The following is a 72,089-nucleotide window of genomic DNA, read 5'->3' on the forward strand; positions in this document are numbered from 1 at the left end:
GCTTGTTTTCTGCTTTCAAAAAATAAAAACACTCAAAATCTCAAAAAGAAATGTATTTTTAGATTTGCTTAAAATTACATTCTTTGACATCACATTTTCATTTTAGACCCAAATGAGATTCATGATTTCAACTGAAAACACTGGAAACGAGATTTTATTGTTTTCAGTTTTTGGTTCGTTTGAAAAAAATTTCATTAAAAATATTTTCAAAAATCCAATCAAACGTATTTTCATCACCATCTTCTATTTTCATAATCTTCTATCTTAGAATTGCTGTTTTTTTTTTCTATTTAGTTCCTCCACCACAGTAAATTTCAAATATGATATACTTTTTAATTATTGGGAGAATATGATAACTCTTTCTGATCAAGAAAATAGTTCCCCGTTGTTCATCGTGCATTGTATGATTGCACGGATATCATGTTGCGACGACCGATTTTAAATCTGAAAATTAAAAACCCCTTGTGTTCTTATTTATTACTATGAAGATGTACTGATGTACGAGGATGGAATGTAAACGTATGGAAGGAAGTCTTTGTCCCAAGTGATCATGCATGGAAATGCATGTTTGACTTAAAATACTTAACATATATTTATTTTTCTCATTTTTCTTCCTATCTTTCTCTTGAATTTTTTTTATTATATCATATGAAGTATCTTTCTCTTCCTTTATTTTTACTCTCTATTCTTTCTTTTTTCCAACCATATACCTAAAAATAAGATATACATTTATCATCTCTCATTGACATTTAAAGAAAAAAAATTGCCCATTGACTTGGAGTTTGGAGCTAGGAGAGTTACGAGTTAAGTACTACTCTGTTTTGCATTTTAAATAGTTCTCTGTACTGCTACATTCCCCCCCCCCCCCCCCCCCCCCCCAAATTGAATGACAATCACACACACGAGTTTCTTCGAATTTATCATATGTTTGGTATTTAAAAAAAAGGAAAGAAAATAAGTAAATAAGAATAAAAAGAAGTTTATTTTTTCTTTCTTCTTATTTGGATGAATAAAAAGTATGTACATAAATAACACATATACTCTTAATAAAAAAAATGTTAAAAATAAATATATTTTGGTCTTTTTATACATAGAACAACTTTGGTTACTACTAGAAATTTCAACATAGATGAGGATTTCCTACGAATTTTTTTTCCATATTAAAATCTGTAGGTAACTTATTCTTGTTGATCCTATAATCTGCAGGAAATTTTCTGTGAAAAATTCACATAATGTTTTCTTGCAAAGAAAAACACAAGAAAATTAACAGATAATGATATATATTTGAAAATTTGAATTTGCAGGAAATTCCCTGTGAATTAAAATCCATAGAAATGCTTAATGTTTCCTACTAATTTTTATAATTGTAGGAATTTTCTTCCATATTTAAATCTCAATTAAGTCTCTTAGGTTTTCTCCTACTCTAGGTATTAATATTTTACAAATTTGGTTTTTCGGATCCCAATTGAATTTCTTGGATTTCCTTATTAACAATAAGGCTTTTCTATTTTGATTTCATCTAATATTTAACACATCAATTCACTCTAAATGGAAAGACATAACTACTTCTTCTGTTGTTCATTGATATCATAAAAACAATATTTTACCAACAAACATTATGAACACAAGAATTAAATTGTGTTTTATGCGAATTGCATCTAATATCTTCCATTATTTGACATTACTTAACCCTTATTGTAACACGATTGTATTGGTATCTATGGATATCAGATGCAATTTGAAGAAAATATAAGGGATATAGATTTAATTTACTTAATAAATTATATATAATATTATATATTATATAAAATAATATATTAATAAAATTAATTAAATGCTATCTTAGTATTGATGTTATCACTATTCTCATTAAAATTGGAATTTTTAATTATAATTTTGTGTTTTTAGTTTTCACAATTCAAATGTAGAAATTATAATTTTAAAAACTTAATTTAGTCGAATAAAAATAATGATATAAATTATTATTATTATTATTATTATTATTATTATTATTATTATTATTATTATTATTATTATTATTATATACATTAAATTTGGAGTACATTGGAAATAATTATAGATTTTTTTAAAGATAACATAGAGTTATCAAAGTGCAAATTACTAAAAGTATATAAGGGAATGAATGTAATTTACTCTTAAAATAATGCAAGAGAAATTATAGTTACACTTCCTCTAACACTCTTTTTTTAATATTCTTTATGTGATTAATTGAAATTTGTTAAAAATCATCAATTTTAGTGGGATCCCACTTATTATTTAATGATTATTTCTCATGATTTAGATATAAGATTTACTAAAATTGATAATTTTAAAAAATTTCAATAAATCACGAAGAGAGTATCAAAGATAGTATCACTAACATTTCTCTTAATGCAAACATATCACCTGCAAGCATAGTTTAAAAACCCGATCTGACCCGATTAGTCGGATCGGTCCGATCGAGACCCGGTGGCATAACTAAGCCGATTTGGTTATTGGACCAATCATGCATCTGGTACGGGATGACCCAGTCAGTTTGGGATAAACCCGGTGACCCAAACCGATTTTTAAAATAAGTTTCATGTAAAAAACAAAAAAACTCTCCAAGGAATTCAAATTTTGAATGAAGAGTCACAACTGTTCGAGAAAATTAACTGTGTAATCGATTATACTAATGCTGTAATCGATTACTAGAGAGGATTTTCAAGGAATATTGCCAACCATCACATCTTATCATTTGGATTTTGAATGGCCATCAAAGGCCTATATATATGTGTGACTTGGGATGAAATTGATAGAGAGTTTTGCTTGTTCAAAATATCTTATCATCTCAAAAGAAAATGAGAGAGATTCCAAGAGAACTTCATTGTCAAATGCTTTCTCAAAAGAAAATCTTGGGCAAACACCTGCAAATCCATTAAGAGTTCATCCATGGACATCAATTGTAATATCATTTTCTTCAAAAGAAAATTCTTATTTCTTTCTGCTCATTCAAAGAGATTGTTTAAGGGACCGAGTGTCTCTTAAGTTGTAAGGAATGCAGAACATAAGGGAAGAGTTTTTCTTGTCTGGTTCAAACTTTGTAAAGAGTTTTTACAAAGGGAGTGAAAAATCTCAAGTGGGTTGCTTGAGTATTGGACGTAGACACGGAATTTATCGAACCAGTATAAAACTGTGTTTGCATTCTCTCTTCCCTTATCTTATTTTTTTTGTTGCAATCAATTGTATCTTGCATGTTTAAAGAACATTATTAAATTGATTACTGCTTCCTCTGCATTCTGAGCCTATCCATCTTAAGTTATTGAGGCCGCTAGTCCAACAGAATAAAATTTAAATTTTGAACTATTTTTCACATAAAACTTATAATAATACTATATTTTGCACCAAATGATATTGATGTAACTCAGTAGATTATATACCTATATCTGTGGACAATAGATATGTGAAAACGCAGACATCGGGGAGCGAGGTTGTGTGGTGGCACGGTGTCGCTCAATCAAGATCATGTGGCTTCCGACAAGTATAAACGGAAAACTTTGTAATCCTAGAATAAAAGAACAAAAGAGAAGGTAAGGAAGCAACGTGTTCTTGGCTTCTTGCATTCACGAACTGGACTTATCCTCCAACTTATTAAATTGTTAATATTTTACTAAAAACATTAAAAGAAATAATGTATTACAACACCTTTCTTGATTGTCAAATTATTTTTCTATTTCTTAATATATATATATATATATATATATATATATATATATATATATATATATATAATTTATATTTTGATATGTTCGATTTGATTTTGATTCAACCCAAACTGTTTGGACGGGTTTCAATTAATTGGAAATTGCGGGTGATTTATACCCGTGAATATTCCTATTAAATATTAGTATTATATAAAATCAAGATAGAAAGAGAAAATTTAAGATATCTAATTAGTGTAATTGAAATCTCATGAACCAAAGTAATATAATTTTGAATCCCGATATCTAAGAAACTAAATATATGATTTAATTCAATAAAATTTATTACCTAATAATTTAAATTTACAATAAATATTTAAAAAAAATACGTAAGCTAGATTTTTTTTTCCGACTTAATTCAGAGCATAACTCAACTGTTTCAACGAACTTAATGCAGTAATCACGACCTAGAATATTTCTTAATGCACACCAAAATCGTGCTTCAATACTGATTAAAAAATAATTAACTGAAAAAAAAAATCATGCATCAATTTGTCTCCGCTGACTAATATCATGATAGTTGCACGGATCTAACCATTGGCACACCATTTGATTAATATATTAAACATTTTTTAGTCTTTACACCTCTTTGAATTTTTTTATAATTTTAATCTTTATAGAATTTAATTTTTTTAAAAAAATCTAAATTATTACCATTTAATAGAAACGTAATATTTATCTATCTTAAATTAATAATCATTTTAAGATAATATAAAATAATATATTTAAATACATATCCTGTTTAAAATGTGATAATATGAAGTTTTAAAATTCTAAAATTCATAAAATCTAAAACTAAAATTATATTAAAAGATTATATATTTTAAAAATCTAATAATAATGTACAAATAGTTTTTAAAAAAATTATTTTAATCTTGATGAACAAATCTTTGTTGATATTCCTACGTGCTGTGTGTGCCGCGGTTACACATGTCCTTATCAAATTGAACTGCATATTCAACGCCACTTGTCATTCGGTTTGAAAACAAAATATGGTGGTCAATCAACTTCATGACTTTCGTACAACTACAAGATTCTTGATGATAGGCAACAGATATACTTTATCAAATTAAAATAAAAAATCTAACCTTATAAAACATATAACATACACAAATAACAGAACCCTTTCTAGTATCAAAACTAACTCATATTGCTTTTATAGCTACTAAATATAAATACGTGACTTGTATCTTTTAATAAAGTTTAAAAACTTGATTTTAGATAAAAAAAAAAAAGTAAATTATGTTGACCCATTTGATATCTAGGTATTCAAGAATCAATAAATTTTACTCCGGCATTGTTCATAAAATTTTGAATCATCCTTTTTATCTTTGATTATTCGATAATTTTTACAAATACAAATTTTATCTTTTATAGGTCCAAATTTTTTTTTACAAAATAATTCATCTTTTTTGAATTTATTGGTTTTATAATGAAAAGTATAGGGTTATAATTAATTTTTTATGATAAATTGATAAAAAAAAAAATAATTAGGTTATTTCGGTTGATAAGTGACGTATTAACAAAATTCATGAGTTTCTTAATTTAGTATTAGCATCTTAATTTGGGAATTTTCCTAATTAATAATAAGAAAATGTAAATAAATTCTATTTGATTTTGTATAAAACTCATCACCCTTAATATTAATTAAATAGCAAGAGGTGAGAAATGTCTCCAGCATAACTTGCTCACAATTGCCGTACAAAATATACGAGTTGGCTAAAATGTTCAAGCATATCTTTGTTGACGGATCAGCACATCGCCGTTTTCTGGAATTTCACGGCTGATTTCACAAAATTTGTTGAAAAATTAGTTAAAAATTAAAAAGTCAATTAATATTAAAAGCCAAAAATTAATAGTTAAAAGTTAAAAAATTAGTTTATTAAATTATAAATATTTTATAAAACTAATTATTGTAGGTGAAAAGTATAAAATAATAATAAAAATAATAAAATTATGATTCAGTTAAAATATGATAATAAAAAATTGAATAAATATATTAAAAATAAAAATAAAAAATATAAAAAATTAGAATTCAGAAATTAACATTTTGAAAAATTTTACTTTATTTCAAAAAACACTAAAAATTATTAACAAAATACTTAAAAAAATTATTTAATGAATAATCAAATACATTTTTTTAACTAATATATAAATTAATAACTAACTTGTTTTTTCTATTTTTTTTATTCTACTAACTTTCTTTATAATTTATTGTATTTTTAACTCCATCAAAAAAAAATTTCTCTATTCAACATCAACGCGTCCCGCTTTTGAAAATAAAAACATCAACATGTCAATATTGACCTTTGTTAACTTTTTATTATTTTAAGCACATCAAAATTTTCATGCAAGAATAATCTACCAGTTGAAGTCCTTCAATCTTGCTTTTGTTAAAATATTTCATCAGAACATTAAATCTAATTTCTCACCACAGTCATTTAGAAAATTCATGTCTAGTTTGCTTACTTGAGGATGTTATTCAAGTTCATCATTCATGGACAGGGCTTTTTAATTTGTACAACATCAGAGCCATTTGACATTCTAATAAAATAAAATTTAAAAATAAATTCAACCAAATACTCTAGTAAAAAAAAATCAATTGAAGATGCATCAATTCATAAAATGAATATAATTAAAAGATATAAATTCACTAAACATATATCATGATGTTCCTTAACAAAACATACTTACCTATTAACATACAAATATTCTTTCAACCATAGATAATGGATAGATTCAATCATGCAACTCATCCTGCCGATGAACAACATGTAAAAAATTAATAATAAATTTTTTAAAAATACATTTTTATTTTGTAGAATGTTAAGATCAAAGAGCCCAAAATAAAATTAAATAAAAACCTTTGCAGAAGTGTAATGAGAAATAAAGAGGTAGTGCAAGGTGACACATAAAAATCTTGAATGGCGAGATAGTGTCTCATGAGGTCATTAATCAACGTGAGCTAGTTTTTGGTGGGTGCCTAGGTAGGTGGTGATGGAATGACAAACGCGTGATATGTATTGAAGGTGCACACTAAAGGGCAAGTGAATTCATATAGTGTAACTATTGAACAATGATTTTTTCACAAACCTTTTACTCTTTCTATTTTTTTCCCTCCAAGTAATATTTGATAACTAAAAATCATGAGACTAATCCTTCTTCATACGTAGATATTATTAAAATAAATTTTATTTTTTAATAAAGTTTATTTTTTATACACGACTAGAAATTTAAACTCATTTTAATATGCTTAAGAAATTCAATAATCTATTTTGTTGTATTGGCTTGGTAAAGTAGGGGTGTCAATGAACTGAACCAAAAATATTTTAAAACTTGATTCGATAATTAGCTTGTTGAACTTGTTCATCAATTAAATAAATTGAAGTTGAGTAAAAATTATACTCGTTAAATAAAAAAACTGAACTTGAACGACATATAATTGACCTGTTTGATTTATGAATTCATTCGATAATTGATTGATTTTTTTATTATTTTTTGTATGTAGGGTGAGATAATTTTTATTTATGTAGACTTTATTTATAATTATATTTTATCCTACCTTGTGGCCCTACAAATTTAATAAAAAACATTAAGTTTTGTCTTGTTACAAAAATTAAACAATCATTTTATTTAAAACTTATTAATAAATTAAAAATTTGAAATGCATAACATTTAAAAAATTTGAATCTTAATTCATGTAATTCAAACTAAACCAAATTATTTGTTAATTTACACTAAATCGAGTTTGAGTTGACAAAAAGACCAATGTCAAATTTAAGTTAAATTTTGAGTTAAATTAAATATTAATGAGTTGAGTTGAATTGAACTCAACTTGACTTAATTTAACTTGTTTATAGCCTACGGTGAAATAGCACTATTTGAAGAAAAGGAAAATAGAAAAAAAAATATAAAGGAAAATTTTGGAATGTTTAAAAGACTAGAATGAAATCGGTTTGTGCACTTTTATTTTTGGTTGTTGATTTGTTTTTAAAAGAAAATGGAAGGGTGATTTGTCAACATTATTTGGTATTTTTTTTCTTTTCTTTTTCATGCGGGAGGATACGCTCCCGTCAAGTACACCATGTTGACCTATTATAAAGTCTGCTTTTGCTTGATTTGAATTTAAAGTCAAAGGAAACATAAATGGCAAATATGTGTATAGTAAAAAATTACAAATTGCATGTGTTGATCGTTGGCAACTTGGCATAACAATATGCCACTATTTTCTTCGCATGATGGTGACACAAATGAACAAAAACTTAAATTAAAATAAGATCTTTCACGACATGGTGACACCCCTCTGTGTCTCTGTATAGTAGTGTATATATATATACTAGTATCTACCACGAGTTAAACATGTACTTTTATGTGATTAATTTGAAGAAAAATAAATTTTAAACCAATTTTGAATATTAATATTATTTTTTAGCAATATAAATATGTATTTTTTTTATAACGAAAGTTTAAGTAAGTTGTATTCTAGGACTAGGGTAAGCAAAATACTTAAAACAATATTTACATATTATTCACCAATAAGATCATCACATTGACAACTGTAATAAAATACACATTTTTTTGAAAGATGAAATCGTTCTTTACCTATTGGACCAATCTTAATTGTCAAATATATATTTCTTTGAATTAGATATCAATATCTTTTCATATAATATATATTTCATAGTATACAATATTTTTTTTTTGGATATAAACATATTTAGAATCATTAAATTTTTTCTATTAAAAGGTTTCAATGTTAATATTTCAAAAGAACGAAAATTTTGAAAAAAATTCTCTTTACGTTAAATGAAATTAGAAAAAAAAAATAGATATCATGATAAAAGTGAAAATAAAAATATAAAAAAAATTCAGTTTGATTTATTTTTACTATAAATTAATGTTTTGCATAATAATAATTACCGAAAAGACTTTTTGGGAAATTGTGAAATGTCTCAATTGAATATCCCTGAATTTCTAACACTTCTTTGAAAAAATTCTAATAGTCTTGACACAATAATTATTTATCACAAAAATTTCTTATAAAAAAATATTTTAAAATCTCAATTCAATACAGTTCTTAAAAATTTTATAAGAGAAGAAAAAAATACAAGCACAAAAAGCAACAGCCAGAGAAGAAAGGATGTGTCATTGGTTCCATATATTTGTAACACCATAGTACTAGTTGAGTTTAACAATTTGGAGGAAAACAACAATTGACAATAAAATCATATTTATAATCAATTGGTTTACATGTTACCCACAACCATGTGGATCATCTGATGAGTGGTTGTTTCAACTTAATTAGAGTTATGGTTTGTGTCAAGACAAAAAAATGTGTTTACATGTTGGATGACAGTGCTACCAGTGATATCCAGGAAAGCACAAAAGGATAAACTTCCAACATATACTTTTGCATGTATTCTCTTAAATTGAACACAAAGCTATTCTTAATTTTTCATAACTATAACTAATATTTCTCGAGTGCCCTCAACCTCAAGCTTGAACATAGAAGAATCTGTTTCGCAAGACAACTCAATGAAGCAACATATGAAGACAGTGCTATGTAAAAATATACATACACTGATCTAAACATGCAAATAAATTTAAATAGCATATTTAGATCAAACAACGGAAATTAAAAGAATTACGAGCATATCTCTGGCCATTGCAAATTGAACGGGAAGCGGCGCACACACGAACCTGAAAGACAGTTTTGTTCTTCCATACCCTTACTCACTCTGAATAGATGATGTATTTTTTCTGAATAGAGAAGTGGGTTTGGTGATACAAAACTTAGAGCACCCCATCCTATTTATAGAGTCTGTCCATCACAGAGCTCTCAGCTTGTTATCAGACAGCTTGTCATCAGAACGTGAGATAGGAAGTTATGAAACGTGACATAAAAAGTGATCAGTACATGAGATGATGAATACGTGATTTGTTAGTGAAGGTGATTGCAAATATATTTTGCAAAGATATGAGATGAATGTGGATGGAAAATGGACCAGATTCAGAAATAACAAATTTTTCCAAAATAATAAAATATAAAGGAACGTGCAACGTGCACATAACGTGGGCCTCCAACATGCTAAACAAATGAAATTAGGTAAAATACATAAAAAAAGATGCCGCAGGAGGTCCAACTAAAGTTGATACTTAAAAAGTTATGAAGTCATGATTTATCAAGGCACATGTTGGAGTTCACTTGCATCCTCTCCCTAGCAAAATTTTATAATGAGCAATACCCCTTAAATTAAATTAATCATATAACTCAAGGTAAAAGAGGCAAAATATGTTTATTGGCATGGCAATTGACCAAGCCGGTTAATCTTCTCTTAACACTTTTATTCTTTTTGTTCCTTAAATAAATTTTGTTAGAGAAACTATGTTCTTGTGATATATACAAGGTATTGTCCGTGTAACATTCTTCGTTACAGTAACCATCCGTAATAAAATATACTAAAAATAATATAAAATTCAAAAATTATAATAATATGGAAATATCTCATGTATAAGTAAGTATGCCAAATGAATGAGTCTTTATAAAAAGAAAATATTATCCTCAAAATATGAACATCTAAACTAAATAAACACTAAAAATATAACAAAATTGATCACATTCAACATCTTAGTCTGAAGTATTAATCAAACTAAAATAGATGTAACTAAGAAAATTATGTCTTTAAGTCTCATCAAATTGAACAACTTGTTCCTCGTCCTCTAAAAAAATAAACAACACTTATTATTAAGATAATAATCCTAGTAAATAAAACAAGTTCTAAAGAGGAGTTCACAAATAATATTATCCTAAGCTAGTGTGATAATATGAAAAATCAATCATGATATCCATAATGAATTTAAAATAAAATATTATACACACACTCCAATAAAAATCAAATAAAAAACAATCATACTTTATTTTCATAATATACTCAATAAATAAAAAATTACCAATGTCAAGAAAGATCGTTTATGTGTGTAATTCTAGGAAAATCAAGTGTCTATCCTTATACATTATACAAGCATTACACGCATTTTGAAATTTATTTAACCAATTTTTCTTTATCTATTATCTCTATTATCTTCAATTATGATTTAAAAAAACCAACCACCATTTTATCTTTTTTTAATTTATATTTTCAGATTTTATATTCTTTTTGCTACATTTTATTACATGTTATTGTTATTGTGATAAAGCACATCACATTTTTGGTATCACGTTAGGATGAAAGAGATCTAAAGAGGCTATGCAGGTATGAGATTGTATAATTGAAAATGATTCAAATGAATTAATTGTTGTTATTTATACTAACAAGATACATCTACTTTTTTATAATCTATCACTTAAGAATTTCACAGTTAAGCGTATTTGACTTGGAGTTTTTCAAGAAAAAACATGAGTAAAGTGAAAAATTTTGATTAGTAAAGAATTCTGATCAACAAAAATATTAAGTGAAATATGATAGTGCATGCGCCATCAAGATGTCAACAATAAGAAGCATTACCAGGAGAGAAACAACTATTCATATAAAAGTGATTTCAGGTATATAAGGTTTTGTTACAAGTCATGTTTTCTACATAATTTGAATAAGTACATAACAATTTGAAATGGAAGTTGAGTTTCTCTGCTTTACTAACATCTAAATTCTAAGGTGCTGCTAAGATATATATTTTCAGCCATATAGTAGTAATATTTTTAGGGATTAACTCGGGTAGGTGTTGGGGGGAAGGTTATATAATTATTTTTGACACTCAGATGTTATCAACACCATACCCATGCCAAAAATTTCCATCACAGTTTTTGTGTGTGCATACTAAATAATTTTTTCAATACAAGTACTGAACTGAAAACTGCATACAAAGTACATATAGAGCAAGTTTGAATAAACTTCTCAACAAGCACTTAAAAGAGATGAAAATAAAACGAATCAAAGAGGTAAAATGAATTAGATTCCTTGCATAAGTTAAATTTAACTCACACCTTCTCCATAAACACCTCTTGTAAACATAGTAGAGCTTGACATTCTTTCCTTAGAAAAAGTCTTAATAGTAGGGTTTTCCATTTTACAATTGGAACACTTCCATAAGCTAAGAACTAATCCAATCTGGGCAATAATATATCGGTTTTAAGTACAAGTGCTGACAAAAATCAGTTTAGAAAGGAGAGAAAAGGCTTTCAATTCAGCAGCTATATTGAAAACTATTTCCCTTTAAAAGGTTTATGCTGCATAATACAATTTAGGCATATGAAGAATACTTTTCAACCTGCTCTATGTTGCTAAATTTAAGGGTGTGAAAATCCAATGAGCCAAACTTTCTTTATTCGGCTACAAACTCGCTTAACTGAGAAAAGTGGAGCACCATGGTCAAAATGCAGCTCTGTCCCGTTTTAGTTCTCTCTGAATTTCCAGAAATTGAGAAATTTAAGGACCCTCTTTCAAATTACCACCAAGCCAATCAAGGAAATTTCAGTATAATCAGTGAGGAAAAAACCATATTAACAGTGCCACACCTTAAACTAAACTAACTATCACTAAATACCAGTGCTATTTCTTTGACAAAACAATGACAATCAGCAAAAGTTACCCAAAAAGCAAACAAAAGAAATAAATAAAAATTCAATAAAATAAATTAGTTGCTTCAGATGAGTAAAATTCTTAGGGGGAGGATCTAATACAGCAGCTTGCTGCTGGGGCTCTCGAGTGTTGCCTATCTGTTGCACTATACCATAGGCCTGGCACATACCACCAGATCAATTCTAATTTGTTAAAGTCTCATTTCACCAAGCATCTTGGCCATGCTAATGTTTATCCAGAAGCATTTCCATTCTCTTAGCTAGAGAATAAAAGTCAAATTGTGAACTTTTATTCAGTGAAGCTGTTTGTGAATTGTGACTCTTACTGTAGTCATTGTGACTATAAACTTTAAGTCAGAATAAAATCAGCTGCAAGCCTCCACAGAGTATAGAATGAAGAAGTTTCTTCAGAGTTGTCAACACGTTGCCAACAACCACCAAATCTATATGATCAATCAGGTAGCAGCATTCTACACCCACATCCCATTAGCTATCAAAGATGTGATCTTAACACCAATATCATTGAGACAAATAAATTTGGTCTATAAGGTAACATATACTGAAGACAATACATCCATCAAAATCACCAATTAAACCAAGTTATTGGAGATCCTAAATCGATTAGCTTCAATTTTGTCTTGAAACTCAATTTGAAATGAAAGGAAAGGGGGAGTTGCTTTTGCAAACTCAAGTTATGAAATATTCATTCAAAGTGTGTTTGGATTCGCATAACGCATGTCATCACATAGCTTTTATTTTTACTCAACAAAGATCATTGCATTTCTGTAAAGATAGTATCCTGGATACAAAGTTGGTATATGATAAAAGAAACCTAGGAGCTACAATACAATTTCGACGTCTGAGCTATAATATGAGCAACAAAATTAGCTTGCCTAGTTATCACATAATTACTTCTGTGTTTCTTTTCAATTTTGATATGATATTAGCACCAACGTGGTCCGTGGATGATGAAACGAACATTGTCAAACTTAAGTTTGAAAATTTTAATCCAAACACACTACTATTTTACAAACCATGCTTTGGTCTTTTAAGAAGTCGCAGTTTGGTTTTTCTTCATTGTGTCTCAACAACTTTTGTGTGTCTGGAAAATAATTCATCCCAACTTAAACCGACTTTACCCCATGAAACATTCTTGCTTCTTCGTTTCCTCACTTGGAAATTGTGAATGTCCATTTTGGAGGATTCAAACAATAATCTAAACACACTCAACAAATATATTGTGACTTGTCCTTCATTCACTTGTTTGTGAAAATTGCTGCCATTATGCAGCACAAGCTGGACTGCAGTGCTGCGTGCTGTCTGTGCAGAAAAAAGAAAAGAAAATAAATGTAGGAATGAAGCAAGTTGAAAGATGACAAAAAGCTAGAGACATAGAGGTTACAGAGAGGCATAAGAGAAGCTAGTAGCAGAAAATCCAAGTCCTGCTGTTTATCTGGTGTTCAATATTTAACTCCTCATTGCCTAAGTCCCACACAGCCAAGGAGAAAGAATGTGCGTCAAAGACTTGACTATAAAAAAAACAATCTTTGAGTTTCATAAGCATACTTTTCTCCACCTTTTGGCTAAGATCAAGTGCATATCTGTTCTTAGCAGTTTTATATTTGATATGTGGGCCATTGGCTCAAATGAAATTTAATTTAATTTTTTGAAGCAGATGGTTCACCACAGTAGCTTGTCATAACAATTTGAAATGGAAGTAGTAGCTTGTCATAACAATTTGAAATGGAAGTTGAGAGTTCCAAAATTTCTCTGGATTATATAATTGTTCACAGTGTAATCAAATTTTACTATTCAAATTGTTATTTACAAGTCATGTGTTTGGGGCTTGTTACTGCATAAAAGGTTTATACTGCATAATTTACTTATCATCTTTCAGTTTTCCCTCTGGATTTCCAGAAATTTGAGAAGTGGACTCAACATGTTACATGTCATCTATCTGTCGAAATTGCTGCCATCATGCAGTAACAAGCTTTGACCCAAAGAGCATCATCTATCATCCAAAATTTGTACAAGAATTATTGTGCTTGTCGTTGGTTTACCCTTCAACATGCTGGAACAACTCGTTTCTTTTTCAACAAAATAAAATGACTAGATTGTATTAATACAAGGTAAACAACCTTATTTCACACATGCTTCTCAAGCATATTTGACTGTAGTTGTGCATCATGTTATTAGAATGAGCATGAAAAAGCATGTTGTAGATGACCAGTAGAAAGTCTCAGCTTGACTATTAACACGTTCCATGACATCAGTGGCAAGGATTATTCTAAAAAAAGAAAGAATTTGAAATTTCATTTTTTATTCTTTACTTTAATTTTAATGTAATATCTCTATTAGTTAATCTATTTAATAGAATAGAAGTTATAAAATCTAAGTAATTCACGGTTAAAGGATGAACCATGTTGACAATCATTTAAGTGATAAATTTGTTCCTCTGTCACGTACGTTATTTTATTAACGGTAATTGTTACGGATGATTGGAGGGGGGGTCTGCAATTAGCAAGGAAACAGTAAGGATGAAGGAAGACGATGATACCAGCTCATATGGAAGGTTACGTACGCAGGAGTAGAAGTCATGCATGGAGTGTAAAGCTGGAACCAATTCTGTTAGGATTTGCAGAATATTCCAGATGCTGTTAGGATATTCTTGTAAGCAACTAATTCAGTTAGAAATGCTGATATAAAAATGCTTGTAATAATACGTTGAAGAGAGGAATAAGAATCGCAACTTCCAACTCTCTCTCTCTCTCTTTCTGCACTCTCGGAGGCTCTGGGTCCTCGAATTCCCAGTTGCAATAGTAATGGTCAAATATTTTTGTCATTTTAGTTATTTTTTGAATGCGTAATTTGCTTACCACTTGTTGGAATTTTTAGGGAATTTTTATAAAATACTAATAACCACTAAGAATACATTACGTCAGATTATTTGAATCCATAATGATTGATCAAACAAAGGCACGAAATTTGAATCCGTAGATAATTTCTGATTTATGTACTCTTCTCAGGATCTGTTACGGAACGAATAACCGGTTAACAATGTAATCGGTGGCTTCATGGCTCTTCCTCAACCGAAACCTCTTTATTTCTTAATACAACCTTCATAACTCTTCAAGCGTAGAGAAGAGAAACTATGTGCGACGGTTGGGGACCATAGTCTTCTTATAGTGTGTTAACCTAATAGGTTCCCATTATCCCCTAATGGGTTAATAGTGACATTTGCTCATTTAAGTTCATATAATCTGATCTGGTTGTCTAACAGATTCATTTAATTTGATCACATAAAATAAAATCCACTAATAATAAATAGTTAATATAATTGTCTTATAATATTAACCCACATTAATTATTGGAATAAAAAATTCCAATAATATCCCACTTGGGCTACATATTGTACGTAACAATTATATCAAAAATCCTTAAGCGCACATTTGTATTCTATTTGTCTTTAGACTTCCAGCTTAACAATCTGATTCATCTCATGTATCAATAATAGAATCATTGTGGTTGTCGTCACTACAACAAATGTAACTAGACTCCAATGTTCACCACATCAGTACACTTAATGACATAGGTCAATATGGATAAGCAACATGAAAATTACATGCAATGTGATATTAACCATGCCTATTTTCAACTGGTCCAAACTTTATTCTTTATAAAATATCAATCCAAACACAACATAAATATTACAAACAAAACAAACTAATAATATAATGATAAAATTCAACTTCTGCAAAAAATTCAAACAACAAAATATTTGAAAACCATAAGATATATAACATAAACAAGACTCCACTAAACTAAGATACTATCAGGAATTACACCTATATGAGCAATGTGTTCATGAAAAAAAAATTAAGTGCTAGACTTTTAATAAGTGAATCAGCTAACATGCAATGAGTCCTTATATGTTCTATACAAATTTATATTTTCTTAATCTTTATTTAACAATCAAATATTTTATTTTAACAAACTTTTACTTGGTTAAATTCTTAATAAGACCACTAAGATATTGTCTCGAAGAACACTTGATGGCTTCTTAATGTTGACAACAATAGGCAAATCAGTTATAATAATTTAACAATCATAAATTCTAATATGATGTCTCATAGCATAAGATTAACTCCACCAACACGGTTAAATATGGACTTTTATGTGGAGTAATTGCTTTTAAGACATTCCGAAAAAATCAAAGTGAGAATATCCAATAATCTCCAAACTTTTAGACTTTGGATGTGAAAATATATAATTTCTTGTTTTCTTCAATTAACGCATAATGTATTTTATTACTTTCTAGTGTTACATACCAAGATTATTCATATATCACCTTAGGATTTCCAAAAAAATTATTTTATACATGTATATTTAAGATTTAAATAATATTAATGACCCGAAAAAGATACCTAACACACATTGGTAAACAAATTACACATTTTAAAAAATAATTATTTATCCTATATTTTAACATAAAAACTAAAATTTAAAACACAAACAGCAAAACTCAACATCCTATAAGAAACAACTTGTAATGCATATAGAACAAGAGTAGTATTAAATTAGAACTATAATGGTGGGATGTGCCAAGCCCAAGCCGTAGTGCAACACTTAGGCGACACTTGCGGATTCCAGTAGCTAGCTACTGTGGTGAACCTTCCCTCAAAAAATAAATTTAATATCACATGAGCCAATGACCCACATATCAGATATTAAACTGATAAGAACAGATACTACACTTGATCTTAGCCAAAAGGCCGAGAAAGGTATGATTTGTTCTATCATAGACTGTTTCTTTTATAGTCAAACTATTTTTGCATATTCTTTCTCCTTACCAGTGTGGGACTTAGGTAGGATAGCTCTTCAGGGCAAGCTTGTTTCTACATAACTCATGCATTCTGCACAATACAATACCACTTCTCAAAAGACCAGAACAACACCGGGTCTGTGAAATTGTACTTGTTACATAGATTTGGTGCCTTGAATCTTAAATATAAATATGTTACCTCCTGAATTGAATTTTACTTTCTAACAAATGGGACACTCCTGCAACCGCAAGAATTTACTATATTGAAGAATAGTGCTGCTGAAAAATCTACTGCATATAAAGCCTTACATGAAAATATACATATTGTATGATGATTATAAAATTAGACTTAAGGAAAACTTTAGTGATCAGTGAACAAAGATAACATACATGATTTGATTCTGTTGCAACTTCATTTGGAGCTTGGAAGCAATTTCATATATTCCTTGCACAGTAGTATATATTGGCAAACTAATTTATCAAAGTCATTAAATTAATTAAGCATGCAATGCAGCATATACATTAAATAATAACACGAGAGTGAGGTTCTATCTTCATTAACTAGTATTTTCATTCTTCTTAATTTTTATATACCTTGGCTAGCTAGTCATGATAGTTCTTGCCATGTAGCGACAGTGTAACCAGAATGAAAGTAGGGGTTTGTGGTTGTGGGATATTGGTTAAGAAATTCGCATGACTGAGTTGCCATTACGGAATTTTTATTGTATTCAAACACAAAATGCTAACGTTATAGTTTTTAATAAACAAAACTTTAAAAAATAAAAAAATAAAAAAGGATACAGATAAGCAATCAAACTGCTAGCTAGACTTTTGATATCAATTGTTATTTCCTCTATGATATGAATAGTTTCAAGATCTTTCCAAATAAACACATCATAATTTCAATTCTTAAAAATAACCCTAAAAGAACAAATTATAAAAACCAAACTTTCTAACTTTTTCAATTCCTTTTAGAATATGTCTGTTTCTGTTTTGAAATTATTATATTTCTTCTCTCTCTCAGGTTAGTCATCACCCAATGATAGTTTTCATGACACTGTAAGGATACAGGTTGGAAAATTTGGGACATAGCAGTTTAAAGAGTAAATTTTGTGGTTAGTCACTTCAGCTTGGTCCATTGGCCACAAAGAAAATTCTGTGTCCAGATTTGTTTCTAAACTGATATGGAGCTTTTCTTTCAGGTTACTACATCAGTATAGTTAGTTGTCCTTTTCTTTTATTTTGTAACAGCTAATAGTCTTGAACGTATATAGACTAGACTAGACTAGATTGCAACCCCTACTATGCAAGGGGTATAAATCAGATCAAATTACTCCTCCAATTGAAAATTTGATTGGTAGCATTTTATTTAGAAGTGAACAAAATATTTTATTTGTGTAAGTCCACCTTAATTGTTTGATCATTTCTTTTTATGTTAGAAGTTCCACCATTTTCTTTTAGAGTGGGACATGGTTATCAATTATCAATTTTTTTTAGTAGTTAAATCAAACATACACTGTTTAGTGGGGTTAAAGTTATTATTTTTATTTAAAATGTGGATTATTTGGTGTGATAAATCATGACCATATGAATGAATTAGTGGTCTGATGCAGTGTTTTGAATGTATGGAATATATATGGCAATATGCTGGTGGGTGTGGCAAGAGATTTGCCGTAAATTGAATTATGAGGAAATATATGCAAACATTTATTTACTTTTTGTTGACAACTACACTGTCAAGAATCTGGTAATCATTAGCGGGTGGGAGCCATATTGGTTTATGAGGAAACAGTTTTATGTGGCAATATGTATGTGCTGGTGGAAGGATTCTATAATGGTTTTTGGAAGGAGCACGTGGTTCCATGGTTGTCAATAACAACATTGCCTGGGTTCTATGCTATGAACTTTTCATTTTTGGCCAACTCTTTGTAATTTATATTTTCAAACAGATTGTAATATCCCTTCAGTTAAAATATGTTCATTAATAAACTTTTTTCTTGCTTTTAGAAAAAAAGATATATACCTCTTTAAATTTTAATTTGATGAACATTATAATATGTCCTTTTTTGTCTTATTGTTCTTAAGTTTTTTTTTATTAGAGTCTTATTGTTCTTATAAATGTTAGGCTATTATAATTATGATTGAATTGACATATTGGAAGAGATTGTATTTTGTTCATGACTTGTACTTTTGTTCCTATCATTTGTGTAATTATATATGAAGTATAGTATAAAAATAAATAGGAATAAAAAGAGACAAATACATTGAGATAAATATTAAAAAAAATTGTTTCTTGAACTTGCATTCGATTCTACTTCTTATATTTTTACTACTACCAACAATCCTTCTCCAATTAATTCCCTTTCATTTATCTTTTCAATGTTGATATCTTCGTCCAACTATTTTTTTTAAGAAAGGTAAATTTAATATTGACGATTGATGTCAACTTCTCAATGTTAATTTAAAGTTCAGAAGTTGTAATACTATTCTTAACTGACCAGACCAACATTTTGTGAAGCAATAAGTTAGGTTTAACAATATAATGAATAATACTCTATTACAGGATATAAAACTCAATTTTTCTTTACTAATCCCCGTTCATGGCACGGGTGAGAGACTATAAATAAAAAATATAGTTATCACTAATGAAATTGATTTCCTTGGCTGAAAACATGGTTTGATTTGCACCAAAACAAATATTACTATAGAGATTTATTGACCTAAATATAAAATATTATTATCACTAATGAAATAAAAAATATAGTTATCACTAATGAAATTGATTTCCTTGGCTGAAAACATGGTTTGATTTGCACCAAAACAAATATTACTATAAAGATTTATTGACCAAAATATAAAATATTATTATCTAAATTTAAAATTAGGATAAATTAAATTATATCATCATTTTTAATTTTCTTAACCGTCACTTTCATATCCAAATTCAAGTGTAATTTCCCGTGACTTAGGTCTTGAAAGTATTAAATTTTAAAAGATTTCTAAGAGTGTAATTTATTCGTAAAAATTAACGAGTTAAGATATGTGCTTAACCTGGTATATTATCTACCTATTATGAGAGTTGAAGGTATACACATAAATAATGCATGATAATCCTATGCATATATGACAATTGACCTACACATGAAAGTTCAGTCAATAATTAACCTAAATGATAGTAATGGGATCGTGGTCACTACATTGTGTGTGAAGACAAAAAAAAATAAAAATGTGTGCAAATAAAAAATTTGATTATAATTGTGGATTTTATAAAACACAAAAACTAAAATCAGGCATAAAGAATAGAAAGACAAAAATCATAAATTTAAAATTAAATGAGACCAAAAATTATAATTTGTATAAAAAAAAATTATGTTGCTCTTTTATATATAAAGAAAAAGACAAAAAATCCCAGACATCGTCGTGTAAAGAAACTATATTATTTTAGAGGCAGCTTTAATTTAAGATATTAAAATATATTATTTGATACTATTGCTACTCCATTTCATTATTCTATTTTTTGATTTTTTAAAACTAAAAATTACGATTACGTCATTATTTAAATTCTAAGTGAATCATTAAAGTATGTTGCCAAATTATGGAGCCAATTAGGTGACCCATAAGTTTATGTTTATTAATTAATAGTAAGATTTATGTTCATATTTTACCATCATTTTCATTTTTGTTTCTCTTTTTATTTCATATATCATTGATGATTTTTAAAATTTAAAATGTTATGATTTTTATTTATTCTCACACACACACATATATATATATATATATATTATTTATTCACACACGCGTGTATATGTGTGTGTGAATTTATACTTTGATAGTATTTTTTTCACCATAATCTTAGGAATGATATTAAATAATCAGATATTATGCAATTTTTTTTCTTTCTAAAAACACGTATATTTCATAAAGTAATGTCAATATAGAGTTGAAACTATTAATTATTATAGTTTGAAATATAGTTGTCACTAGAAAATTATATGTTAACTTCAATTAGATTTGTAACAAAAAATAATAAATGAATCCAATGGAAAAATGTATTTTTATATTTTTAATTTTTAAAAGAGGAACAATTTTATTTTTTTAGCCAGGTATAGCCGGGTAGGATAACTAGTTATAATTAGAAGGATAGAATTATAGAATATGTATTAAGAAGCTGAGAATTTTCAGAAGCAAAAAGGAAAAAAAAAAAAAAAAAAGGAAGCTAAGAATTTTCTTTGCAAATGATCCAAATGCATTTACTAGTCTAAACTACCTACCCTACCACCATGACCATTGCCAATGTTATAATTATTACTTCCTATAACCTTTTTTCTCTCTGTCATGGTGTGTTTCAGAATCTATTATCAGCAAGGAAACGATGAGCGCTGCCTTTAAGGTTGCTGTGTTGGGAAGTGGAAGTAAACACTTCAGCCGTGTGATCTGATTTTAATTTCAATTTTGACTTCTTTTTAATGAATTAATTTTGTTTGATGATAATGATGATGATGGAATGGTGACAGTTTCAAGAGCCGTGTGTGCTTCAATCTTGCCAGAAATGGAGTTTCTGTTACTCTCTTTGAGTCACCTAGAGGCATTGGTGGACGCATGTTCTAAAGAAGGTTCTTTTATTTATTTATGGGTAAACAGTCATTTTTGTCTCTTAACGTGTAATTCGCTGATAAATGTGTTCCTAAAAGATGAAAATACAAAATTTAGTCCCTGAAAATGTAAACATGACTATTAACTTCCGTTCGTCACCGTTAATAAAATAGCCTACGTGGCATGGAGGGAGAAATTTGTCCGTTGCCAACGTGGATTGTCAGCATAGGGACATATTTGTCATAATATTTTTTAACTTTTTGTCTTCACATTCTGCTGACAAATGCGTCCCTGAAAGATAAAAAATACAAAATTTAGTCTCCAAAATTTAATAATGAATTGTATACGAGAGAAGTCAGGAAAAAAGAATTAAAAAACAGTATAACTTAAGATTTAAACTCTTATACTTTGATTATCTATCTATTTATCTATCTATCAAATTGTTAATTAGTTTTTTAATTAATCAATATAACTAATTATTTTTCAAAAAAAATAATTTTTTTAGTTTTATCATATAAAAAAAATTGAGTTACCATTTAAAAAAATGAAAATCTTTTATTTCTTAAAATTTTTTGTTTCTTTAATTAATTATCAATATTTATTATGTACTCTACCACGGTATGCCAAATGGAATGCAAGATCGTGCTCATAAATCAACGAGAGATACAACTCTACGTCCTAAAGGCAAAGAATAAACTTCTATATTAATTTTTTTATTTTATTTTAAAATTAATCTTTGTATTAGTTTGAACATTATTATATTTTTTATTTAAATTTATTTGGATTCTTGATTTGTTAATAACTGTTTTCATTTTATTCATTCCAGCTTGATGTTGGATTAACTTCAGTTAGTATAACCTAACAAAAATTAAACAATTAATATTATAAGTCTATATTAACAATATGACACATATTATATTGACAAATAATTATTAGTATGGAAAATTGGCATATACTATATATTAATGCATCAAATATTGGTATAATATATAATAAAAAATGTTAGTATAAGCCCATATACTAAAAATGAAGGTAATTCTAAAATTTAACATTTTTTGGTTGACAATAAATGACACGTTTTTGTAGTAACACCCGCATACAAAGAGGTAAGTAGAAGTGGAATAATGAAAAGTTGGTTACGAATTAGTCCTATTGGTTGCTATTAAGACAGTGGGTTCATGTTAATAGTTGATTAGATCTATAAAAGATTACATGTATATAATTTAGTGAAAGATATAAGATAGATTAGATAGTTAAAAAAAAAAAATTACACATTTAATTAATCTTTTCTATTAATAAAACTAATATTTTAATAAATTAACGTTTATCAATAAAAAAATATGTATACAATTTATTTTCAATATGTAAATTTGGATACATATTAGTCTTATTGTTGGTTGTTAAGATAGTGTAATGAAGTAGCTAAGCAGACATGTTAATTTGATTATTGATGGTATATATAAATTTTTGTATACAAACAAAATTATTTATTAATATAAAGCACATATTGATAGTATAACCTTACATTAATGTTATGTTAACGGAAGCTATGACAATGCATATAACTTTTTTTCCAAAAAAAAAAAACTAATAACTTATTTATTTTATTATAGTGAGAATTTATTTCATCCATTCTCTTTTTAACTGCAATTCTGCAGTAAGTTTCAACTTATACATGTAAAACCTGCCCTTTTTTTTCCACTAGAAAAAAAAAATATTTTGAATTTTTTCCTGGAAGGAATATCCACGTTTCTTTTCATCAAGATCAAGATTTTGTTTGCACATTCATGTTGTTCATAAACAACAGGTGAAAAATTGATCTCATTGAGATAATGTTTGCATTATCATATCCCACACTTGCCACAAATCCCACGCCACGTGTCACCAAAGCAATCACAAATCTGCAGCCACTATCATTACTATTATTATTATTATTATCAGAGGCACTTGTTTTGTTTCCCATACCATAGAAGAAGCACAAAGAGAAGCATTAGCACTAGGAGCAGCAACAACTAGTCTCAGCTGAAATGGCCTCTTCAGTGATGGCATCTGTGGCCCTCAAACCTGCCCCTTTCACTGTTGAGAAGTCCTCAGTGAGAGGCCTTCCCTCTCTCTCAAGGAACTCTTCTTCATTCAGAGTTGTGGCCAGTGGCAAGAAGATCAAGACTGACAAACCTTATGGTTAGTACTTAATACACACATACACATAGATACTATACATTAACAAGTTACACCATTGGTATATTTTAAAATAAATATAGTTATAACTTGTTATAGGACTTTTGAAACATCTAAATACACATATATTATATGGGATTTGTGCACACACTTGTTCTTCAGAAATTATACATTAACAAGTTACGCAATTGGTATATTTTAAAATAATTATAGTTATAACTGGGTTAAAATACTTCTTCTAAAATAAAACAAGTTGGAATACCTTATCAATTTTTTATACATATATATATATATATGGTGATTTGGGGGGTTGTTGGGGGTGTGGGAATGGATTACACTTTCACTTGTTAATTTTGTTGCTTTTATATGATTTTTTGCAGGAATTAATGGTGGCATGGCTTTGAGGGATGGAACTGATGCATCTGGCAGGAAAGGAAAGGTTTGTGCCTCATTAAATCTTAGTACATAGTTAAAAAAAAAATACGTTTTTTTGTCTAAACTAGGTATGAGTCAAGTAAGTAATCTTAGTCATTGATGAGAAAATCAACACTTGTTCAATACATGCATGTTTTGTTATGTAAGTGCAGAATGTAGATCAATAAATCATTGATTAACAATTGAAATATTTCACAGACACACACACACACACAAAAAAAAATCAACAATTAAAATTACTTGGGCTAAGTTTGGTTTTCGGATGAGAGACCTTCATCGTCTATTCAAAAAGTAAAAACTGAAAAAGGCTATTGTTTGATTTTCAGTTGGATTCGATTGTTAACCGAGTTTTACCACATCTTTGTCTTGAAACTCAGTTTGAAATAGAGAAGAAAAGGAAGAGTTGCTTTCACAAACTTGATTTACAAAATGGATTTCATTGTAATCTAAATTTGTAAACTTTAATCCAAAAACACATTACATTTTATCCTGGAAAGTGGTTTCCTCTCGAGGAGCTGAATCTGTTGTTGAGTGGAGGATAGGTTCTTTGGTTTCAGATTCTTGATAGAGACAAACTCACAGTAGTAGATTAATATGATAAAATGAAAAGAAAATACTAATTTAAATTTACTGTCGTGCTTGTAATTAATTGAACATGGGTATCACTTCATGTTAGAGAATAATATAAAATCATTCACACATCTTTTTTTTTTTCAGTTTAAGCTTTTGAAATTGTTAGTTGATTACATAATTATGTTAGAGTGTTTCTGATTGAGGAGTCTAAAGTTCATTCCTTATTATTTCCATTCTTTTAATGTTGAATTTCAAGAAGAGACAAATAATTTTCTTTTGGCACAAGAAGAGATAAATAGTTTAAACCTTTGATATTGTTGGCAGTAGTTACTATATTATTCTTCTAACTTTCCAAACATCAATTCAGGGAAAGGGTGTTTACCAGTTTGTAGACAAATACGGTGCTAATGTCGATGGTTACAGGTAATAATAAGATCTATATATTATTTGAAATTTATAAATTATTTTCATTCATTTGTGTATAAATTAACCTACTCATTCAAATTTCATTTGCCTGATATATTATTATGCAGTCCTATCTACGACACCAAGGACTGGTCTCCAACCGGTGATGTCTACGCTGGCGGTAAGAAACTTTCATTCAGGATAACTTTTGACATTCAAGAAAAAAATTAGCATGAAAGAAAGATAAAGAAAATAGAGATCATTTTTCATATATTTGTAAAAAAATTTCACTCCACTCATTAGAGAGATAAAAAAAATAATATATGTTAACCAAAGGGTCTAATTCAAATAGGATATTTGAGTTGTTATAAATCTCATTATATATATATATAGAGAGGATTATATATATATAGAGAGGATCGTGTAAGCCACTAGGCCACTGAGACAATCGTCTTAGGTCTCCAATTTTTTAGGACTTTAATATTTTTATGCTTTTTTAAAGAAATATTTGTCATTAATTTTAATTATTAAATGATAAATTAAATTATAGTATGATATATTATTTGGTATTATTTTTATTAATAAGACCACAAATATTAAATATAGATGTAAGTATTATTATAAATAATTTAAGTATATTTTTCTTATTTATTTAAAAAAATTAAGCAAATTATTTTATATCTATTTTGCATCTTATCTCTTTCATCTCTATAAATATATCTATTTTACATTTTACCTCTTTCCTCCTCGATTTTTTAATCTAATAAATGACCCTTGTAAATGATTTTGTAACTAAAAAAGTTAGAAGATTAATATAAAAATTGATATTTTATATAATATACTAAGTCTCTTTAAAATTCTTGTAAAAAAAAGATTCTTTTAAAATATTTTCGCAAATGTCTTACTCTTTAGTTGTTCATTGTAGAGAATCCTTGTGCTTAAGGAGCATTTTACCTATTCATTTGTGACTTTGTGTTTCAACACTGTTAGAAGAGTAGTTTATCATGGTCAATTTTTCTACTGATTTGATTATTATTATTAGATTTTTTTTCCCCCACTATGAATAGCTTATCATAATCATAATAATTAAAAAAAATTATATATGCAGGTACGACTGGCTTGGCTATCTGGGCTGTGACTCTACTTGGTCTTTTAGCTGGTGGTGCACTTCTTGTCTACAACACAAGTGCTTTGGTTCAATAGACTTTGCAAATCGATGTTTAAGTTATAACATAGTCCATGTAACTATCTAAAAATGAAGAACTATTCGTGAAGTACTTTGTGGATATGTTCCTTCTGTTCTATAAATGAGTGGATGTGAAAAAACTTTTTTGTTAGTAATCATGCTTCTTCATCAATGTCTCCAATTTGTTTCTCAATGTGAATCTCGTGCATAGCTAGCTTGCATTTTTATGATGATTAATAAGAAAATACATGCAGCAAGAATATAAAGCATAGTGTACCAATTGATCATTAGTCGAATGGTTTGAAAATGCTAATTGTTTACAGTTCTAAGTTCTACTATATTACAAAGGATAACTTATAAATGCTGTGCAGCCTGTGCTTATAATAGGTAGAGGTAGTGTTGTTTTCTAATGAAAACATGTTATATCTTCATTGATGAATTGTTATACTTGTATTTTCATTAGAAAAACAACACTAAAATTGCTTACGTCTTTGTCATTTAAAAAAAATATATATTTACGCAAGACCTTGATTTAAACATAGGTTAAGTTTCTATTTTCCCCACCTCATTTTTCTATGGGCATATTTATTTCAAGGGTGTTTTGCTCCTAGGAACGTAAACTTGTCTTAATTTTCATTATCACGATAGAAGCTGTTATATTTTCAATGTCCTGGCGTAAAATAATTGTATTATCCTACTACAAATTTCTGCACCCACACTACACAACCTCTCCTCAACTATCTTTGAAATCTTAGCCCCATTGCTTTGAAATTGGCCACTGTTTTAATGGAAAATTGGCCACTCCGCATATGCTTTGAATTCGAAGCCATAAATATTCTTTGGCTTTCTATTCATTCAAGACGATATTCACTTAAATTAAATTCAAATTTTGCAGATTGAGCCGAAGGAATTATAAATGAATGGTGGACTTTACGCATGTAGGATAAATTGAGATTATTTAAAAAATAAATAAATTTTACTAAATTTTAAAAATAATGATTTCAATAATATATTCAATTCCACTTCACATTTACTTCTGTTTTCATGGCAATCGTTCAAACCCCCCCCCCCCCCCTTTAAATAGTGAGCCTAGGGAGAACTTTGAAAAAACATTCCAAACCAAGAATAAATTCTAACAAAATCGAACTTACCTAAGAATAGCATAGCCAATAATTATAATTTCAAAAGCATTCTTATAAACAATAACCAAAACAGATAAACCTCTGCGTCAACAATAATCAAACCTATAGGAAAGAAAAAAATAGTTGATTTTAATACTAACTTCAAGGTATCGTCCAGTACATGGAAGTCACCAATAGAGATTCCAAAAAACATCCTCAGTAAGATCCTAAACAGGAACTAGTGACAATGTAGTTACTTTCATGTTTATACAGATTATTGAACACAAATCAAATGGTTGAGAAGAAAAGACAGTAGCAACTGTCAACTCTCGAGTTAAAACTTTGATAACCAAACAGCAAAATTAACTTTCTATACAAGCTGCCGTACAACATGCATTCAGACATTAATTATATCTAACACCCACGGGATGGGACCAAAGAGGAAAAAACTCTGCTTTCGTCCTTCGATGATACAATTTACTGTTCATTTCCAAAACGAAAATTAGCGTCTCAATAAGCGAACTATCCACTTCCTAATGCTGCAACTAGTGGAGCCGCCAGCTATGGTGTTTCAACAAGTGTGTTACTTCCTAATGCTACTTCATTTCCTACTGCTGCAATTTTATCCTCCTATGCCTGCCACAATTAACAATTATTAGCATGTAATTACTACTTAACGAACAAGTAAGTCGTACATATGGATGAAGTATGGTGTATACCAGAATAAGATACAATCTTCAGCAGTGCTATAGTGTCCCTCCTTGCATTTGAAGCTTCACAAAACTGTAAAATGGATACAGATTTAATTCAGTAAAAAACCGACAAAGCACAAGGTAGTGTGTCAAATAACAGGCATTAAGAGAGTTGAGTATTAAAATCACACTTTGGCAGCGAGGGGTGGGGATACAGCTTTCGCTGTATAAATGCATAGTGATGATTAAAGAAAAGAACGTGCAAGGGAAATCTAGAGTATTCCTGCCCCAGGTTTAACTTCAATGATATAATGGGCTGATTGTGAATGCAAATATATCAAATTTACTAAAAGTGGATCTTCTGGAATCCAACAAACATTCAAGCAATTATCATCGTAAGAGAAGCATTATTGGCTGTTAGATGTCAGAAAAAATTGTCATAACCCAATGGATATATTTTAAATAGAGCAAACGATGAAACCTTTTTGCCTTTTATAGTGGCTGTGAGAGTTTGATTGTGAAATCAAGGCATTAGAATATTATCATTTCTCATGTAACATGACACATCAAGCTGTCACCAGAAATCGATTTAAATTATGCGGATGCCAGTGAATAACTAAAACATTAGCCACAGTCCTTAAACAGAATAAACAGACTCAACATTCCATAATATGCTCCCAAAATTCCTAACTAATAACATCTTATAAATGTATATTATAAATAAAATAAGCCAATTCATGTCCATAGTATAATCGCCAAGCAAATCATGTTTGAGTGGTCCAGATGACTACCTTTTCATTCTCTGCCGCTATCTTGATCACCACCATCAGCATTAACATCAATTGTGAAACCATACTCCTGATCACAACCCAGGTATGAATCACACATGAAATAAAGCGAATAGGATTTCCTTCCAGCATCAGCAGGAGCATCAAATTCCAGTTTGGCTTTTAACCTCCGCTGCAGGGAAACCCGTTTAATGGCAAGCAACAGATTGGTTTTGGTATCACCAACAATGAGCCACCACCCTTCTTCCTTGGCTTTTGGATACCTGGGAGCATCAACAGGTCCTACTTCTGTCCTTCCCTCAAGATCCCGCTCAAGAGTGACCAGCACAGTGACAACCTCCCCAGCCCGAACATTGTCACTGTCCAGCACCTCATATGACAAATCAATATTAGGGAACCGGTTGCAAAATCGGGCAATATCCAACAACTGTGAATCTGACATGCCCAACAATTCTTGCCTCTCATTATCTTCCATCTCTAATAAATCAAACACAGTTTCTATACTCTTCCCTGGGTTCTCCTGGCATTTCTTAGCCAGATCCTTTGTGAAATGAGGTAGTTGAAGCAGCATGGAGTCACGTTCCCACATTCCCTGTGTCACCATTTGACTAACTTCCATAGCAAGAAGGGCCAGGCCCAGCCAACCATTGCTGGATATCACATCTACCATTGCCTGAAGCAGTCTATTTGCAGAAAGAAGCACCTCCTTCTGGTCCAATGCAAGGTTCCCACCTACGAATTGTCTAGAGAAATGGGCCTGAAGCAAAGCATTAGTTTTAACATGTGGATCTGTAACCTTGGGGTTTTCAAAGGAAAACCTCTGGTGATTAATTAACTTACGAACGACCTCTTCCTCTCCAGGTCGTATTGGAAGCTGAGCATACTCTGAAGCTGAAGACAGAATCTCCAAAAGACCCTTCATTTTAGTTTTTGAAGTCACAGATGATGAAAACCTTTCAATTGTTGTGTAGCTGATGTAATAATAGGATGCTATCATTCCAAGATTGAGAGGAGCAAGCTCCATATCATCCTCAATCGTAATGCACTTGCCCGCTTCTAAATCACTCAAAGTATTTTCCACCATCTCTGAGAGGTGATCAGAAAGATGTCTGTGACTAACTCCTTGTAAATTGTAATAATTGGGATTCTGCGTGAGCCGCCTGTACATGAATGTCCATGTAAGATAATCTACAGCATCTTGCTTGTTCTCAATAATTCCAGCAACAATTTCAGCGTTCAAGTTATCATGCAAGAAGTGATGAAGATGGCTTTCAACCGGGAATGCTTCATATAAGAACTTCTTGTAGTACTCCTTACGAGGAGCATGGCACAAGATGACACATTTTCCAGAATTGTCTACCAAAGGACGGCTGGCATGACCCATCATCTGCAGAAGATCAGTAACGGGGTAATCTGTCTGTGCATTCTCTCGCCCATCATAGTATTGCGTGCCCATCACAACTACCAAATGAGCCGACAATGTCACTCCCCAACACATGGAACTGTTTAAAACACAGACTTGAATCCAGCCAGCTTCAAATAGCTGAGTCACAATGTCACGATCAAGACTGTTCAAGCCCTCATGCAAGTATCCAACTCCTTCACGTAAAGTAACTTTCAACATTTCGTCAGTAATCTTGTCAAGAAAAGGTTCAAGCTCTTCTGCTGACCGCAATAAAAATGGCTTCTCCCCACTGTCTGCACCTGAGTATGTAATCAGATCCACAGCTGTCAGTCGGACATGTTTCCTTGTAGGTACAAATACGAGGGCAGGTTTTCCATTCTTGGCATGTTGAACAATTGCAGTGTAAGTTGGCTTGGTCATTGCCTGCATCCTTGCCTCAAAATTAGCAATATCTATACCCTGAATGTGAATTTCCAAAGGCACAGGACGAACACCAGGGGGGAAATTGAAAAGGCCATGGGAGGTAGCTCCAATCCATTCGCCCAGATCTTTAGCATTTGCAAGAGAGGTAGACAAAGCCACAACACGAATCTTGTTTTCAACCTGACTAGCAATATATCTCATCCTGGAAACTACAACCTCTAAAATAGGACCACCTTGACCTCCAATCAAGTGGAGCTCATCAATGATGAAAAGACTAACTTGTTGAACATGTTTCCGCTGTTTCCAGCGGCGAGATAAAGCATCCCATTTCTCAGGGGTACTAATAATAATCTGACCCTTCTCAAGAAGTTTCAAGTCTGTCGCAGTTTCTCCAGTCAATTCAACCACCCTCAACTTAAGACCACCTCCAAATTTCTTCTCCCAATCACGATAACGCTCCTTGGCAAGAGATTCAATGGGCGCAACATAAACTACACGCATGACACTATCAGGCCATTTTTGATGATTCCTCAAAATAGCAAATTCTGCACATATAGTCTTACCACTCCCTGTTGGAGCAGCAACTAAGACATTGTCATCAGAATTATACAGAACTGTGAAGACTTGTGTCTGAACAGGATTAAAATGCTTAAAATCCTTATAAAGAGATTCATATGATGGATTTCGCAAGGCAGTCACAGGAAGTGGTTGCAGATCCAGTAGTTCAGTTGGTGGAGGGTACTTCTCAGGTAAGATTAGATGCCTGAAAGAAACGGGTAAAACGGTTTGTGATCCAAGCCATCTATCTGAAACAACACGGATAAAGTACTGAGGGGGAAGAGGCTCATATATCGGCACAGTGAAATTCAGTGTGTGGTCCTCATCAATATACTGCTTTTTCAGCATAAAATATTCGTGGTGAAGAATATATTCTCCATCATTATCCTCAACAATCACCCAGAATGGTTCAACATATCCATGAATTCTGTCATCCCAGGCAAAGTCTGGAGTTATCGTCAGCTCAACCCTCAAAACTGTGCGAGTAATTGGCTGCACATGTGCTGCAAGGTTCAGTTTAGGAAACTGATGTATAAATTTATGAAGAGTCCTTCCCATCTTCGGTGCACGAATGAGTTCACCTATCTCTTGTGATGATAGGTCATAATACCTTTCCCAAGCCAAATCTTTCTTCTCCAACTTCGTTAACAAATCACTAGGAATTCCGTTGAACTGACGCAGAGGTGTCTGGACACTCCACATCCTCTTGGTCACCATTTTGCACAAGTTCAAAGCCTTCTCAGCCAACTGCGCCCAGCCACGTTTCAAGACAATCTCAAAAAGTGCCCGCAAAAGACGTCCAGCACTCTGAAAGAAAGAGGATAAAAAATACAACAATCAGCAACAAGACATAAGACAGCCACCATTTCCAAAATTAATCACTCAACAAAGGGAACGAATGAAGTCTAACCTGAGTGATAAAGACCATATCAGATGTCAGCGAGAGTCCTTCAAGCTTTAATTGTGAAATGTATGCTTGCAATAAAACATTGATCTTGGCACTTGGCTCTTCCAGACTTTCCTTGATGGGGATGGGAACACGGTCCAAGAGCTTGGCTAGCTCCATCTTCTCATCTTGTCTTACTGTTACATACTTGAATTCTTCACTCAAAGAGAACAATCGACAAAGCTCTATGTCCCCCATTGTAGGCTTCAAATGCTCATTATATGTGGATATGGATCCGTGTGTTATGTAGTAGTAGCTAGCAATACGACCCAAATCTGTGACTTGGAAATACCCACTCTTCCTATCATACTTCACCAAATTATTTCTGTCCAAGATGGTTGCAGCTGTATGAATCTGCAAGATTTCAACAAGATATATAGATCAATATCAGCCAATAAATAAAAAAGGTTAGTATGAGCAGGCAATAAACATCCTAAAATTTCAACATTGAATATCATTTCAAATTCATTCAAGAAAAAATTTGAAGGAAAAAAATCAAACTACCAAAAGAGACCAAGAACACTGTCTCTAACTAGAATGAGTAATTTTCACAACCAATGAAAGATTTGGTTCCCTTCTCATGCAATTCTACATAAATCATGACAAAGATAAGCACAAACATCTTCAAAACATCTGATAAAGATTGGCAAAAAAAAAAATGACACCTAATAAATAAATCAAATAACTACAAGTGCATCTGCTTTAGTTCAGGCAATTATATAGTGATAAATTAGAGTGTTGAGATGCTTACCAAATCAGCCCTCCTCTCTTCCAATGTTATATCTCTTGTTAGGACGTCAGGTGCTATACCATATAATGAAGGATTCCTCAACATACGGACATACAAGTAAGTGTATCCAATCCAATTACAGGCCTCCCTGGCATTTTGTACAGTACCAAGAACAATTTCTGCATTCAGCTGATCAGCCAGCTTGGACACAAACTGACTCTCAATCGGAAGTTGTTGGTTCATGAGAGAGAGGTAATACTGCAACTCACTATGACCAGTAACAATTATTCCCTCACCATATGAGTCATATTGGGGCCTTCCAGCACGACCCAGCATCTGCATCACATCAAGAGGACTTAGTTCAGTCCAGGCCCCCTTTTCGGGATTATAAATCTGTGTCCCTTTAATTATCACTGTATGAGCAGGTAGATTCACGCCCCAAGCAAGGGTCGCAGTAGAAACCAACACTTGCACATGCCCATCAGCAAAGAGATCCTCAACAAGCTGGCGATCTGTCCTGGTCATACCAGCATGATGAATTGCAAAACCATATGGAAGAAGATCTTTAAGATCATTGCTCTTCACAAGATCAGTATGAGTATGAAGAATCTCACGACTCGCACTGTCTTCTTTAAGAAACCTACCAAGAGTATCATTTGCAAGTGCAGTATCTCTGATGGCTCTAGCAGTTTTGGCAGTTTCTTTCCTGGAATGTACAAAGATAAGAACCTGATGTTTTCCAGCCACAGCCATAACTTTCTCATAACAGATATCATTCATCAACTGGAACCTCTGAAGTGGCTTCTTCACTGTGATTCCAACATACTGTTGAGAAAGAGGAACAGGTCTATAACTATTATCAAAATAAAACAGCCCCTTCTTCAGATCAACACGCAAAAACAATGCAACATCTTCATAATTAGGGAGAGTAGCAGACAATCCCACCAACCGAATATAGTCCTTTGTGGTTTCAATCTGCCTTACTGTTCTAGCAACAATACTTTCCAGTACAGGCCCTCTGTTATCATGAAGTAGATGAATTTCATCAATGATAAGAAGCTTTACAAGCTGTGTATAAGTGCGGTCACCCGACTTTCGAGTGATAATATCCCACTTCTCAGGAGTTGTCACAATAATTTGAGTCTCTTCTATCTGTTGCCGGGTTAGTGACTGATCTCCACTGAGCTCCCTAACTTTAACATCATAATCCTGCAATCTATTGGACAAATTCCCAACTACTTCAGCCACAAGAGCTTTCATAGGTGCAACATAAACAATCTTATAAGCACTATGGTCAATAGAACCATCCTTAGGATTCCTGTGCCGGGCAATTTGTTGAAGTATTGTCAGCACTGCAACATTAGTTTTTCCAGCCCCAGTTGGAGCACAGAGCAGAAGATTATCAGGCTGGAAAAGGGCAGTCTCATAAACCTTGCTCTGCACCCTATTCAACTGCGTCATTCCTTTGAAAGCTGGCTGTGCCCAATCAGGCATAGAAGATATTTTCACGAGCTTCTCATTAGGATCAAGCGGTTTAGCCTTCAAGGCAGGCACATGAATCTCTTCATAACCCTTACTGAGATGCCTATAAGACCCATCGGGCAGGTCACACTTCTTCTTAGCCATGAAAAAACCACCTTGAGCAAAAGCAATACTATCAAGATCAAGCATCTGGCGCTGACCCTTCAACCATCCACTCTCCCCATCTCTATCAGCAACCACCCTCCTGCTCCTATCCCTACTTTCCTTATCTCCATCTCCACCAGTATCATCCTTCAACCTCCTAGCCTCTTCCCTAATACTCTTCTCCAAATTCTTCTGCCTCTCCTTCGCAGAAGCCCTTGTCGCATGCAACTGTTCCAAAATCGGCTGCAACTCTGTCCCCTTCATCTCCTCCTCAATCCTCTCCCTCTCCTCTTGGTCCTGTGCCCTCGCCAACCGCGTGCACCACACAATCTTCAACCTATTCCGCAACAAAAACTTAATGAGGCTGAACTTATCAAACTCAAGATGAAACAAAAGCTTGTTCTCCACCTCTCTATCATCCCCCTCAGCAAGAATCTTGAGCACCTCCTCTGCGAGCTTCTGGCAGTGCTGTGGATCAATCTGCTGCTCAAAAGCCTGAGAGATTTTCCTCTGAAGCCAATAAGCATCAATATCCTGCACATTCAAACCCATCCCTTCATTACCCTCTTCCATATCCTCATCATCAATTCCACCCATCTGCATAGCCCCAGAACTGTTCGGCTCTGTGACATCCTCATCCTCTTCCTCCTCATCCTGCACAATATCCAAATCACTCTCCTCATCATCATCCTCATTCTCCTCAAACTCAACAGCAACACCAACATCATCATCAAGCCCCTCCTCACCATCCATCGCGGAACTCCCATTGGGAACATCCACAGCCTCCTGAAAATCAGTAATTAACTTCCCAATGGACACAAGCTGGTCAAAAACATGGCCAGGTATAGGGTTCAAAAGCTTCTCAATGTCTTTCTTCTTATCAGGGTTCTTTACGACGTCATTTTTTAGCACGGCGAGGATCTCATCGGCGGCAGCGCTGACAATGCTGAGGGGCTGGCCGCCGAGCTGGTTCTGGATGACGCTGAGCATCGCCTCGTAGGCGGCACGGGTCTCCTTTGTCTTCGGCTGGTACACGCCGTCGTCGGAGGCGGAGAGCACGCTGTCATGCTGCACTCGGCGCCGCTTCGAGGGGACAGCTGCGGCGTCATCAGCGGCAGCATCACGGTCTTTCTTCTTCTTCTTGTTCTTCGCCTTCTCGAGCTTCTCGTCGAGCTCCGGCGGCCGGCCGCGGTAGGCGCGGTCGCCGAAGCTCTTGGGATCGATTTTCCCCCACAAGGACTCGGGCTCGCCGGTGGGCTCGTGTGTGTCGCGGGGGCGCGAGTCGGTGGTGAGGACCAGGCTCGAATTCGCGCGGTACTCGTACTGCTTGAAACGCGCGTGCGCTTCAGCGCCTCCTCCTAGGTGCGCCATTTGCGAAACCCTAGAAAAACCTGCACGGAGGGCTAAAGTGAAAGTGAAACCCTAAGTAGCAATTGAAATTGAAGTATCGAAGCTATATGAAAATGTTTGAAGAGCGAAAAAGATTACACTAATACTGCTACTGATGGTGTTGAGAATTGAGATGCAGTGAACGTATCGAAGAAGAAGAAGAAGAGGGAGAGAAATGGATTAAGGGCTTGGGGGGAACCGGAGAGTGGTAATGTAAACGCAATTACTTTCTACACCTAGCACAATATCGATAGTTTTGATATTCTCTTTTATAGACTTCATATGGATTGCGAATGCTTCATACAATTTATAAAAAAAAAAAAAAAAAAAAAATAGTTCTACGAATAAATGGCCTATGGAGAATTCAAATAGACTCCACTAATAAATCAATTATATTATAAAATAATTAATGGTTTTATACGTGATAATAAAATTTTTAATGTATATTTAATACATATAATAATTTACATGATAAATTTTATAATAATTAATTTTGATATAATAATATATTTTTTTACATATATAAATATTTATTAAACCTATAATTTTTATTTATAATTTATATATGTAAACAAATTAATTATTAGAACAAAACTAATTATCATAAAATTTATTATGTAAATTTATATGTGCATTAAATATAATTAAAAAATTTAATATTATATATATCGATATTGATTATTATATAATATAATTGACTTATTAGCTTAGTTTGTTAGGATGTCGTATTAATAATCTAAAAGTCACAAGTTTGAATCCTACCTAGGTCATTAATTTTAAATTAGTTTGTAAAATATTTTTTAAAAGAATTAAAAAAAAATTCTAGGTACAGATTAACAATTTGTATGTTTGTTAGGGATAATTTTGGAAAAAATGAAAAAGTGTTGGGTGCCCAAAGTAAATCCCTAATGTAAATAGAGAATAGGGTGGTGGAGTTAATGGGCTTGGGCCTCTTCCTATAGAAGAACAAACGGGTCTGATTAAGAATTTCTATTAACACTACTAGTTTTGCTAATGACACTATCCACATGGATGCACTTTAACCATATCCCAAGATTGAACAGCAGAATTGTGTTTCTGTTGTGCAATTGGGGGGGGGGGTAAAAAAATGCACAATAAAAGTACGATTTTGTTGTGTAGTGGAAGTAACACAACATAATTATGTTTCTATTGTGTTAATTGATCCCCCAATCGTACAACAGAAACATGATTTCGTTCTGTAGTGGAGGTAACACAATGGAATCGTGTTTCAGTCATGTTATTTGATATCATCCCAATTGCACAAAGAAGCATGCTTTCGTTGTTCAATTGCCCCCATTTACAATAGAATCATGATTTTATTGTGTTAATCAACACAATGAAATCATGTATATGAGTAGTTTGAGAAATCTCAATGCATTGTGTTGGATCTTTCACCATATTGGATTGAAGATGGAGGGAGTAGTTGTTGTTCTGTATTATGATGGTGATGTGGTATCAACTTTTGAGGGAATATTGTTTGAATGTCTAGTGGTTCTAAATTCATAAAAATTAGTGACGAAATGTCATTTGCTACTTTGAGGAAAGCAGTTACAGATGTCATCGGAGGTTGAAGAAGCTTATTTGAGGGTTTTTTATCGTAAACTTGTATATGTAGGTGACAATTGTGTTGAGTACAATTGTATGGAGCTTAAATACAATAATGAAGTGGGGAAGATGTTTTTCACTTTTTCACAGTTTAGTTCTAAAGGTCCGATTGAGTTGTTTGCAATGGTTGGTCGATCTCCAATAGAAATCCTTGTCCTACTGCATAAACCAAGAAAACCAAGACCTGCTGAATAGATCATTGCTCTGATGTGTGGATCAGTGGTGACAACAGGCTTTAATGGAGATAATAACTATATTTAGTCATGTTTTTAATTGTTGATATTTATGTGTGGATCAATGTATGAATTTAATAAAAATTTCGTTCTTTATTACATTATTAGGTTGTATCTTTTAGACATAAAAATAAGACAAACATAAACTACTAAAAATAAGTGCATACAACATAAAAATAAGTTTGTACAAAAAGCATCATAAGTCGAATACATAATAAAACAAAATGACAAATTTCCTCAAGCACCCTTGCGGTCACCTCCTTTGCCACTTTTGTTGGCTTTCTTCCTAGACAACGATTGCTCCTCGGCTAAGCAACATCTAGCTATCAAACCTTCATGTTCCATCAGCAGAAATTATTGTATGACCTGATGATTATCTGTGCCTTCAAGTACAACTCTCATGTCTAGGAGTCTCTATGTGGAGCTCTAACATCATCTGGAATAAATCCTACATAAATATTTAACAATACAACTAGAATACAATTTTGTTATGTTTCTAAACCCAAAACATAACAAAATCGTATTTTCATTGTGTACTTTTTGAAACAAAAAATGCAACAAATATACGATTCCCTTGTGTTTTGTGTTAAGAAACACAACAAAATCGTATTTTCATTATGCACAGAAAAACAAAGAAAAAAAAGTTTCTACCTTGCAACATTAGAGTATGTGAGAGGGATAAGGAGTTGGACAGAGAGTGGGAGAAGGAGAAGAAGAAGAGGGAAAGGCATAGGGAGGGGATTTAGGTATGGGGGGAAGAGAGAGTTGAAGAGGAAAAAGAAAGGAAAGGGTGAGGGTGGGGAAACATATAGGGGAAGGGATGGGGGTGGGGAAAAGGGTAGTTTTGACTATTCCCTACAATTTTTGAAAATGGTAGTGGGAATAACAAATTAAGGTAGTGGAAATAGTTGTTCTCCTTTGATTTGGGTTGTAAGGCCTAGTTGCAAATGTGGAGTTCGATTCATGAATTTGTTGAGTTTGAACTACGGGTGGCCAAAGTTCAGTTCAATTCAGTTTTTGTCCTAAACTGAACTAAATTGTACAAATAGTTCTTAATAACTGAACTGAACTATTCATTAGAGAAAAATAGTTTAGTTTAATTTTTAAAAGCAGTTCAGTTATAGTTTTTAAATTAAAAAATTGAACTGAATTATAAGCAATTTCATGTAAACAACAAAAATGCAAGTTATGAAATTTCGTAGTTTCAACAAAAATGCAAGTAAAATTCCATAGTCTCACTAATCAATATACTTGGACAGAGACTGAACTAAAAAAACTAACATGACACAAAAAGTTTGAAACAAATTTGGTCCTATTGATTAACAAATTAGGTCCTAAAACTATTGGTGATAAGGCAATGCTCTTGGAATTGCAGTCTTTAGCTTTCTTAAACTTTTTTTGCTTGAAAATCTCATTTCCCTGAAATATACATGGGTTGCAGTCAACATTGCCATACAAGACAACAACATTAACCAATCTGACAAACAAGGTAAATACAAATACTAATTACACTCAATTAATGTTCCTTCAATCATCAAGATTAATAGTGGCGGTCAACGAAGTTCCTTCATGTGGAGACAACATATCTGCAAATAGAAAAATGTTTTGTTACTTTCTAAAATTTATAATAAAAGCATAATAAAAATATGTAGAACATTGATATTAACTTACCTTGCTCAAATTTCTCGAGCTCTTTAAAATTCCTCATCAGTAAACATTGAAAAAGAAGTTTCTTCCAACCAATCTTGCATGCAAACCAATACTTCCACCATTATTGGAGTAAGGGAACCTCAATAAGGATCAAGAATCCTTCCTCTAGCATTGAATGAAGATTTTGATGCTATAGTAAAAATAATAATTGCTAACACCTTTCGGGCCATACTTCCTAGGATAGGAAATTTGGTTGAGTTTACCTTTCACCAGTTTAAAATATCAAAATTAACTGACTTAATGAAAGGATCACAATCTTCATTAAGATATTTATCCAAGTCAGTTTATGCATCAATTTTATACATGCTTGTTCATAGATATAAACTCATACCATGGATATCATCATAATCTTCTTCATCCAACTATACTACTTCTTAGTTAATTTAAAAGCCTTTTTCAACACTTTGGTACTACTCATAAAGTGATTTTAAACTAGATGACAACTTCAACTTCAATTCATCTGTCTGGTCTTCATTAAATAAGTAATTAACAAAGGGGTTTACAAATTTCACCTTACACCAAGATCAAGGACAACAACAATCAATAGAAAAATATTGATTACGTTAGGTGTTCCCCAACATTTGTCATATTTAAATCTCATTTGAGTAACCATTGAACTTATGCAAACATCATTATGATTTTCACACTTGCAAATCTTCTTACCACTTGCAAATACTTCCTTCACACACACACACACACACATGTGGTGACATAGTAAGAACCAGAAATTTGCATCGTTGCATCATAAAACATCTTCAAAAAAGGTAGGAGTGAACGAGCTTCATTCCAATCAAATTTTGAAGGTACACCATGCTCCCTTTGTAGATCATCAACATACTTTCTGTCTTCCATTTCAAGCCTGTCAAATGCTTTTTGGTACTTGATAGTTGCCTTCAACATTAAGTAAGTTGAATTCCACCTAATTTCCAAGTCTAGGCAAATAAGGCCTTTGTAGAGAATTTTCTCTTGTTCGACATAACCCTTGAATTTAGCCAATCTAGATGGTGAGAATCTTATATACTTGATTGCATCATGGATTCTTAAAACAAATTCTTTTACATGTTTCAGACCATGATTCACAATTAAGCACAAAATATGTGCACACCACCGCATATGGATATAATCCCCCTTCAAAAGTACATTGTATCGAAACATGAACCTCTTTTTAAGTGTTGAATCCCGAGGTCATTAGATGAAGCATTGTCCACAGCTACACTAAAGACCTGATTCAACTCCTATTCATTCAAGCATATTTAAACATTTTTTGCCATATTCTCTCATAATGTCATGTGATTTGATGAAAGCTCAAAATTATATTTTGTAACTATCAATTATTATCAATGAAGTGAGTAGTCAAACTCATGTAAGTGAAGTTCTGGATTGATGTCCATGTATCTGTGGTAAGACAAACCCTCCCCCAGTGCTTGAAAATAAATTTCTTCAACTTTTCTTTCTCCTCATCAAATAGTATAAGAATGTCATGTGCTAATGTACCACATGATGGGGCATTAAATTGTGGTTTCAAGACAAATAAAAACTTGATGAATGCTTCATTCTCCACTAATCAAAATGGCAGCTCGACAATAACAAACATCTTCACAAGTTCCTTTCGGCACAACTCTTGGTCAAATTTAAAACAACTTGGTGAAGAGCCAACACCACCACCCATTTGCCCCTCTATAATTTTGTGATGAGGAAGCATTTGATCTTTACACTTTTTGTCCTTTATCTAGATTATCAGGGCATCTCTATAAATGATTCTTCATAGCAGTTGGTTCACCCTTAAACTTAATTATGGTACCAAAATAATTGCATGCCACCTTCTAGTCTTCATTGGAATCTTTTTTTCAAATTGTCCCACACTACTGATCGAGTTTTATGCTTTGATGATGCTTTTGAATGATGTGTTAATGGAGCTTTAGTGGTATAGGCATCTGAAGTATTAGCAATTGAATGTCATGTTGTCTCCGATAATGAAGAATCCATATGATTTCAGTTATAAGAAAAACAAGAATAAGGACAGAGAGAAACCAATAATAGCAATCTATGTTTTTTCTAAATTCCATAACATCTATCACTCAATAAAAGTGAAGTTCATACTTGACATTAAGGGTGTGCAAAAACTAGTTCGGTAAAAAAATCAAACCGAATTGGTTCTGAACAATTTTAATCGATTTAGTTTTATATCCAAATAGTCAAACTGATTTAGAAACTGGTTCAAAATCGATCTGATTTTAAAAAATTGGTTTTGAATTGAATTAGTTTTAAACTAGTTATAAGAGTCGAACCAGTTTTGAACTGGTTTTCGAACTAGTTTTTGAACTTTTTTTCAAATAAAAAAATATTTAAATAAAAACAAGTTTGATTAATTGAACTAGTATTGTAGAAACAATTCAGTTAACCGAATTGGTTTTTATAAAATAGTACACTCATTTTTTCTTGAACTAGTTCGGGAAAAAGACCAATTCGGTTTAAGTTCGATTACAATCCAGTTCAATCCGAACTAGTTTTTTTGAACATCGCTACTTGACATCATAGTAAGCTTGCATGCCATTGTTTAAATCAAACTCAAAGACTAATCCTAGTAATATTGAACAACAAAAGAGTCTTCTACACAGAGACCAAAAGGGGTCAAGGAAAAACCACTACACTAGGAAAAAGAAGGAAGAACAAGTTAAAAACAATAATTAGGAAAATGGTATACACATAGGTATAGAAAATTCACACACCACACACAACAATATCTAAAACATTAAGAAAAATGTTGGGAATGATTTTAGGATGCACTCTAACTATGATAAACCTCTACAGGTTTATTATAGAAGGAAAAAAAGGGTCCAATATAGGATATAAATGGGCAAATACTTGTAATTGACTGACTCTTTTTTGTAACTGATTAGGAGTTTGTTATATCTGTTATTAGTTTGTTATTTAGCTTTTGATAGGAATCTATTACAGTTTTGTTAGGAAGAATGTATTCCTTTATATAGTCCCTGTGTTGTAGGGGGAAAGGATATTTTGGGAAATCATTTTAATTGGGAGTTCCAGTAAGAAAAGGAGAGTGCTCCTTTTGGGGGTAAACTTGTTTATCTTGGTTCTATTGTGTTCTTGGTTCTTTGTTCAATAAAGAAGAAGTTTCAATTCTATTTTTTTTTTTTGTGAGGGAGAGTTTTCTGTGTTAGGATTTCAGTCTTCCAATCTTAGAAAGAGATTCATAACAAAAAACCCTACTTTAGCCACAAGCCTTGAATCAAATATATAATATACCATCTAACTAGCAAAATATTGGTATAAATGACAAACTGATATATGATAACTCTCCAAAGTAATAAGTTCCTTATTTTCCATGCTCATCCAAAAGTGTCAACAACAATTGGTCCAATGACTAAAGTATGACTAAGGTATGTAAATAACAAAATTGTATCTAAGCAGCCAATGACTAGCCAAGTAAACATCTAATCTAAAAAAGAAACAATTACAATCGAGAGAGTAATATAACTGAAGTTTCTTGGAAAAATACATTATATCTCTACCATTATGATAAGCATTGAAGATAAGAAGTAAGTCATTGAATTCAACTACAAGTAATATAGCAATAGCATATATAGTATTAGTAACTACTCATTATTAAATATAATAGCAATAACATATATAGTATTAGTAAATAATAAAAAAGAAATATAAATGGATGGAGCTTGAAGAACATAAGCAAAGAGCCACAACACAAGCATGAAAGTCTCATCAGGCTCAAACCCACAACCCCACATCCTAAAAAAAATACTCAATCCTATCATCCAACGAAAGTCTCTCAACACAAACAGTCATAATCGAGTTTCAAGAAACAACAGTTTTCTTAGACTTTTCATTAAACACCTTCCTCACATCTATAATTTTCTGACAACACCAGTAAAAATGAATCAAATTATTAACCCATAAACTAAGAAGATGTTTGTATAACCATAGTGGTTCAATCAAAATCAAATAACCCATAAATGAATTTGGGATTTGGGGTCTTACCTCTATGAGAGTGAAAACTGAAACTTGAGCGGCAAAGGTTGACTTAGAGTGAAAGACGAACATGTCTCATTGCATCTTTGAGTGAGAGTGCACCACTGAATTGGTGAGTGAGAGTGTGCCACTCCATTGTGCCTCATTGCCCCGTGCAGTCATGTAAACGCTCGAGTTAGAATGTTAAGTTAATAGTTAGCTGTTAATTTTTTTTAAAATTAAAATGTACTAATTTTTTTTAATATCAATTCAATTTTTTAAAATAGAATATAAAAAATAAGTTTAGTTAATTTTTTTTAATAAAAAGTTTATTTTAAATTCAATTTAATCCTATTAACTATAATTAAATTCAGTTCATAGCAGTTATTATTATGAGCGTCCCTAATTTGGACCAACAATAAGAATTTCAAGACAATTATTTCTTGCACCTTTTTAACCTTCCTGGAAAGCCAAATTGTTTCAAGGCATTTATAAGTCATCAAAAAGTCGTAACGACTTGCTTATATAAAAATATAGATTTTATGAATTTTTGGAAAACTATTTTAAGTTATTCAAAGGCTTAAGATTAATGATTTTAAGTTTATTTGAAATGTAAATTGTTCTTATAAAATTGAAAGTTGTTGAAGCCTTTTAGTAATGTTTGAAGAACTAATCATTTATTCACTTTGACTGGTGCATAATATATGCATTTTCAAGTTTCTAATTTTTTTATACTTTTCATGTTTATAACAAATTAGTGTTGTCGTTGGTGCCTTTGAATCATTTTACATTTTATTCATCATCCCCAATTTGCTTTGCAAACTATTCACTACTACAAATATTGCCTTTTACATCACCTGTGCTACGACGGTTATTTAGATAACCGATTTAAATAGTCACGCGGTGGCATTTTTGCAATTATTTTGAAAAAAATTACATTTTACGACATACATTCTAAGGCGGTTATTAAAAACCGCCTTAGAATGTTATATTATATAAAATTTACGCCGGGTTTTAGTGTAAAACCGTCGTAGTTGGGTTAAAAAAAAAAACAAAGCCCGTTAAAACCTAGGTAATGACGCGGTGGCATTCTAAGGCCTTCCCCTCTTCGTTACTGAACCCTAGCCCCTCTCCCTCCCTTTCCCTCAGATTTCTCACTTCCTTTTCTCCTTTCCATTTCTCACCTTCTCCCTCTCTCTTCATCTCTTCTCTACCCCTTTTTTGGTTTTCCTTACTCTTACGAATCAAAACCCGCAACTTTGGACGTCGTTGGAGGGCTTTCGTCGCTACCCACCATAACTTACGAGGTAAGTACTCTAAATTTCTCATTTCAGGAATTTGAAGCCTGTGCTTTGGCTAAGTTTTTTTTTTTTACCTTTACTCACATTTTTTTACCTCTTCCTTTGTTGATGTTGATTGCGATTGGGTTAAAAATATTGGGTGAGGTCTACATCATAGCTATGTTGCTAGATTTTTGTTGGTATGAAATTAATTGAGCGAAACTAATTGGATGTATATTTGCTGAGTTTTTACAATAATCAATCCATGTTAACACCCGCTTTCCCATTTTGATATTGCTCATTTGAGAAAATCAAATGATTTCAGAAAAAAAATACTTTTCGTTAGGAAAATCACAAACAAACATTTATTCTTTTGCTTTTTCTGAATATTGCTCCCATAGCAGTGATGACTCTTGTCAAACCGTGAGAGAAGAGAAGATTTTCATAAAAAGTCTCATGTTGGTGACCTTCTTTCCCCTCATTCTTCTTTTCTCTCTTCTTCTACACTGTTTCAGGGGTGACCACTGGTAGCAAGGTGTATTAGGTCCAATTCATAGTACCTGAAAGCACACTTTACTCAAAGTGGGAGGAGGTGTTAGTAGGAAACAACACGTCTGGATCCACAGGTTTGCCATATTTACGCTCCTTACAAAAATTATACAGTTATAAGCATTATGATATAGAATTTAGGTGGGAAAGAGAAAGACAGAAAGAAAGAGGGGAAGAGAGAAGGAAACAGAATAGAGAGGATGGTTAATAGTTTGGTTCAAGAGTTAAAACTGAACTGAACTCAACTGAATTAAAACATGGTTATTAAGAACCAAAGTGAACCATTTATTTTTCATTCTGAACAGAACTGAACTATTGCAAGTTCAGTGAATTGGTTCTTTATTAAAAAAACTGAACAGAACTGATACATGTTTAAGAATTTTTTATTTTTTTTGCTAAACTGATCTCTGCTGCAAATTTTCTGTTGACGGCATTGCTGAAGGTTCCTGCAACACATTCCAATTTGGGTTCTGCAACTATTTTCTGTTATTTTGTCATCTCCCATCTTGGCTTTAAATTATTTGCATCAAACCCCACCATAAATTATTATTCAAGTATCAATTTCGGTTATTTAATGTTTAAGTCTAAGTAATAAATTGCCAAGAGCTTCTATGATGAAATTTATGAAAGATTCACAGATCTTATTAAGAGCCACCATAAATTATATAGTGTTGTTGGTAACAGGCACTGCTTAATTGAAAGCTAAGCTTCTATTATTAACAGTTTAGTTCTAGTGCACTGAACTATGTTTAATAGCAGTTTGATTAATAAAACTTAAAACAGTTTAGGTTTAGTTTTTTATAAAATAATTCAGTTTTTAATAGTTTAATTCATTTTGGTATTAAAGTAGTTCACAGATCAAAATAATTTTTTGGACACCCCTAAATACTTTCCATTTGATAATGGCATAATATATGGGAGAATTTACATAACTCATGAATGATACTTACTAGGCCTACTGCAATGTCAAGGTGATACTTGCGTCCTGTAGTGTGCACTGCTCCACCACGACTAGAAGTCCGGTTAAAATTATCATTTATCACATCACCTACTAGGAATTTAGAAGAAACTCAGTATAAATGCTAAAAGAGGAAGTAAAATGATATGAAGATAAAAAATTAGATGATCTAAAACGAAGCATAAAGCACCATTCATAGTTTATGATTTATTTTTGTCAAGTTGTGCTACTTATGCTGATATGAATTTTTTCTTTCATAGGTGTGACCGAATTTTGTGGTACGGAGAAGGTCTCCATCAGTTATCATATGTCCGCGGAGAATCAAAGTTTTCAGACCACAGACCTGTTTATGGCATATTTTGTGCTGAGGTTGAGTCAACTCATGGCAGATTGAAGAAAACTATGAGTTGTTCTCGTTCCAGAATTGAGGTGGAGGAACTTCTGCCATATTCTGGTGGATACACTGAGCTGAGTTTTTTCTAAAGGAAGAAAGGTTGGATATACGTATCCATTCACATTCAGTTACACTATCTATCCCTTATGCACTTCCACAATCATGCTTGTGTTGTGAGATAGTGGAACTTAGGTATCTGAGTGATTTTTCTTTTTTCTTCTTAAGTTCATACAAATAGATAAAACTAAAAAACACGTGCAGGGCTCTTAGCAAACCTGATCATGCCCCATTGGCCCAAAGGGTGGCCTCAACTTTTTCTTTTTTCTTATTTTCTTGTTGGCTAGACCAAAAGTACTAGATTCCGAAGCTGTAAATGATATATATGGGGTTGAACATAATAGAGTGGAACCTGCTAGTGCAATCAAAACATAGAGTCTAAAAGAATATACTAAAATGATGTTGGGCATTAGGTGTATCTTGCTTTACTAGATATGCAAATTGATTTCATGAATTCGGAAGTCAATACAAACAGAATATGTTCACAGAATAATAATCTGAAAAGTATATATCTCAAATCTTTTTCTGCTTTGAAGTCCTTTGGTTCTTTTCTTATTGTCAATACAATTATTCTTTTCTCCTGAATTAGAAATCTTACATCCACCTATTACTGTTCAGCAATTGGTCCCCCATTACCAAGCTGGAATTACTTTGAAGAAAACTCATTCATGGAGGGAGATAGGGACAACCCATTTCCCACATACCCAAAAAGGTTAATTTTCTTCTCTTTCATGCTTTTCTCTGTGCTGCTTTTGGCCTGCTTCTTTGTCTAATTTTACCTTTACTTTATCTTTGTCAGTTTATAATCTGTAGTTTTGGGCTACAGTCATGCTTTGCCTAACACATGATCAGTACAGTACATCATCATCTTATATAGGTTTAGTGAATTAACAGAAAAATATTATAGTTCAACTTTATGAAGTAAAACATTGTACACATATGTTCATTCTTTTTTTTTTTTTTTATTTCGTTCAAACAAAGGCTCATGGCATTACAAGAGAAAAGAGAGGAAAATAATATAGTTGGAATACTGCTGACCAAAAAAAATATAGTTAGAATACATTGCATACAATGAAATTCAAATATTTATATCAACAGTTCGTTGATTTGAGTAAAATTAAAATTAATTTTTAAAATAAAGTTTTATATTCAAATTTTATGAATAAAAAAATATATAATTTTAAAAAAGAACATACTAAAGATCGTCAATTTAATTCTCTACTAGAGATTAATTATTAAAGTCAATATTATAAGACATAATTTTTCATCCATATGAATAAGATATTTCTAAATAATATTTTTAAGAATGATATTTCTAAAAATCTACACTATGCCCACATTTAATGTTATTTATGACTTTTTTTTATATAGAATATCTTATTATAAGAAAAAAAAATGTTCAAAGTATATAAAATTCCCTTCTTTATGATTATCCACTATTAATTTCGTACTACATGAATCATTCTCTTGAAAATGAAAATATGAAATATACCCACTTTACTTCATAGGTATAATTTGGTGTAATTAGTCTTTGTTGTTTAATTTTTCTCCCTTACAACAAAAAAAATAGAGACTTTTTTTTGGGAAAAAATCATTAAACAAATATGGAAAATTTTACAACCGTCTTAATTTTTCAAAAAATATTTATCATATTTTTGGAGTATTGAGATAGATATAAAAAAATATAGAATGGTCCTTATAAAGTTATAACAAATCGCCACGGCGCGCCACTAGCTATAGTTAATAGAACTTCCCTATAACAACTTTAAAAGTGCTAGCTGACTTGAATCGCCTGCTAAGAACTTTAAAGTTTGTTTCTAAAGCTTGCTTTAATTTGAGAGAAAATGAGTTATGCATTGAAATTGTAAAAAAAAATATCATTTAATCATAACTCATTATTATTATTTAGGATAAATTTATTAATTTTTAAAATAATTATTTTAAAATAATTTAAACATTAATTTATTATTAAATAACAATAAAAAATCATTTTACAATATCCATGCATAAACATTAAACTCTTAATTTTATTCTTCTAGATTTTTTTTCTTTCTCATTTCACTTTCCATGGTTAACCTACATCTATGATTAGCTCATTAATTGTTCTCACATGAATTTCATATTTCATCTGTTGAGAGTTGAATGAAAAAAAATTAAAGATTCCTGTTGTGGCCTTGTGGGTATATAATTCAAATTCAGTAAAAATATATGGTGAATTCGAAAGAGAAAAAAAACTACTGGTTTAAAACACCATGCAACAATTTTTTAATATATACCACATAATAATGAAAGAATTGAGAGATTTACAATAATATTTTCCAAGAGAGTACATCCTATTATAGCACAGTTATGGCTTTATGGCAACAAGTTCGTGTGGAAAATGACCATGACAACAAAATAAACCTCTTTACTGGTTGTACTATTTTATAAACCTCAAACATGATGCATTGTTATTTGAGTATGATTGATCCAGCTGATAGTTTCCCCCATTGATGGTACAGATTATATGTCGTCATTACAACATTTGTGTTAGTGTTTTCCCTGTAACTGCATCCCCGCACTCGTTGTCATTGACACTGAGCATCTTTCGAGGTATGTCTCTATTTTTAAAAAGTGGTATGATTGTAACATGTCGTTGTTCAAATATCGATATTGTTTCATGTTACTAGTTAGTTGCATTATGAGTGAACCTTAGTTCCCCGTTCGAGATTCGATACATCGATTAATACGGATAGTTTGAATTAATCGATGTATTGATTCTTGAATTGTCCGTTTGGACAGTTTGGGATGACATATTTTTATAGTTGAATCATACGTAGAGGTAAATTATCTTTTGAATGATTTGAATAAATTTTGGTATACTGCATTTGACATTGTTCTTCGGGTGCATATTTGATCGCGGTGATTGTTCACACATTCATCGCTTTCATCTTGTGTACTTGAAGACCAATGCGAAATGCTGCCGAAATTTCATCAAATCACTCGAAAGAGATTTTACTTGTACGTTTGATTCAACTATAAAAAATGTCTTCCTGAATGGGGTAGGGCCACACCTTCAATGCAAAAAAGTGAGTTTAGCATGCATCACAGATAACTTATTCATTGTCATGAATAGCAAATACGAAACATGGATCGAAGTTGGATGAAAGCAAAACGCATCAGTGATGAGTATGAGAACGGGGTGGAACAATTTCTACTGTTTACGCAACTTAATGCTGAAAGTTTGAGGGGCAATTATTTTTGCCCATGTGTTAAATGTCTTAATGGTAGACGACAGTCAGTTGATGAAATCCGATCACATCTGATATGTTACGGCATCATTCCAAATTACACAAAATGGATATGGCATGGGGAATCGGCCGACATTCCAACTGTTTCTCAGTCTCAGGCGGTTCACGAAGACAGCGGAGAGCGTATAGAGGAAATGATCCGTGATCTTGGACAAGAGACTTTTGAGCAAGCGCATGCACCTCTGTATGATACAATAGAACGTGATTCCAACACGCCATTGTATCAGGGGTGCACATCTTTCACGCGGTTGTCAGCTGTGTTAGCTTTGGTAAACTTGAAGGCAAGATTTGGGTGGAGTGATAAAAGCTTCACTGAATTGCTGGTCTTATTGAAGAACATGCTTCCTGAACAAAACACTTTGCCGAAAAATCACTACGAGGCCAAAAAGATTTTGTGTCCAGTGGGAATGGAGTACAAGAAGATCCATGCATGCCCTAATGATTGCATATTGTATAGAAATGAGTATGCTGAACTACGGCAATGCCCCACGTGTGGGGTATCACGATACAAAGTGCAACACGATGAATTAACTGATGATGCAGGAACCAAAAATTGTCGTCCTGCCAAGGTGTGCTGGTATCTTCCAATAATACCAAGGTTTAAGCGATTGTTTGCTAATGCACATGATGCAAAAAACCTTTCATGGCATTCGGATGACCGAAAATCTGATGGATTACTGCGACATCCTGCCGATTCGCCACAGTGGAAGACAATTGATCGTTTGTATCCAGAGTTTGGGGATGAGCCAAGGAACCTAAGGCTTGCTCTTGCTTCTGATGGAATGAATCCTTATGGTAGCTTAAGTAGCAACCACAGTTCTTGGCCTGTTTTACTGATGATTTACAACCTTCCCCCATGGTTGTGCATTTTGCGTAAATACATTATCCTGTGTATGATGATCGCGGGTCCAAGGCAGCCAGGGAATGATATTGATGTGTATCTTACACCATTAATCGAAGACTTGAAACAATTGTGGGAAGAAGGGGTAGATGTGTGGGATGCAAATGTGCAGCAGACGTTCAGGTTACGCACAATGGTGTTTTGTACTATTAATGATTTTCCAGCATATGGAAATTTAAGTGGATACAGTGTGAAAGGGCATCATGCATGTCCTATCTGTGAGAAAAACACAAGCTTCATCCAACTCAAGCATGGAAAGAAGACAGTATATACCAGACACCGAAGATTTCTAAAAGCTTTTCACCCTTATCGACGATTGAAAAAAGCTTTTAATGGAAGTCAGGAGAATGAAGGCCCCCCAGAAGCATTAACTGGAAACCAAGTTCATGATCGTGTAAAGGACATTGTAACCGTGTTTGGCAAGTCCCAGAAGAAGACATCATCTCCCAACAACATGTGGAAGAAACGCTCAATATTCTTTGATCTTCCATACTGGTCTGATCTATATGTGCGTCATTGTCTAGATGTTATGCATGTGGAGAAAAATGTATGTGATAGTTTAATTGGTACTCTTCTTAACATTAAAGGGAAGACAAAGGATGGTTTGAAATGTCGTCAAGACTTGGTTGACATGGGAATACGAGAGCAGTTGCATCCCATATCACAAGGTCGACGAACATATTTACCCCCAGCATGCCACACACTGTCAACAGCAGAGAAGAAAAGCTTTTGTCAATGTCTGCGGAATGTCAAAGTTCCACAAGGATACTCTTCAAATATCAAGAGCCTTGTCGCCCTCAATGATCTTAAGTTGGTTGGCTTGAAGTCTCATGATTGCCATGTCTTAATGCAACAATTATTGCCTGTTGCGATTCGCGGCATCTTGCCTGACAAAGTTAGAGTTGCCATAACCCGTTTGTGCTTTCTTTTTAATGCCATATGTAGTAAAGTCATTAATCCTCATCAATTGGATGACTTGGAGAATGAGGCTGCCATTGTCATTTGTCAGTTAGAGATGTATTTCCCACCATCATTTTTTGACATCATGGTTCACCTCATTGTTCATCTTGTGAGGGAAATTCGGTTGTGTGGTCCGGTTTTTTTGCGGTGGATGTATCCAATTGAACGCTACATGAAAGTGTTGAAGGGATATACCAAAAATCAATACCGACCAGAAGCTTCCATTGTAGAAAGGTATGTTGCTGAAGAAGCTATTGAGTTTTGTTCACAATACATGGAAACAGTTGAAGCTGTGGGGGTATCGAAAATTCGTCATGACCGGACACGAGGAGGTCAAGGGACACGAGGCTTCAATGTTGTTACCATGAGTCGACAAGATGTGTCACAGGCGCATTTGTATATCTTGAATAACACACAGGAGGTCGTTCCATACATACAAACTCACAAACAATATCTGACATCTATTAACCCAAAATTGAACATGATGAAATTGTTACAAGAGCATAATAGAACTTTCATGAACTGGTTTAAAGAAACAATAATGACTGATGACAATGCTTCCAAAACATTAAGATTGTTGGCTATTGTTGACAATAATGAACTGGTTTAAAGAAACAATAATGACTGATGACAATGCTTTCATGAACTGGTTTAAAAACATATTGAGTACACAAAATTACAATACTATAATTTTTTTGTATGTTTCTCTATAATTTTCAAAATAATATATTTTTTTAGTTTCTTAATTAATACATGTTAACAAGACTCATTTGTAAAAAAAGAAGTAAAGTAAAATAGAGTGATATTTTATAATTACTTTTATAAAAATAAAATAAAAACTTAACTTCACAAACTGAAAACTATTTCTCAATGGAATGTTTTCTGAAACAATGATTTTCTTTTTTTCCTTTTGTAATATAGAAAACGGTATTGTTATTTTGCCCAGCAAAAGTTCAATTGAATGTAGTGCAAAGCAACTAAAAAACACATTTCCATCAAAACTCTAATCTGCAGCAGCCAATATCAGCTGGAGGACTAAAGTCCAGCGGCTTGACAAGCAAACAAACAGAAGGCAAGTCTTGCTTAAGTTTGCTTTGTTGGATGAAAGCAAAACGCATCAGTGATGAGTATGAGAACGGGGTGGAACAATTTCTACTGTTTACTCAACCAAATCATTTTGCTCTCCTTGTGTTTAATTTCAGCAAGATTTTGGACTTTTATGTTTTCTTCTGCTTTAATCAGAGGAACAAGGCGTGGGTTTTGCTGCACATTTAATAGGTTCATTTTTTCTCACTTAAATAAAGCATTTCTTTTCTGTGATTCGTATTTCTTTCAGTTTCTGTTTGTGTCTCTTCTTTTGTTCACTATTTATTACATTTATTTGTTGCATTGTCTTCCTTCTTGCTTCCCATTTGCCAAGTGAGTGGAAAGGGGAAAAGAACAAGTTTTGCTTCTTATGTTTGCTTCAATTTATTTGAGTTTGAGATATTTAGGGCTACTGTAGAATCAGCTTCATATCTTCTCAACTTCGCAATCCAAAAGTTAAAGATAGATATATAATATAGATCATATGACATAACGTAATGCATACTTAATAGAATATAAATAACCCAATGCTCACAACCTCACACATTGCTTTTAGCTGTTGATAACTTTTTATAGGGATATAGTCTTTTTATATTGTATTACGATTTAGGAGATAAATATGCATCTTATCTAAACAGTAAATGAAGTTTGCGTCTCCATTATCCTCATCAAAGAAAAGTGGGAAGTCTGCTTCCTAGATGTCAACCATAGTAGCAAAACTGTCTAAATGAGCTTAAGTGCTATCGTTTGAAGGCCAAGAAAAAGATGAATTCCCCAAATCCAGAAGTTAGAATTAGATATAAGCTTGAAAATGTTGGATTTCATTGCGACTGTAATTTTTAGTTTAAAGTTTTGTTTCCTGTAGCTGTTGTACCTTGCTTCTTCAATGTTGTTGATAATTTACTTTTATGATTTTATGATCTATGTTTTATGACATCCTCCAGTTTTCTAGCAAGTAACAATGGTATGAGCATTGTCCTGGTATTCACTAAATTAATGTGGCTCCCCCTTTCTTTGATGTATGGGCATTGAAATAACAAGAATGTTGCTACATATGGATTTGTATTTGAAATACCTCCATGAAATTCTATTTTCTATTTGGGGAAGTTTCTGTTAAGTTATATTTTTCTTTGAGACATTACTACTTCGAATATATTTTTTTCCAGTTACCTGGCTTGTTAGTATAAAATCACAATATACATCAACTTCGATAATAGATATTTTTAACATGGCCATTCACCTCATAAGTACAAACATGATTTAGTGCCTTAGATAGGCTGGAAAGAGGCATTGTTCCTTTCCTCCTTATTTTTTCCTCTTCTAACTTGCAGTCTTTTATTTTAACTTGGTTTATTTTAACTTACAATTTCTATCTTATTCTGAAAATTTTCCGAAATCTTGATCACCACCCAGCTTTTGTTGTTGTATATAACATGGATACAACTGAAATTGTATCATTTTATCAGGTAAATGTTTTTCATCATGTTTTATTTTCTTGGGTTTTCTGTGTTTTCTGACTCATTTTTACATCTTATCAGAATTCACCAGACGAGCTTTATCTGTTGTTTGAGCAGTTCTGTGACCACTTCCATGCAACATCAAGGAATTCAATGTATATGAATTTCATATCTTCTCATTCGAATAATATCCACGCACTGGAACAGCTCCGGAGCATTAAAGATAAGGCAAGCTGTTGTTGGTTGTATCCTTCTAATCACTTGCCTCCTCTGTCCCTCCCTTCCTAGATAAAAGAAAAAACAAAAGACAATGTACGTGATGTGCTAATGTGTTCTGTGTATAAATTTTGTTTGTAGTTTTGCAGTTTGTGAAGAATATTTTTGAATCAAGATTCATTGTACGTACACATTACTTTTGAATCAAGAATATTTTGATAGAAAAGCTTTATACTCTATGATCACATCCCAGTGGCAAAAATATTTGCTTAGTAATATTCTAATTGATTAAAAAAAAGTTATAGGTTGTATACTTGTAATTGCATTTAATTCCAACCAAGACACGAGGACCAATCAAGTCATGGCTTGAGGAGTTATTTTTGTTACAGGATAGGGGAGGTTATTTTCAGCTATTGCATTTATATCTATTGTAATAGAAAAAAATTACAGAACTTATGGATGACATTCGTGAGAATGTCTCTGTGTTGACACTGCTTGCTGGATATGATTGTAAATTCATTTGCTCATATGATATCAACTAAGCCTGTTGATCGATATACAAGACCAGAATTTACAGGTAAGGAAATTGATCATTTCTATTAAAAAATTGTATATCAGTAAGAAATTTCTTTATTGGTATTTTTTATTTGATAGAGAATGGGCCGTTGGCAATTGATTCTAAACAGGCTATTAATCATATTAAGAGGAAGTATGAGTTGGAGAATATGGAAATTGTGAACAAGGAAAAAGAAAAGGTTCGATATGATTTCGTGGTATTTGTAGAATGTAATTTCCATCAACATGTTTCTAATTAATTTGAACCTTTATAGGCTGACAAAGCCATTGCAGAAATTGAGGCAAAGTGTGGCCAAAAAATTGAAGAATGCAAAGAAGAACAAAGGCAGCAGTTGATGCGCATTGAAGATGAACACACGTTGCTCGTAAGCATAGAAAAAGTCTTGAATTTGAAATTATTGGCTGCTTAGAAATATTCTATCATTGCATTCTATTACATGGGATCATAAGTGTTCTGATTTGTCTTTAGTTATATTTTTAATTACTTAATGTTCTAATTAATTGAAAAAACCATTTTTTTAAATAAAGTTACTATCTGATTAGTATTTGTTAGAGATGCAATATAAAGTCATTCATGTATCGTTACCATCTTTTTGTTCTCATTATTCTTGTAACTATAAATTAAGATAGACTCCATGCTATTACTTACTAGTAACTGTTTCCTGGAATTCTATAATTTGTTGTCTCAGACTCTCAGTCATAGCCTCTGCCAGGGAATAAATACCTTGAATTCAAATGTCAAATCAGACACTGCATTCCAAGGCGGTTATTACATAATAACCGTCTTTGAATATGTAACATTCAAAGGCGGTTATTACATAATAACTGTCTTTGAATCTCGAGGAGATGTAACATTCAAAGGCGGTTATTACATAATAACCGTCTTTGAATGTCGACCAGACGTAACATTCAAAGACGGTTATTACATAATAACCGTCTTTGAATGTCGAGGAGATGTAACATTCAAAGGCGGTTATTATGTAATAACCGTCTTTGAATGTCGACCAGACGTAACATTCAAAGGCGTTTATTATGTAATAACCGTCTTTGAAAATTTTTCACTTTCAAAGACGGTTGTTATAATAACCGTCATAAAAAGCAATTGCGTTTCAACGACGTTATATACAACGACGGTTTACAACCGTCGTTAAAAGCACTTATTAACCGTCGTAAAAAGCCATTTTTCTAGTTGTGATTGCAGCTCAAATCTTTTATGCACATCAATCAGACATCGGTCAATCGACAATCTACTATACATTTTCAACTGCATTTGGAGAAATTTTTTGTCAAGTGTCATTCTATTTTTGCCAAGTTCACTCTATGGTGTAGTGTCATTGTTGACAATTCTTCTTCCCTTACTCAATAGAAACATTTCAAATTTAGAATGTGTAATATATGGATTCCAATCACAATTTGAATTTTAAATTTTAAATTTTATTTGCATTTATTTCATTTTTAATCAAAAACAACAAAACCAAGTTTATTGTTTCCTCTTCTTCTCTCTTGCAGTTTCATCCTCTCCCTCTTTCTTCTTTTTCTTCTTCTTGTTCTCCATGCTTTGGTCTCCATTCTCCAATCGTTGACGCCGATTAAAATGTTGTCAAAATAGGAATTGGCATGCAAGAGGAAGAGCAATCGAGGATTTTTGCTTCTACTATTAATTAGGGCTAGCTCTTGCCGTTCTTTACCTTTTGATTTTCCTCAAAGAACCCTTCGCGGATTTAACCATACTGCATGTGCCGGGCTATTCTAATTGTTGGTGTAGTCTTTGAATTCAACATAGGTATAACAATAACTAACTAAAATACAATGCTTGCAATACTCTTCTTTTCATTTGTTTGCCTCAAATTTCATTCTTTTTTTTTTGTTGCTTTTTTTCCTCTATCCTTTTATTACCTTTTTTTTAATGTAGCATAATGCAATTTATAATATATCTCACATGCCTTATATTTTCTCATATAACAATTACGCTTTTCTCATAATGCAAGTTATAATATATGTTGATTACGATTTTCTTTGTTGTTTCTTCTTTCTTGTATGATCTTTATCACCAATGATTTCTTTTTTGGTATATATTCATTATTCTGAAGCCATCACCAACAATTTTTAAGTTCGAGGATCAATCAATAAAATTTGTTCCTAACATTTTCTCAGAGGAGGCACACGTTTAAAATCCAGCAATCAATCATTCCAACAATGACACAAGATAGACATTAATTATTGACACAATTTGTGACCCTGTAAGATGTAGCACGCTAGATGTCGCTCATAAATTGATGGACTTTTTATCACCAAATTGAAGGAAGGAATAAAGTATGTTTTAGATTAGAGCTCTACAAAAGCAACAAATTACCTTGCACTGGCATTGCTTTTAGAGTTTTAATCTCACAGAAGGCTTCATTCGTTGTATTTTCTCAGTAGGACCAAATTCACGATGATATAAAAATACCTAAGTTTCCACAAGATACATATTCGCACCTAACTCCAATGTGTGTTGTCTTTTCCAGGTGCCTAAATCTTAGGTACTAGGCAGTGCAGACAAAAGAACTTAATTCAAATTCTTCTTGGTCAACCCAATAATATGGACCCTATAGAAGTTAGAATCCCCATACTAAACATATCATTAGAAAATACCCACCAATAATATGGACCTTATAGAAGTTAGAATCCCCATACTAAACATATCATTAGAAAATACCCACTTTCATCGTGTGAGAGGTGTTAAAGGCTGGAAGCATTTTGCTGCTGAAATAAAAAAACGTCCGGGGTTAGTGATGATCTTTAATCCATTTATGTGCAAGGTGCAATATGTTTAAATGTTTTTATTCTGTAAGGACTTCCCAAGTAATGTTACTTTATTTTATGAAGGATTTAGGTTTAAAATGCTCAACATTTATAAGTTTCCTTATTTTTCAAACTAGCACAAGTGTTGCCAAATAACTACATTTAAGAGGACGGACTTTTACTTTATCTTTTTTTTTTTTTACTTACAAGACTTAAATCTAAAAAGCTTTGAAAAAATTCCTTATTAATTCCACCGATTTGTTTTCCTAGGTAATGATATTTAAACTACGTGTTGTGCATCTGATTCTGGTACCAACTGCTTTGTGAAGAAGGCAACCCATTAAAATGCCTCACAGCTGCACCAAAATGTTCTTCTCAATAATTAACACAATTAAAAGTAATTAAATACATATAAATAATTTTTCATGCATGTTTCGGAAGACAGAAAGCTTGGGGCCGAAATACTTAGCCTTGAGGCACGCTAACTTGCTTGTACCTGCATGATAGTATTTGCACAAGCAATATCCATGACCATAAGAGATGTGCGGAAAACAAAAATTGTATCCTTTAAAGTTATTTTTTTATTGTTATAAATAAGTGATATTTATCCATTTTTCTGAAAATTATTTTTTTAGAGAATTTTAGTTGACGACCTTAATTCAATGGAGTTTCTCCTCTTAATCTTTTTTTTTATTATTTATATAGAAGGATCAAATACAAAATTCTACTTAATCCTAATCCAATTCCATTCGAACTAATATAATGTTAGTTCTTTAAAATAATATAATATACTTTAAAGGAGAAAATATAATATTCATTAATTTGAAATAATAGAAACTGTAATTCATTTTAAATTCTGATATATATATATATATATATATATATATATATATATATATATATATATATATATATATATATATATATTACTTATCACAATTGTCAATAGTTATTTTTCTTTTAATTTTAATTAAATTATTATTTAACTATTAACATAACAACCATGTCCTTTTGTAAACATTTTTATATATCAGTTTTCATATTATGTAACAACTATATGATAATGTAAAAATGTTTTTGCATATGACATTACCACTCCTTTTAGCAGTATTTATTTATTCAAAACTTAATATGAAAATCTTTTTCAACGAGAAATCCCTAATAATCAATAAACGATAAGCATTTTTCTTTGTGGAATCTTGTTCCAATAGGAATTTGATGAGTTGATCACTTGATGATCTGCTTATGCATGTTGCTTTTATTTTTGTTGAATAATTTTTGTAACTTTAATAAATAATTTGATAAACTAATGAATTTTTCCATGTTTCATACTATGGTTAACCAACACGTGGAGTAGATGCAAAGAAGAATTGATTTAGTTAGCCGGATCATTGATTTTTTTTTCCTGGTTTAAAGTCAAGAAATAATTAAATATCATTAACTGGATCATTCAATGAATGTATATGATTCCAACATGAACATAGAAGACGACTAACTAATTGTCAATAATATCACTAAATCATTTAATAAAATTTTTAACTTGAACAATAAGAATTAATTTACATGTAATCAATTCAACAATAGTAAAGATGCAAAATTTAGATTTCTCCTTACTCAAAATATTTTTTTTAATAGTATGTGTTTAATTTCAGTTTCAACTTTTAGTGTATAGTTTTATCAGGTATTTTTTCCATTAATTCTTATTTATAAGATTTAAGGTTCAAATAATGATTTGTCTTACAATCTATTCCCACTTATGTTATGAGTGTTTATCTTCTTCCCAAACCATTGTGTGATGAGATTTAACATATGTTAAATTATTATTGGTAGGGAACAAATGGGAGGGAATAAAGAAGGCTGTCTTGGGACAAAATTGCTATCAGTAAGGAGAATGGAGGGCTGAATTTTTGAAACCTTAGAGCCTTTAACTTGGTTGTGCTTGGGAAACAAGGGTGAAAATTTTTCTCTATAACCCCAATGATTTGGTGTCTAGATTTCTCAAAGCTAAACACTTTCCTAAGGGGGATTTTATGGGTTTGACTTTGGGTCATAAACCTAGTTTTTATTTCGCGAAACATTTGGAGTTCCTGGGATTTGCTTAACATATATGGGTTTGAGGTGGAGAATAGGGGATGGTGAAGGTATTAATATGTGGCAGCAGCCTAGGGTTAGAAGTGAGAATAACAGTTTTATATTGGTCCATGTCCTCACCGAGTGTATCTATACAAACAGTGAAAGATTTTATTATACAAGGAATGACAGAATGGGACACTAATTTGATCCATGCATTAGTCATCCTTACATGGCAGAGAGCATCAGTCATATATATGTACATTCCTGGAAAGTGGAAACATAAGAAATAATAGACGAATTTGGAAGTTGGACAATAAAGGGTTGTATTCGGTGAAGACTTCATAGAACTTGCTTGTGGAGTTGGTTGCTCAAAGTTCGAATTATAAGGAAGAGGGTGACTGGAACCAGTTATGGAGATTGAGGATTCCTCCTAACTTCCGAGTTTTCACGTGGAAAGCATGCGGATACTGTCTTCCTAGTTGACATAGGTTACAATCTAGAGGTTTCCTTGTCCTATAAACTGTGTGTTATGTGATAATGAAATAGAAAATAGTTGGCACAGTTTTTTTACATGTCCTACAAGTGTTATCATTTGGAAACAAAGTGGTATGTGGAGTGGCATTGAGGCAACTATGACAAGTGCTGATGGTTTCAAAAGGTTAGTCTTCATGTTGCTGAGTTCTCTTAATGAAGGAAAAATTGAGTTATTATTGATGAAATAAAGAATGTCATCATATCCTTTGTTTTAATTTCTATCAAATTTGCTAGAAGACGAGCTAATAAAGTAGCCCGTAGCTTAGCTAGAAATGCAAACACCTTCCCTCATGATTATACTTTCAATGATGTACCTCAATGTATTTATCCTTTTATTGAAATGGAAAAGATATGATTTTCTTCCTATAAAAAAAAAGACTCAAGTTTAAGATGATGCATGTTTCTTTTTATAAGACCCAATATAATGTTTTTAGTATTAGTTATTTTAGACTAGAATATTCCTAATTAAAAGAAAAGAAAGAATATATTGGGCTATTGACAAACAATTACTAGAAGAGAGAAAAAAGTATTAATTAATGAAAAAGATAATTTTGAAAAAAAATTATAAATTTATCACTATTAATTAAATTAACTATTTTTTATAATTTTGATAAATTAGTCAGCTGGATCTTACAAATAGGAATACAAAGACTATATTCGATAAAATTAGTTGAAAATTTAATTGGTAGCTAAAAATTTTTAAGTTAACTTATTAAATCGCAAGTGTTTGATAAAATTATCTATTGAAATAAGTGAAAAATATAAAATAATATAAATGAACATATTTATATGATATGTTTATATAAATTGCAATTTTACTTTGTGGAAAAAAATAAATTTTACATATTTATATGATATATATGTGAAAAAAATTCCATAAAAATAAATAATTTTTTAAATTCTTGTAATTTTTATTTATAAATAAGTTATTTCATTGCATTTTTTTTCAATTATTACAGTTTTTTATGTTATATATTTTACTATTAATCTTATATTATATCTTAAAATATTTTTAATCATGTTTAAAATAAAATAAAATAAAAACATACACTTAAGTAGACATTATACTATTAACATATTAATTAGTGTAATAATTAAAATAAACTGTACAATATAAAGTTATTAAAAAAATTATAAAAAAAAATCTAATGTAACATTATGTTTTGTTAATTGATTGTTCAAGTGATTTAATTAAATTATAAGATAAAATAAATTTAATTTAAGTACTTGAATGAATTAATTAATAAATTTGGTGATTTGATTATGTGTATATGTGGTTAGTGAGTTTTTAGCATTTAGTGTACAACCTTTCTAACTTAAGATATATACACTTGTAATATTTTTTAAATATGTTCGTAGTGAAATTTAATTAAAAGATGTATCGACTTACAAAAAAATACTTATTTCGCAGTAAGAGTATTACATGTCAAATATTTACAAACTTAAAGAAAACAAATCAATAAATAATGAAACTCTATGTTAAACAAATCTTGATGCTCCAAAGTCCATACATACCATATTAAATAAAATATGGTGAAAAATTACTTATTAATTTAATCTGTATATAAATGAATAAAACTTATATTCCAATGTTATATTGTTTCAGAGCATCCATAACCCTAAAATTAATAGTAATATAAAGTGGAGACCTAAACCTCTCATGTAAAATCGTCATCATAACTTTACAGAGACTAAAATGCAAGGGTGACATTCGGCCTAAACACAAACAAGATAAACAGACGCGGAGTGAGATACATCTCATAATAAATTTAAAACATTAAGGAAATCATAAAGATATAAGATACATTTATAAGCAATTGTGTTCCACAACACAAGCATGCCTCATCTGAATCAAACATGTCATACACAAATTCACACACGAAATGTGATGTAGATTAGACCTGTACACTCGTATGCATGAGGTATCATTTTGGAAAACATTGTGAATGTAACCCGGGAGTCCATGTAGTCAATGAATTATTACACAATGAGCAACATACTCAACACTATCACTCTCACCGAGATGACATTGCCGACAATGCGTTAGGGTGTTCTAGCCTTGTAAGGATACTCTAACACATGCGATCAACATGAGCTTAAAGGAGATTCCAAACTATTGTATCCCAAGGTTAGAGTCATACATCAACTCATTCATGACCTCCCCGGTTAAATTCATAAACGTCCTTCACTTCAAAACACATATGCACAACATGATGCATGGTTCATAGACAATATGCACATGATTTATTTTTGAATTCCCTTCAAGATTCCTATCCCGCAAGGATAGGTTTTCTTAACATATTTTGCAACATACACGCATACCTTGACATATTACTTTCACATATACTATTGGACATCATGCATTCAATCACTATATCTATCATGAGCACATTCACTCATTTACACAATAATATCATCACATCATTTCATTCGTCAAATCATAAGTATAAACAACATGCATCGTACTGCCACTCATTATGATATCAATATTACATGCTTATTTTTCCTCCTACATTACTATGACCTTGATAGAGTTAATAATCATGTTCAGAGTTGTACTAATCCTATTAAGTTGGTTCTTATCTCATTCGAAAGATAAGACAGGTGCCTACAACTTCTATGTTGACCTCAAAATCCCTTTTAATTCACCCAAGCCATAATAAAACAAAGTGCCTTAGGGTATTCACAACCCATCTAAGAAAATAAACTTGCTATAATTATAAACCTAAGATCATAAATTTACATGTGGCTCATTACCACCCATACAACAAAAGAAAAAGAAAAAACTCACTCCCCCTAACCTCAAATAAAACAATTTCTCAACCAGGAAAATGAAGAGGATCTCATAACCACTCCCAAGAATGCATTGACCCAATAGCTTCATCCACCACAATCTCCATGAGGGGCTCTATGCTTAACGCTAAGCTCACTTAATTCTCGGGTGCATATAAGGCTTGTTGGTTTCCTCTATATATAATGGAAGAAAGAAGTTCATGAGGTTATTTTGTTCAATGTGAGACTTGGAGCGTTTTTCATGATGGAGTGACCTACTTTGAAGCTGATTTTCTCTAAGATAAAAGCTGATTTTGGTTTCTAAGATACATGAATGAATTGTAACTTTTTCAACAAGCTTTCCAACGACATAAAAAACATCTCAAACGAATAATTATAACTCAAGATATAATATGATCTTTCTAGGGTTGTCATCATAAAACTAACACTAGACTTAGACAATTTTTCAAGCATTTTAACTATAAAAAATTAATCTAATACTCTTATAACACCAAATATAATATAATATAATAAGGACGACAACAACAACAATAATATACACAAAATAGACACGTGTATAGGAACACATACTGTCACAACACACGTACATGCTTAGGAAAAAAATCAATAATATACAAATAATAATAACAAATATTTATAGAAAATATAACAAAATGGTCCTAATAAGAGTTCTCCTTATGTTATATTCCAAGTACTTAACTTGGGGTGTTACATTTAGGGCTTAAGAAAATGTACTTTAGTTTATGTTTGAAGAGGCGAGTGTGAATACACTTTAAAAAATGAGCTAAACAGTGTATTCTTTTTTGTGTTTAGTGTAGGTTTTTGACCTCCGCAAATTAAATTACTAAAGTTTCTAAAAACCTTCGTAGTTATATTCACCACAAGCAATTAGCATTGTTTTTTCAAAGCCTTAGGTGCCTTTATTATACTGCAATGGTTATGTTGCGGAGGTTTTAAAACTCGGTTAATAGTGGAGATTTTTTAGTGGAAGTTTTAAACCTACACTAATAGTGGAGGTTTTCTACTAGAGGTTATAAACCCATGCAATTAACAATTGTTATAAACTTATGTTATTAGTGGAGGGTTTTTTTTTTTGGAGTTTCTAAACCTCCCTACTTTCAATTTTTTTTTAAAAAAGGTTTTAAACTTCCCCTAATTTTATGAAGATTTTAAACTTCCCATAATTTGACAATTTATGGAGTAGAAAATGAAAACTTGTTCTATATAAAACAATTCTCATTTTAATTTGATTTACAAGTATCAAAACTTTTCACTTTTGCAAGAGTTATAGACCATTAATATAAAATACTCATATAACACGAATGAATAAGTTTCCTTGCTAATAATCAAAATAACGTAACATAGTTTAAAGATTTACAATTCAAACATCTATTAAATCCAAATACAACCTAAAAATCCAAAGCAATCTTGAAGTGTCAATAACCAAAATAACTTAACATAGTTTTAAGATTTACAATTCAAACATCTATTGCAAATCAAAATTAATCTAATGTAAATCCCAATACAACTTAAAATCCAAAACAATCTAGAAATAGTCTCGTACTAAACTTTAAAAGCAAACTAAGGGTTGTTAGCCACAGATGATCCTCTTGCATCCAAAGGTGTATTTGGAACACTTGAAGCATCATTTGGCTGAAATAATAAAATAAAAATAATTAGTAAAGAGAACTAAATGTACAAACATTGAAATGAGATCACAAAAGCCATACAAAATAGAATGCTCATATTTATGTTAAATTAGAGGAGCAAAATTAGGTGTTAAACTATTTAACAATTAAATTATCAATGTGCTAGGCACCCTAAGAAAACGAAACCCAAATAGAAACTGAAACAAAACTTAAGGATGAACCCAACAAGAAACAAAGCTCCTAGATTATACAAACAGAAGCTTTTTTTAAAGAGGTTCAATTAAGACAATTTTCAAAATAAAAATGTACTACATAGCCCTTGCTTGAAAACATAATGCTTGAAAACAATCTTTCTGAAGTAATTAAAATTTACTGTTATAGCCATTGCTGCATCATTTATAAATGACCCATCTTTCCTTTTGTGAGTTTCAATATATAATTTCCCATGACTTGGTAGCTTCCTAGTTTCCAACAACTAAGATAGATAGAGGTTAGGTAAACATTGAACTTTTCTAAATAATATAAGTTATCATATAGTGACATTACCATCTCATTTCTTCTATTGGAAATAGTTTTAAAGCCACCAGTGTGCGAAATTACTTGCTTGAATTTCTTTATTTCTCCAACAAAGTGCCTATTGACAAAACTATTACAATTTCACTTAGTAATCAAATAATTAGCTATAGAAAAATGCAATAATCAATGTAAACAAATTTTTACCAATATTGATGTTTTTTTATGATAATGAACAAAACCAGCCCATTGATCTTTATCTATGCCTATCGACACATTGCTTATGATTTTATCTCTAGTTTTGGTTGGATCATTAAATTCATTCCACAAGTTTTGCCTACTTGCAGCCCATTTCCTTCCCAAACTCATTTTGCAATATCTTTGTGCACCAGCTTCACTAATCTTAAAATAAAATTAAGGCTTCCCAAAAAAGGACAAATATTTCAATATCAAATTTAAATGTAAATATACAAAATAGTAGAGATAAATAGTTATATATGTAAAAATATTATACCTTTAAAATATTTGACTTCTATCATTATAAATATGCAAAATAGTATAGATAAATAGTTATATATGTAAAATTATTATACCTTTAAAATGTTTGACTTTTGCCATTGAAAAGATCATGAAAGACACTATGGTCATCCCTTAGCCCTTCATTTAAAATTTCATCTGAACCTAATGGTTGTGATACACCTACATTAGTGTCTTGCTGCTTGCAATGCTCAAATGCATCGTTGATCATCATTTCCATTGGATCTTGAGGATGAACATGTTCTTGCAAAACATCTTCCATTTGAGAAGACTCTGATGCTTTCTTTTCACCATGAAGATCCCATATTACATAGTTTTGGGGAAATGGTTTATAAAGCAAGTTATCCAGAACAGTATCTTTACTTTGCCATTTATAAACCCACATCTTGGACATGGACATCAAATCATATCTACTACTGTTTCATTCTCAAAAGCAAAATCTAAGAATTTCCTTAAACCAATGGAGTAATCAATAGTATTTCGTGGCTTGGCAATCCAAGATTTCCACTGGTGAAGATACCTAAATAATTTCATAAGAATAGTTCATCACATTATTCTGATACAAATAGTATAATAGAACTAAAATGAAACAAGATCTAAGATTCCACACCTATGTTTATGTTAGAACTACTGCCATGATAGTTGTCTAAACGTGTCAAATATAAAGCTGTGAACAATATATGGAACTCAAAAAGAATTATTTGAACATAATAAATTGGCATGTCAAAAGTTACCTCTAAATGCAGCAATGTACCATGAAATTAAAACAAGAACCACTGCAGTAAACAAGAAATATTGCATCATTTAACAATATTGAAGGGTAATCTCAGTTACAAATCCATTCCATTGAATGAAATATCTCATCATTAAATCGCTAAAAATATTTAAGCTACAATACTTACAGAATGAGGAGCTTTGTTCTAAATAAGATGTGAATTCAGGATTGAACCAACAACTTTGCTTGATGGATCAGTGAATAATATCCAAGAAACAACCTACATAACATAGAAGGCACTCAGAAAAATAGAAAAGTATGTTTAAAAAAAGGTAACCAACTTGATGAGTTAGCCAAATATGTAGCATAGCAAGTTTCTCAATCAATTCACTATGAATTAACTAATAATAATTACATAGTAAGTTCTTTTATTTTTTATTCCCTAAACAAGCATCTAGTAAGTATTAAGAATATTTAGTGCTACATATTTGGCTAACTCATCAAACTGTTTTGAAATAAAATGGGATAAAGGAAAGTTATAACTTGGTTCTTGATACAGGCTCTGATTCGTGTAGGAAAGAAAGACAAGTAGGTTCTATTTTTTATTCCCTAAACAAGCAAATGCTGTACTAGGACTAAATTTTTCATCATCTAAATGTCAACAATTTTTATTTTAATTTTAATTTTTAGGATCATCTTGTACAATTTTTTGTTTGTTAGGGATAGATACAAATAAACAAGTTGTGACTATTCCTCTGTCTAGGCTTTGAGGGCACGATTTCGTGAAAACTAATATGCCCCTTTTGATTTCTAAGACATGCAAATGGGGAGTTAACTTTTTTTCTTTTTTCTTTTAGGGAATATTAGCAATATTCATATAGTCATAGGCCACTTGTATGTTTATGGAGCTAAGAGCGCAAGCCAGTCCATCGAAAAAGTTTCCAAGATTTCTAAAGATATAATATAAAAATGATATTTTAACTCCGTGATGGTAGATAGTTTAAGCATCGGTGGTCCAATCTTTGAGTTAGGTAATGAGTTGTTTTCAAAGAATCCCATGCACTTGATGCATATATACAAGAGAAGGCTTAATTAGGTTATAGCTAGACTTCGATCTGCACAAACCTAATCTAAGTTTTACTTTCAACGTTATGTTACAACTGTTCACACATGCTATAGGAATATCCTTGTTTGACATCAAAATCATACTAAGAAAAAACCTTATCTTATACATGTTAAAAAGTTTTCAATCACTACCAATCGTGCGCATTGAAAAGGAAACTTACCCGAGAGTGGAAGGACTTGACTTTAATCTTCTAATGTTATTATATGCACAGGGAAAAATCTGTGATATATGGCTGTGTTTGTTTCAAAGGCTGCTCGTGATATACGCACAAGGAAAAATCGTGTGACTCTTGAAAATGGTACATTCATTTTTAGGTTAAAATAGAATGTTGATCCTTTATATAAGGAACTAAAGTAAAACCTTTTAAACTTTGAAAATCAAACTAAAACTAAAATCCCATATGAGAGACCAAAATTTTATTCTAGCCGTCACTTTATTCTTAATTTTCATGCACTGTTTGTTGAAAGAGCTAAGTATTTGCTTGTGTTTGTTTCGAAGTTAAAGGCTGCTCGTGCTATAGAATATACAGAGAAAAAAAGAATGTGACTGTTAACATTTATTTATTTTTCTCTCTCATGAATGCTATAGCCAATTATGTATTTATCATGAATTTGATGCCAACTCATGAGACATAATACACTGTAGAGGGAGTTTGCACCTAACACTCTTCCACTTGGCGCTAAATATGGGGATATACACGCAAGATAAGAATTATATTTTGTACGGACTCTAATGAGTGTAGGGAGAGAAATAGAAAAGAATAAAAAAATTAAAATTAATTTTTTTTCTCTAATTTATTATTTAAATTTGATTTCATCTTTTAATATTTTTTAAATTTAATTTAATATTTTAATTCTTTAAATTGATTCAATTTGACCTTATCATCTAAATTAAATTAAACTTATGATGTTAGGAAATATATGTTTGTGATGACTTAAACTCATTGGTGATTTTAGATCAATACAAAATGTGATTTCTTAATATTATTGATCTAATTTAGATGATAAGGTCAAATTTATAAAATCATATAAATTATTATTTTTAATTATTTAATAAATCTCACATATATGATGAGTATGTTAATTTTAATAAATTTTAACTAATAATAATACTTTAAAAATGCATTGTTAATATTTCCTTGTAAGTAATGATTTCCAAAAGCATTTTAATAAATAATATATGTTCTATATATAATAATAATGATTTTGAATGTATATTTCTTGTCACAGAACCATCCTGACAAAAGAAGATAAATCCAAACGTTATTATGCAGGCCTAGAACCCACAACTCGATTTGTCTTGTTTTGGCTTTAACTCGGTTTATAAAAGTTGAGCAAAGAAAATTGTTACTTAAATTTGTTTAATTCAATTCTATTTATTTTCTATATTTGAATTTGTTTCTTTCTCCTAACTCGATCTGAATTGCAATAATGATTAAAGGGTTCATCAAACTCAAAAATATTTCTGTTATTTATTACTATTCAATATAAGAAAGAATTCAGATTCAATAAGAATTTATCTAGAATTAAAAGGAAAATAGAGTCTTCAGTACTAGATGAATTATAGCGCGAATTCATTATAATTAAGTGTAATTGTTTTTATAACTGTTTTTGAAATTTTCAATTCATTTCTAAATCACCTTTTATGGTCTTGCTGCGATATATGCATGTAATGTGTTTTATAAATTTTAAGAAAATTAGCTAATTTTTTTTTCCTGACTATACATTCTCATGCTTTAAATTATAACATGAAAAACCCTCGAAAACAATCCTATGTATCTTCTCATTCCAGCGTAACTAGAAACTTGAGATCTATTGCATTTTCACCTCACATGCAATATCGATCCACTTGTTTCTTAAAACTGTTTGAAAATTGGAATCACTTTAGATGATTAAGTTGACTTCAGTTTATTTTTTTTTAGCTTGAAAATATTAGTAATGATCAAGGTGATTGGGTATTATTTTAAAAAGTTGATTAACCAAGTAGTCTAAATTGTCGGTGGCAGTAATAAAAAACTGCTTTAAGAAGTCTGACTATTGCAATAACATTAAATTGTACATACTTGAATTCTTGGCTTATCCTATTTCATTCCTCGTACACCATTTGTAAAACAAGCACATGATCGTTATTATAATTTCGTTTATATTATCAATTATAATTAACTATATATATAAATGTGTTTATGTTGATATACCAGATGTGTGAGCTTTCTAGTTATACTTCATTTCCAAAAAAAGTGCGTACATTGTCAAATTTCGATCTGTACTTACCTTTTAGGGGGGAAACAAATTAGATGCAGACTTTTATCTGTTTTTAGTAATTTTTTTAATTAAAATTCTAAGTTCAATTAGAGAACCGTACTAAAAACATAAAAAAAATTGCATTAATTAGTTTTATTCGTTTTTTTTTGTTTTTATTATAAAAATAATAAAAATCAACCAAATTCATTTCTTGGGTTTAATAGGTGAAAGTTATACAAACGCCATTTTAAGATACGAAAGTAAGTAAATAAATAGTATGAAAAGTATTGAATTAATTGCAACTTTTATAAGAAAATAATGATGCAGAATTTATAGGGGAGAATGATGTAGAGAAGAGTGAATGAAGATTCGTAATTTTGTATATAGGAAATTAACATTTGGTAATCTCGAGTGCACGACCCAAATACTCACTAAAAATGACTTGTACCTACGGATGCATTTACCTACTAATGTAAAATACCGTAGCTAAAACCTAAAAATACTTTTACCTATCGATATTTGTTGTAGGAAGAATCTTATAAGAATCTAATAAATACATAAATATCTAAAAGACTTTTACCTACTAACACTTAGTGTAGGTAAAATCTTAAAAGACTTTACCAGTATTTGTTTTAGTATAGGTAAAATTCCAAAAATCTTCTATCTAAAAATATTTGGTGTAGGTAAATTCTCAAAATACTTGTTTCTACAATTATTTATCGTTGGTAAAACTCTAAAAATACCAAATGCTAATATATTCCAATACTATATATGTTCATAGTCAATACTGCTTATGTTCATATGATTCATGTTTATGAAATAATCATAATTCATAAGCATATCAACATCGACTACCTACAATTCAATTTATTAAAATGCTAATATATAACTAGTGCATGAGCTACATAAATTTAAACCCGTAAAAATCGTAGATATCTGGAAAGTGAAATTGACTATATTCTTTTATTAATATATCCTTTATCTTTATTAATTATCCTTTCATTAATTTATAAAACATGATCTATATATAATTTTTTTGTATTTGTCAAGAATAAAATATGTTAATATTTTAGTTATTTTTTTTAGTAAATTGATGAATATGATGTTTTGGGTTCTAGGCTCATCTAAGTCTATAAGTAAATAAAGTAAACATGTTGATTCAGTGTCACGGAGAAAATTATCCATTATCTAACCATAATTTAATACTTTTCCAAATTTCTAGAGTCGACCTAGTAATAAAGTTTGGATAGTATAAATAATATCATGAGTTTAATTTGAACCTTAGTAGTCAATACGACAATTATAAAAAGAAAATTTTAATACTTTTCCTTATTCAAAAAAGGTCCTTACAATGGATCAAAACTCTTAATAGGCTCAAAATATTAGATTATCACTACAATTCATTAATAAGAGAGATTATAAATCAAGATATTTAGTTTATAGGTACCTCTCACACCTCATCACATTTGAAACAAGAGAGTGGTTTGATTACACAAGTAAAATAACTTAGGCACCATGCCAGAGTTTCGTTTAGTCATTGGATGTATTGTTTTTTAATTAAAGATCAAGATTTTTTTTTCTTCTCTTTTTTTTCTCTCTTGTTTTCTTCCTTTTACCACTTTGTCTCTCTATCTCCATCTCTCCCTCCCACCCATCAAGC

The 72,089-nt window shown here is 31.3% G+C and overlaps 3 protein-coding genes, 2 long non-coding RNA genes, 1 other non-coding gene and 1 pseudogene across 7 annotated transcripts; 5 read left to right on the forward strand and 2 right to left on the reverse strand.

Annotated features, from left to right (window-relative positions):
* Positions 1-13,877: 13,877 nt before the first annotated feature.
* Positions 13,878-14,044, forward strand: LOC112999690 (uncharacterized; annotated as a pseudogene).
* Positions 14,045-16,906: 2,862 nt separating this feature from the next.
* Positions 16,907-17,100, reverse strand: LOC112999679 (U2 spliceosomal RNA). Its single transcript, XR_003264889.1, has one exon. It is a non-coding gene; the product is annotated as a U2 spliceosomal RNA (small nuclear RNA).
* Positions 17,101-23,679: 6,579 nt separating this feature from the next.
* LOC100305752 (photosystem II subunit R-like) lies at positions 23,680-26,865 on the forward strand. The gene is made up of 5 exons (NM_001249290.2): positions 23,680-23,911; positions 24,289-24,347; positions 25,284-25,339; positions 25,450-25,502; positions 26,430-26,865. Exons 1-5 carry the CDS (start codon positions 23,758-23,760, stop codon positions 26,522-26,524), a joined length of 417 nt encoding a protein of 138 aa, NP_001236219.1. The 5' UTR covers positions 23,680-23,757; the 3' UTR covers positions 26,525-26,865.
* Positions 26,866-27,754: 889 nt separating this feature from the next.
* LOC100780515 (DExH-box ATP-dependent RNA helicase DExH12) lies at positions 27,755-36,440 on the reverse strand. 2 transcript variants are annotated; one of them, XM_014767810.3, is made up of 6 exons: positions 36,285-36,440; positions 33,192-36,187; positions 32,405-32,794; positions 29,112-32,301; positions 28,348-28,411; positions 27,755-28,264 (listed from the first exon to the last, which is right to left on the reverse strand). In XM_014767810.3, the coding sequence occupies exons 2-4, from the start codon at positions 36,165-36,167 to the stop codon at positions 29,116-29,118; spliced, it is 6,552 nt and encodes a 2,183-aa protein (XP_014623296.1). In that variant the 5' UTR covers positions 36,168-36,187; positions 36,285-36,440; the 3' UTR covers positions 27,755-28,264; positions 28,348-28,411; positions 29,112-29,115. The 2 variants fall into 2 exon arrangements, with proteins under 2 accessions (XP_014623296.1, XP_006598183.1); XM_006598120.4 differs by having other exon boundaries at positions 33,192-36,199; positions 36,285-36,435.
* A 10,214-nt stretch (positions 36,441-46,654) lies between these two features.
* On the forward strand, positions 46,655-47,868 carry LOC102666344 (uncharacterized). Its single transcript, XR_418600.4, has 3 exons — positions 46,655-47,021; positions 47,598-47,691; positions 47,779-47,868. It is a non-coding gene; the product is annotated as an uncharacterized lncRNA (long non-coding RNA).
* A 2,238-nt stretch (positions 47,869-50,106) lies between these two features.
* LOC100785108 (uncharacterized) lies at positions 50,107-52,740 on the forward strand. The gene is made up of 2 exons (XM_006606566.2): positions 50,107-51,682; positions 51,758-52,740. Exons 1-2 carry the CDS (start codon positions 50,107-50,109, stop codon positions 52,738-52,740), a joined length of 2,559 nt encoding a protein of 852 aa, XP_006606629.2.
* Positions 52,741-54,932: 2,192 nt separating this feature from the next.
* On the forward strand, positions 54,933-55,758 carry LOC112999544 (uncharacterized). The gene is made up of 2 exons (XR_005888563.1): positions 54,933-55,644; positions 55,720-55,758. It is a non-coding gene; the product is annotated as an uncharacterized lncRNA (long non-coding RNA).
* Positions 55,759-72,089: the final 16,331 nt, after the last annotated feature.

Source organism: Glycine max, chromosome 15, assembly GCF_000004515.6.
Source record: "Glycine max cultivar Williams 82 chromosome 15, Glycine_max_v4.0, whole genome shotgun sequence".
Lineage (NCBI taxonomy): Eukaryota > Viridiplantae > Streptophyta > Magnoliopsida > Fabales > Fabaceae > Glycine > Glycine max.

Bases quoted from the DNA above. Each gene is read 5' to 3' on its own strand.
- LOC100780515 (XM_014767810.3), bottom strand. From the start codon at position 36,167: ATGGCGCACCTAGGAGGAGGCGCTGAAGCGCACGCGCGTTTCAAGCAG. The intron at 32,795-33,191 runs GTAAGCATCTCA...GAAATCTTGCAG, and splicing joins AAGAGAGGAGGGCTGATTTG to ATTCATACAGCTGCAACCAT. The intron at 32,302-32,404 runs GTTAGACTTCAT...TCTTTCTTTCAG, and splicing joins ATATGGTCTTTATCACTCAG to AGTGCTGGACGTCTTTTGCG.
- LOC100785108 (XM_006606566.2), top strand. From the start codon at position 50,107: ATGGATCGAAGTTGGATGAAAGCAAAACGCATCAGTGATGAGTATGAG. The intron at 51,683-51,757 runs GTCATTGTCTAG...TTAACATTAAAG, and splicing joins CTGGTCTGATCTATATGTGC to GGAAGACAAAGGATGGTTTG.
- LOC100305752 (NM_001249290.2), top strand. From the start codon at position 23,758: ATGGCCTCTTCAGTGATGGCATCTGTGGCCCTCAAACCTGCCCCTTTC. The intron at 25,340-25,449 runs GTAATAATAAGA...ATTATTATGCAG, and splicing joins GCTAATGTCGATGGTTACAG to TCCTATCTACGACACCAAGG. The intron at 25,503-26,429 runs GTAAGAAACTTT...TTATATATGCAG, and splicing joins CGGTGATGTCTACGCTGGCG to GTACGACTGGCTTGGCTATC.